The following is a 72,089-nucleotide window of genomic DNA, read 5'->3' as shown; positions in this document are numbered from 1 at the left end:
TTCTTAGGATTTTACTTTATGCACTTTTTGCGTCTCTATTTAATAATTAATTAGTAATTATTAAATAGATTTTCCCTTTTAGGTTACCCTTTGTAACTTTTTAGGTTACCCTTTCGAATTTCGATCTCCTTTTATAAGGATTGATTTTTTGTAATTATTTTTTATCTCTTTCATTTTTGAGAATACATTTGCACAATTTTCAAAGCAAAACCCTTGCCTTCTCTCATCTTTTTCTTCTCTAATAAGTTTTTTACATGCAAGTGTTTGAAGGCTTTGTCGATTTGTATTGATCAAATCCTTCATGGTATCAAAGCCAAATTTGTTGTAGCTTCGTTATTTGGAGAAAAAGGAGAACGAGGGTTTGATAGAATAGATTTGGAGTTTTTCTAGTATTTTTTGTGAAAAGAGGGGGAATCACTGATTTTTAGAACAGGTTGAGACCAAATGGACATCACGAATGGATCCAAAAGGCGTCAAAACCCTTATTTCCATATAAAGTTTGTCTATTTTGGATAATGTTGATCCGGGAGCCAAAAAATGCCTAGAAGGCCATACAGCCTCTTGCAAAAAAAAATTTAAAACAATTAGCACTAAGCCTTTTTCGGCCCACAGTTGACTTTTCGAGGCCACAAAAAGCTTTCCTAGGTGGCGTTCGTTTACCGACCACCGGTGGCGTTGTTTTTCTAGCCATCGGCAACATTGTTTTACCGGCCACCAAGCCACCACCCCAAACACCTAGCCACCACCACTGCTCAGCCAGCAATGGTTCTTTTTATTTAATTTTTTTTTAAAAAAAATCTTTTTCAAGCATTTCATGGGGCCTTGTCGCTTTTTTCATCATAACTTGAGCATACGGAGGAATTTTTTCAAACTAAAAAAAGCACCGGAAAGTTGGTTTCGAGATAGAGACGATGGAGAAGGAATTTTTAGAATTTTTTTCCAAATTGATACCTTTTTTGGCGATTGAAATCTGTTGATGACTTCTATCTTCTGAGGGGGCATAACTTCTTCGTTATAGCTTCATTTTCTATTCCGAAAAGTGTCAAAAAGCTCTTCTTGAGAACTTTCTAGATTCTCTGTCATTTCACCAGTATTTGGTACCAATTATTTTTTATTCATATCTGAAGCATTTTTTCTCTTCTCTCATTTACGCAATATATTTGTAAGCTGTGGTTTGGTTTATTGCATTGTGGGGGGCGTTTTTATATTATTTTTTGTTATTTTTATCATTATATCAAAAAAAAACCCTTTCTAAAACAATGGCTAAGACCACTTCTTCTCTAGAACTTCTAACCCCTCACAATTACCACACTTGGAAGACCTTGATGACTCGGCTTCTCTAGTCAAAAGGGTTGTGGTCATATTTAGATATCATGCAGCCTATTTTTTAGAGGCCTTATGAGATCATGCAGCATTTAAAAAAATGGATGAGGTAATCAGGTTGATTGCATTACAGGTAACAGATAGTCTACAATTTCATTTGGATGGGTGCAATACTCCTCTAGCAATGTGGACCAATCTTCATGGCTTATTTTGCACTATAAATGAGTTCAGGGTACTTCAGATAAAGGCAAAGTTTACATCACTTATGTCAGATTCCTTTCCAACTATTGATGACTTCTTGATGAAGTTTAATCAACAGAGATCTTTGTTGTAGGGTTGTGGAAAGATGAAGACTAATGCTGAGTGCATCTATTTGATTCTCTCTAAGCTTCAAGGGAATTTCCAAATATTTTCTTCCACATTCTATTCCACCAAAGATGCTTTGGGGAATAGATTTGTTATGCCTAATTTTGAGGTCTTTTGTGATCACTTGACTAGAGAGCAGTCAAAGCTTACACAGATGGATACTATGACTGGTTCTAAGACGAAGGCATTGGCAGCTCAGACATCTACAAGAAATTTGAAGTAGAAATTGAAGCATAAGTTAGATTCAGTAGGTAGTAAGAGTTCCTCCAAGCCTTCTCCCAAATCAGATGCTCGAAAGCCCTCTCAGAAGGCTAATACTTCTAAGTCTGGTGAGTCTTCCTCTAAGACTAAGAAGTTCATAGGTGAACCTTGTAGTTTTTGTGGTAAGGAAGGACATCTAGTTCCCAGGTGTTGGAAACATCTTGCAGCATTAGAGGAGGCCATGCAGCATGCCAATATTGCTTCTCTAAAGCCTCCACCTCCACCTACTAGGAAAGGACATGCTCTTTTTGCACGAGCATTGTCTTCTACAACTTCTTAGATTCTTGATTCTAGAGCTTCCCATCATATGACACACTCATTTGATTTGGTTACCTCACTTGCTCATATTGTAGTTGGTGATTCTTCTCAGGTTTCAGTCACAGGTTCAGGAACTATCTCTTTAGAAGGTGGTTCACTACAATATGTTCTCTTGGTTCTGGCCATTTCTATGAACCTCTTATTTTTGTCATTCAAGCTCTAGAAAGATAGTTGAGTTATCACCACATGATTTGGTTATTAGAGACCTCCATGATCCTGACTTGGTTATTGCTACAAGGGGTGTTGATCTTCGATCTCACTTATATTAGTTCGATGGCTTTAAGAGCTCTGATTCCATAGGTGTTTCTCTCATTGCTCATGCAGACACATTGAGCAAGCTTTGGCATGAGCATTTTAGCCATGTCAATTGCAGATATCTACAGCAAATGAGTACACAAGAGCTAGTGATTGGGTTACCTCAGATCTCTTGTATTGACGATGTGTGTCAAGGTTGTGCACTTGGAAAACATCATAAAGATCCTTTTCCGACAGGTAGATCTACATGTGTTAAGGCACCATTGGAGTTGATACACAGTGATCTTATGTCATTTTCCACTCCATCTTTTTCAGGTGCTCGATATGTGCTCACCTTCATTGATGATTCTCTAGACACACATGGGTTTACTTTTTGAAGTACAAGTCTAATGTCTTTGATTCATTTCAAATATTTAAGACTTTTGTGGAGAAGCAGTTTGGCTTTTTAGTCAAGCATATACACACTGACAATGGGGGGAATATGTGAATCAGTCTTTCAGAGATTTTCGCACTGAGCATGGTTTATAGCATCAGTTCTTTGTTCCCCATACACCTCAGCAGAATGGGGTTGCAAAGAGAAAGAATACGACATAACGGGAGATGGCCAATTGTATGATATAGTCTCGTGCTATGAGTTCTTCATTTTGGGCTGAGGCTATTGGTTGTGCCAACTATATTCAGAATCGGATGCCTCATAAGGCATTGCAACACTCGAATCCTGAGGAAGCTTGGACTCATGTCAAGCCTGATGTTTCTACTTTCTGTGTTTTTGGTAGTGAGGCTTGGACGTTTATTCCAGATGCTTAGCAGAAAGCCATGGAGAAGAAGAGTCGACAACTCATTTTTGTTAGCTACTATAAGGATGTGAAGGCGTACAGGTTGTTTGATCCTAATTCTAGAGATGTCTTGTTTCAGTGAGATGTTCAGTTTGATCAGCATTATCCTTTGATGGATCCTCCATCTTCAACTTCTTGCTCACTACCTAGTACTTCCTCTACTCCTCTACAGGATTATGCATCCTCAGAGGAAGATCTTGATATTGATCACCCTTCACCACCTCCACCAGATGTTTCATGAGTGCCCAAGTGGGCTGGTGATACTATTGATGTAGCTCGACCTTTGGCAGGTGATATTATAGATGCTCGTCACACTCGTTCTTAGACTGTAGGTAGTGGCCTTTTGAGTCATGTCATTTTAGATGATCCTTAGAGTTTTTCAAAGGCGATAGGGCACTTAGAGTGGGATAGGGCTATGGATGAGGAGTACTCTTCTCTGATGAAGAACCACACATGGGATCTTTGTCCTCTTTCGAAAGGAAGAAAGTTGGTTCAATGTCATTGGGTGTATCGTACCAAGTATGTTGCAGATGGTTCTATTGATAGGTACAAGGAACATCTTGTTGAGAAGAGTTTTTCACATGTCGAGGGTATTGATTACTCCAAGACCTTTCCCCCTGTTGCCAAGATAAAACAACACCTAACTCACACATGTCTTGATATTTCCTTTGCGGTTGGACTTGTCTCTCACTTCTCCCATGATCCTCATGAGAGTCATTGGAAAGCATCCAAGCATATCTTGAGGTATATTAGAGGTACAACATGTTATGGCATTCACTACAACCAGGAGATCCTCACATTGTTAGTTTCACATATTCAGATTGGGTTGGTGATATTGATGATCGTAAGTCTACTTCTGGTTTTTTATTTTGTCTTGGTTATGGTCCTATCACATGCTCTTGCAAGAAGTAGCATGCTCACACATTATCATCTACAGAGGCAGAATACAGGGTAGTTGCATTGGCTAGTCAGGAGGTTTTGTGGCTTCGATAGTTGATGACAGAGTTTGAATTTTCTCCTGATATTCCCACCTTTCTGTGGTGTGAAAATCAGAGTGTTATACACATTTCATGTAACTCAGTTGAGCATCAACGGACCAAGCACATCGAGCTTCACTGACACTTCATCAGTAATCTCATTCAGGATGGTGCCTTGAGCTTGGAGTACATTCCTACTACTGAACAAGTTGCAGGCATCTTTACTAAACCTTTGCATCCCCACGGTATCTTTAGCTATGTTCTATGCTTGGGGTGAAGGAAGTTATCCTTGGGGGGTCTCAAAGATGAGTCCTTCCTTCCTTCTTTTTACTGCTATCTCTTTTTGGAGTAGAGTTTTTCCCACTAGGTTTTCTCTTTTTCTCTGTTTCATAGAGATTTAGTTGTGATTGGGTACCTCATAAGGCCTTGTTGTCGAGACCCAAGTTTGCTTTCAACATTGCATTGTAGTTTCCTTGCTCTTTCTACATTGTTGCTGCATTGTTGCTCATCTTAAGGGGGGGTGTTAGAGTAAAGCATTAATTTCATTTCATTTATTAAATTTTCTTTATTCCCTTCTTAAGATTTTACTTTATGAACCTTTTGCATCTCTATTTAATAATTAATTAGTAATTATTAAATAGCTTTTCCCTTTTAGGTTACCCTTTGTAACTTTTTAGGTAACCCTTTCGAGTTTCGATCTCCTTTTATAAGGATTGATCTTTTGTATAAAAAAATTATCTCTTTCATTTCTGAGAATACATTTGCATAATTTTCGGAGCAAAACCCTTGCCTCTTCTTGTCTTTTTCTTCTATGACGGGTTTTTTTACATGTAGGTGTTCGAAGGCTTTCTGGATTTGTATTGATCAAATCCTTGATATCACTAGTGACAGGAGCAAATTTACATTCAGCTTAATATCCATAGGTGATTCATGTTATTCATGTAAAGCTCACAACTATTGATTCGAGATTATAACTCCCATATTCAAGAGGTCAAATATTTGGTTGTTCTGACCATCGTGAGCAATGAGCAACAAATCTTGCAGGGCAATGTAATTGAATTGAGGATCAAACACCAAATTTTGTGAGTTATCATGTTGTTTCATTACAGATCTATGATAATGGTAGATTTCTTTGATGTTGAAATTATAACCAACATTCATTCAAATTGTCCACTTAAATAACAAAGCAGAGCCACTAGAGGATACTTCATTGGTATCAAACTCAAATCTTGAGAACTATTTTCTCAGGCTCTAGCTGAACACAATCAATAGAGAATCTAAAGCTTTGTTAGACTACTAGTAATTAGCCAAGGGGGGAAATATGAGATTAGAAAATCAAGTAAGGTACTATGAAGGTACAAAAGTAGTTAGCCCAAGATTTTGAATCCAATAGAAAAATAGAAATACTAGACACTTATGGAGAGTATAAAGAACTTCCTACCCAAATTCAGAATGATTTATCATTCAATGATTACTCGGATTTTCATCTAGAGTAGAAAAATAAGACTAAGATGGAAAAGAGGAAGTATTCGGAATCGGTTTAGGATCCTCTAGCAAGGGTTCAGGGCAAAAATGTGTATGAGGAATTTCTCGCAAATCACGATCAGTGAATAGAGGTTCTTGAAAAAGAAGAGCAGTCAACTACCATTAATTTACAACCTTCCAATGACCATGTAGAAAATGTTACACGGGGTGCAAGTTTTTATGTTGGTGAATTGGAGGTTAGTGTTGACAAACAGGTTGATGAGGATGGTTGCACACGAGATAATAGCAGATTGGAATCTTTGTATGATGAACCATATATTTATGATGCCCATGACATAAAATTAGAGGAACCTATCGAGATCACACTGCAAAATGATGAACCACTTCAAAATTACAATCATGAAATGCATACCTTAAAGAACCAGTTCAAGATTAATAAAGATAGAGTTGTGGCATCTCTGGTATATTATGATAGCACTCATAAGATGGTTGAGGATTTCTACAAGAAGGCACAAAAGGAAGAGAAAGGAGATTGGCTTGTTGCTGATTTGCAGGTGATCAAAAAAACTCATGACACTATGAAATCAAATTACTTATGTTTGCTTTATGACAGGGATTATATTCATAAGGTTGTTGGATCCTATATCAAACAATTGAATAAAGAAAGGAATGAGATTAAGGAGCTCAACAAGAAGCTTAAGTATGTCTGTAAAGCATTGATTGATACTCAGTTTTCCCTTGAGGAAGCAAAAAATCAGATTCGAAATTTTTCCTACAGGTAATTGATGAACTTGATAGCATTCAGCAAATGTATGATTTTGATAGTTGCCTCAAGCAAATAAGTTCCAAAAATTCAGATCACATTCAGCTTATGGACAACCCGTTGTTTGAGGTAGATATTGTTTAGATTTCTAATAACCCACTTTTTGAGGTAGAGGAGAGAGTTCCTCTTGATTTCCAAGAAGAGGATGACCTTGACTTCAGAGATTCGGATCAAGCTACAATTTTTAATAGTGAACCTTGGTCACAGGATTGGTGTGGTGAAGTGAATACTAATGCCCCTCTTTCATATAGCCTTTACATGGTTCTGAAATCTAACTTATATATAGGTTGGATGGATTTCTTATTTCAGCAGTTAAACAGATCCTGGTGTAGGATTGAGGAGAGTTATGTGTTGATCATAGGGAATGGTTTTTCAGCTTCATTTTTATTCATAGTACCTATGTATCCAGAGGTTCTCCAGATTGATGATGACATTATGGTATTTGATGCACCCAGAGTGTTACTTTCAATTTTTGAGCGACTTTTTTCTCACATCATCCATTTTGGTTGGGGAATCATCATCTACTAGGTTATGCATAGTTCAATGATACATCTCTATCTTATCATATCGACTGGTTATGACAGCAGGGTTTGGGATCCAAGTGTTGACCATATGTACCTATGGATTTTTGATGACTTGGTTGTAATCCTATTCAGTTTGAGGTTGGATGCAGTGATGAACAAAATTGTACAACTTACAGGTGCAGCATTTTTTCATAGAGTTATATGGAATCCATGGATCTGGTTGACAGATGGTTTGCAGAGTGGCACCTTGTTTCATAGTATGGCCATATTTGTTTTCAGTTTGGGCTACAGAGCTACTTGCAGATTCGTATGGGATCCTAATATTGATTGCTTGAGGACAAGCAATTTTAAGGAGGGGAGATTTGTAATGTCCCCTTTTCTAGGACATTAGAAATGTTAAAGGCGCATTATTTTTAATATCAAAATTGACTTGGAGAGTGTGGATTCAAAGTATAAAGGTCAATTAAATATTATATAGTGGGTAAAAATGAGAAGGAGAGATAAGACGAAAAGCCAAGAGGGAAGTCGAAGAGTCATAGCTATGAGGATAAAAGGAGAAGAGACTCTTTCACTTGGATGCTTGGATATATTATTCAGATTTTAGTTATCTCTTGGGAGAGTAATCAGAAAGGTTCAGCTTCCAACTAGTATGAGGACGTAGCCCCTCATGCTAGTAGATAGTGGACATAAACTCATTGTGCTCGAAGATGTCATATTAGGTGTCTCACATGTGCTTGCCAGGTTCTTTTCTCAAGTTTTTCCAATCTGACTGTCAAGTTGTATTTAGGATTGGATTTTGAAAGTCAATTATTGTGTTGTTGTATAATGCAATAACGTGTTCTAAGGAGTTGTATAAGAATTTGTTGGTTTTTATATTACTGGTTTGTAATGCATTTTATATGCTTGAATACTATTATGAGAAGATCTAGTTAATATGTTATGGTAACTCTACTAGTTTTCTATCGTGTTTTGTAATACATTTTCCTATATTCAAGTGATGAATACCAGTTTGAGGAAACAACCAGATAACTATTAGTTGGGATTATTTCCTATGGTTTACCTGGCTGGTTTGTTTATGATACGGTTTCATGTTTTTATGATCTAAATGTTATTTTGAGAAGATTTCGAGTAAATATCCGATTAGGATATTTCAAACTACCTCCATAACACCATCCAAAACACATCAACAAGAACCATGTTGTCCATAAAGAAAGACATGACAAGGTTGAGGAAGCCATACCTAAGGAAGTCCCAGAGAAGCAACCCAAGCACAAGTATGATCAAAGAGCAATAGCATCGCCAATGCACCCAAAAGTTTGAACAAGGCAACTGGCTTGAAAAAATTTTAATAACACCAAGAAAAAAAAGGGCATAGGTGCAACAAATATCACCCATGAGATCATCTAGGCAACCAAGCAAAGCTCCACAGATAAAGCCTCTTAAGTGCAAAGTATAAACCAAAACTTGACACAAGAATAAGGAATCATCTAAATCAACAACCATACTTTTGACACTTACAATATTGATCATCCATGGCTAGAGCACCAATGAAACATCCTTAAGAAAGGATTGTGCAAAGATTACTAGAGCAAATAAGGAAATGCTTCATCCATAAAAAACCACGCCTGGAACGATAGCGACTCCTAAAAAACTTAGAAAGCCTGAAGGCATGAGCCTTCAACTACACAACCCCAAGTAGATCTTCCATCACCATCCTCATTATCCTACACATCTCCCTCTACAATCTCATTTGAATAACCACCTTCACCTACTCCCTTTCAATGAGAATATTATTAAACTCATGGGATGAAAAAATCTATCCATGTTAATTACAAAATGGGTAAGAGTATCTTATAAGAAGCCATAAGCCTTGTGAAATTATTTTGAAGCTTACCAATGTTGACAAGTAGTCATTATTTATGGAAAAAAAATTGGAAAAATGCGATGTCATTGTAGTGCAATGAAAACAATGGTAACAAAATTTTAGATGTTAAACTTGAAGGGGGTGATACATTATTAGATCTTAAAATATGTTAATGGAATATGAATAGAAAAAATGACATAGTTACTATAGATTGACAAGATTAATGTTAAATACAAAATCAATATTGCAAAATTTAGTGTTACCCAATGGAAGACGAGTAGAAAAAACAACATAGTTACTATAGATTGACAAGATTAATGTTAAATAAAAAATCAATATTGCATAATATAGTGTATCAATATTGCAAAATATAGTGTATGTGAAAGTTATGCTTAGAGAATATCAACAAATAATGGAGGCATTCAGAATTCAAATAATATGGAAAATTTATGGTTGACACCACAGATATGCTCTATGAATAGAAAAGGAAAGACAAAATTATTATTTGACAAATGGGGTATTAGATAAAAAAAACTATTTGAGGATATGTTCTAACTTGCTACTGTATATGCGGAATGTGGCCTTACGCTTCACACAGACACTTCAACACAGTCATTGTATGAGGATTCATCCTGGAATGAACATTGGATTGTTCATCTGAAAATCAACAACAGGCCAACTTGTTGCCTTTTATCTAAAGGGATTTTGTTTGTTTAATATCCTCGGATTTGAGGTGTAGGCAACCAGACCCTCTAAGAATGAAAGATTTGATAAAATGAAGCTAGTCTAAATGAATATGCAAGTTATTCTAGAATGAGAAATGTGTTCTAATCTAGGAACAATTGAAACAAAACTAGATTAACCTATGCATAATTAAGCTAAATGAATTTAAACTAAGAATGCAAGATGTATGCATAAATGTGAGAAAATGTGAGCAAATGTGAGTATGAATTTCAACAGCAATTCGATGCAAATTCCAATTCATCCATCCAAAATGAAGAGATGAGGGTCTCTTAAATAGACTTTCATGGAATCCATCAACGGTTGAGATCAATTTCAATCAACGGTCAGGATTGAAGATGAAGTTCAGTCATAAAGGAAGATTCTCAAATTAAAGGGAGTTAAGTAACTCAGATCTAAGTGTAAGAGTTAGTTAGCTCAGATAGACTTTAGTGTAAAAGCAAGTGATCTGGGTCACTTCTAATTTGATCAACAGTGAACTGAAAATTTTTCTTTTTTGAACTGAAGAGAGATTTTGGAGAGATATTTAATTTAATAAAATGAGATAACCTCTCATAATTACTTTTTCTTATTTAATTAAATATTTCTATTTAATTAATTAGAGACACTTTTCTTGTTTAATTAAATAACTTCATTTAATTAATTAGGAATGACTTCCCATTTAATTAAATAACTTTGCTTAATTAGTTAGAAGTAGCTTCTCCATTTAATTAAATAATTTTGTTTAATTAATTAAAAATAGGCGTATTTATTAAATTAAATAAATTTAATTCCATAGTACATTAGCCTTATGACATAATTTAATTTAATTAAAGTGTAAATGCTTTAATAATTAAATTAAATCTTAAAAAATAGGTTTAATGTGACTAATGTGAGTCAATACTATAGGAATTAAATAAAGAGTGTGATTAATGCAAATTTAGGTTTTCTGCATTTGACAATTAAGTCAAGTAGCGAGTAGCAAAATAAGAATTGCCTAGTGACATAGGACTTTAGAATCAATCAAAAATATACCAGAATTGGTGATCATGGCAATAAGCCAATTTTGGGGTATTACATTTTGCCCCTCTTTGAATGAATGTGCGAATAGCACATTCAATTCAAAGAAAATCAGAAAGCATGATGCAAAGGTGAGATTGGTTCCGAAGTTGATGATACGAAGACCAATTGATAAGCTTTTAAGGACTATCTCTAGAACAGAGCTTAATCCCAAGGAATCCAAACAGAATGCCCAGATACCTAAAATTGATAAGCATTTAAAAGGTTTCTTCAGAATGAAGTTTGACCTTTAAGGATCTAGATAGAACACCTAGATACCTAAGTTGATAAGAATTTAGAAGATTACCTCTAGAATGGAGCTTAACCTTCAAGGATCCAGATAGAAAACCTAGATACTCGAGATTGATAGCATTTAGAAGATTATCTCCAGAACGGAGCTTAACCTTCAAGGATCCAGATAGAACACCTAGATACCCGAGATTGATAGCATTTAGAAGATTATCTCCAGAACAGAGCTTAACCTTCAAGGATCCAGATAGAACACCTAGATACTCGAGATTGATAGCATTTAGAAGATTATCTCCAGAATAGAGCTTAACCTTCAAAGATCCAGACAGAACACCTAGATACCCGAAATTGATAAAAGATAACAAGGTCCAGTCATGAGTCGTAGAATCATCCCCAGAACAAGGCTTGATTCTCAGGAGTTGGGGTTTAGACTGTCCCAATACCTGTCCATTGAACTTTGAGAAGAGTTGTTATAAGGTTGATCAATTTGATGAAAAGATAAGATAGATGGCAAAGATGCCAGATAAGAGGGAGTAAGATGCCCCAAGTGATAAGGACATAAGATGGGAACTAGATGCTCCAAGCAATGAGATTGAGATTGAGTTGAAATTCAGTTCAATGATGTAATTATCCTGCCCCCTCGAGAGCGAAATCGAAAGATGGCACACTAGAAATATGATGTAGGCAGCATAAAGATATATTGGATAAATCCAAGATTCAATAGAATATGGAAGAGATCAGAATGATCAGAAGATGATTCAGAGTCAGTTTAGCGTGCTTCTGAGGTCTAGAAGACCAAGTTTGACCATTAGTTGACTAGAATTAAGCAAAGTTAACTTGAGTTGAAGATTTTCATAATGAATTTTGAAAATATGAAGAATTTAGAATTGAAAGGATTTCAAGAATCCTAAGATATCAGATAAATTCAAACTGCACAAGCGTTTGATCGCGTCAGTCCCCAAAAATTTAAAACACATTTTTTAGGCACTTAGGTGTGTCAGATTTCGAATTCAATCTCGAAAATGGATTTAGAATAGTCCAATTAGCCAAGGGGTGATTTTCGCGCAAATCGGACCACTTTGAAAATTTTGGTCAATAGTTATATAAGGGTCTAAGGTGTCATTTTCAAAATCATTTGTGCTTTTGTCTTCTAATGATTTTGAGCTCTGAGAGAGATATGGCAGTGAACGTGAGATACCATCGTTTTGAGCGCTCCAGACGACACAGCCGACCAGTAGACTACGAACCACCGGTGAGTCATCAATTTTCCATCTTTGTACTTTCACTTTCATGCTTTACGAGGTCATTTATTGCATATTTTAGCATGTTTTAGGGTTGTCCAAATGGTCTTCGCGCGAGACCTATCATCTTTCGCGCAAAGATCTTCTTTCTTCACGTGAAGAAATAGGGTACAGGGTGTGTTGTTTCTTCACGCACGCCAGAAGGATCTTCGCGCGGGAGACATTTATCTCTCGCACGAAAAATGAGATTCTTCGCATGAAGGGGATTCAATTTTTGTGCGCAAAGATCTTTTCGTATGCGACGACATGATTCTTTGCACGAGATTTGAGATCTTCGCACGAGACTTGGATAACTTCGCATGAAATTTCACAGTCACGAACTTCACGCGAAATCCCGTGATAGTCATGCTTAAGAGTTTCAATTTCGTGCTCAAAAATTGGATTTTAATTCGTTTTGATGTACCGTTTCGACTTGATACTGATTGTTTCATTTGTCATTTTTGTTATGCATGTAGGAGGTCTTCAGTGATGTTGCATTCAGATCGCACTACCCACCATATGGGGAGTTAGTGCAGAGTCTAGATGATGCTGATCGGGCACACATTGCTCGATTGGGTTTGTCTTCATTGTGCCGAATTCCAGCCATGATGGTGAATCATGGCCTACTGACAGCTTTGGTGGAGCATTTCCATTTGGAGACGAACACTTTTCATTTACCGATGGGTGAGATGACGATCACCCCAGAGGATATATGGAGGATATTGAGGATCCCCTTTCACGGTGCCCGAGTCATTTATGATACAGTGTCCAGAGCAGGTACAGAGGCACTGTCTATTGAGTTTGGGAGAGAGCTACCGAGGGGCAGGGCCATCAGCTGGGATGAGCTGATGCACACCTATGGACCGACGCACAGGCTGGCATCTGTGTTGGGTATATTTTTGAGCTGCTTCGCATCTCCTGATAGAGGACAGCATGGTTTAGAGTGCAGGTGGGGATCCATGCTTCGTAGGATGTTGGAGGCACCCGAGATCTTTGGGTGGGGTCAGTGCATGTTGGCCCATCTTTTCCATGAGATGCACAAGGTCGTCTTCCATGAGAAGATGATGGCAGCTGGAGTGTACGTGTTATAGGTATGGGCATGGAAGCACCTTCCCGTATGCAGGTCCATTTTTTAGGATGCCAGAGAGCCCATGGAGCCCTATATATGCAGATATCAAGGGCACATTACCCAAGTCCACCTAGGTAAGATTGAGCAGTGGAGGATACGTCTTGATGACCTGGTGTTTGTTGTATGGCGACCCTAGCAAGAGACAGAGGACTAGAATGATGCCCCTAGAGAGTTACCATGGATGTTTAGTTCTCAACCTCTAGCGGGCAGGACTACGTCAGTCATAGAGAGATTTGTCATTTCATGAGTGTAGCGGCAGTATGGTCGACCATAGGACATTTTTGCTGAGTACTGCACCTATGCCAGGTTGCAAAAGGATGTTGAGAAGGGATGGCTAGCATGGATGGATCCAGGGTGATCCATGATAGATATTCGCAGCCTAGCTACAGTTCAGTGGGACTACCTACTAGCAGTAGTAGATGTAGGGATGATGCCTACATATCAAGAATTTTTGATCAGCCATCCATTCCCACGCTTTCACAGAAACACTAGGGATGGCAGGGTAGGCACAGAGGCAGGTGCCCCAGTAGCAGTAGGCACAAGTACAGCCGCTAGGTCAGCCACAGCAGCAGTTACGGGTTCGACACCAGGTACAGCAGATGCAAATTCCCCCATGTCAGATGGGATCAGACCCAAGTGCCGAGGGCAGTGGGACAGGGCACAGTCGACGATAGAGACAGAGGACAGAGGAGCAGGCCCCTCAGCAGGAGGCTCCACAGCAAGAGGCACCACCACAGCGGCAGGCACCAGAGATGTTGGATGAGGATATGCCCGATCAGTCGGTAGGTGGGGTGCAAGACATAGTACGACGGTATTGAGAGCGGATTCGCCAGGCCTCCCAGCAGTTGGGGGATCTACAAATTTCAGTGGCAGTCAAGGATGCGCAATTGGTGGAGAGACAGCGAGAGGTAGATCGATGGAGAGAGCGCGCAAAGACTGCCAAGTAGAGATTGGAGCTGGCGCAGGATGAGATCTGCTTTAAGTCAACTCGGTCTGCCTACTATTATGCTGCATATACGAGTGCAGTACCAGATGAGACATTGCAGGTCCAGCGCTTTTCTCAATACGCGCGAGAGTCTAACGGCGCACGACCTCCTGCTAGACCAGATATGCCACCACCGCCTTCGCCACCTACTACTCCTGTTCCTCTTGGAGGCGAGGGTACCGGATAGAGTTAGACGCTCTGTGTCTGACTATGATTTTGATCTCTGGCTATGTATCAACTGGTGTGTCAGCACCACATGTATCATTTTTTATCGATTGCGCTTGAGTAGCACCCATTTTTGTACTGATCCATTCTTTTGATATATATATATATATATATATATATATATATATATATATATATATATATATATATATATATATATATATATATATATATATATATATATATATATATATATATATATATATATATATATATATATATATATATATATATATATATATATATACGAGATCTTAAGTTGAGTATCCCTGTGTACATGTCATTGTCTATTTTGCTTTACTTTGATGTACATGAGATGTCAATTTGATGATGATGAGATGTATGTTTGAGTTTGATTATGATGCCTATGTACTGTGATGTGGTGTGATGTGATGTGATTATGAGCATGTAGAGTAGATATTATGAGTATATGGATGCAATGCATATGGAAATGGACTAACATCTCATGTAGTGTTGCATGTTTTTGCTTGACAATGACAGGTATTCCATTGAGGAGCGAGAGTCGATGAACCAAACGCTTGTGTAGCTATGCAGAAACCCAACATGTTTGAAGAGGCCCCCAATCCTTCATTACAAAGGGTAGGAACAGAATGACCATCGAATTGTGTGCTTATGCAAATGAAGTATGTATTGCAAGACTATGTTAAATGCAACCCTAGGTCTAGTTACCAAGCCTCAATATTTAATCATCACCAGATATAGAACAAAGCTCGTAGGTCATACAATTCCCACTGACATTGCAATCATGGAAATATGAATATAACATACGTTATTGGTTTTTCGAGATTAAATGTAAGCATTTGAGGCACAAGAAGCCAAAATGACCAGAACATTTGTCCATTTTAATGTAGCAAGTTAACATAAGTATCAAAGCATAAACGCTAGGATGACCTAAATGTTGCTTGCATACAAACACACCAGACACATGGGAGATCCATCTTATGCTAAGTATTCAGTATTTATTATGTTCGCAACGACCCTTGCGTTCGTAACCTGAGACAGAAGTGTGCTAGATATACTCACAGTGACTCGTACGTCACTTAGCAGGATGAGTATTAGTATTTACCATAGCATGAAGAGTTCACTCCAACAAACAAAGAGAAGAACCAACGTTATTGATGTATTCATATAAAAGGAGTCGAGGTACACACGGCCATCCAATACGAGATGGAGGCTCTTATAGTGGACACCCCTCTTATAAGAATATGCTAACTAATTGGAACTAAACTGCAAATAGAAAGCAAAGAAAAGATCATGCCCCCGGTCATTACTTCTCTAGTCGAAGATGACATCATCGAGTTGCTCGAGGAGATATGATAAAGCAAAACAAAGCAAACAAAGAAAATGCTCAACATATCCAAATAAGTATGTCTTTTTTTTTTTAGTTCAATGTTTTGGGATTGATGTCAAGTGTCAGTGCCCAAAACATGTTTGAAAGAAATCTCTTCAGTAGGGTGACAACAGTAGGCAGACGCAGTCAGAACAACTGGTGACTGAGGTCAAAGAGGAATCTTCACGATGAAGAACCTAAGAAGGACTGAGCGACAGTAGACAGACATAGCCAGGACGACTGGTGACTGACACAAGAGAGATCTTCCATAAAGGAATCTGGAGACGTGACTCAAGCAACAGTAGGCAAACACAACTGAAACAACTGGTGACTATTGCGAAAGAGATTCTATGAGAAGAATCTTTGAAAACGAGGGACACTGGCGGCAGTAGGCAGACACAGTGAGGACCACTGGTGACTGTCGCAAAGGAGATTCTATGAGGAGAATCTCGAAAAGAGTTACACTAGCGATAGTCAACAGACGCAGTGAGGACCACAGGTGACTATCACGAAGGAGATTCTATGAGGAGAATCTCGAAACAAGTGACACTAGCGACAGTAGGAAGACGCAGCTAGAACAACTGGTGACTATCACGAAAGAGATTCTATGAGGAGAATCTCAAAAAGAGTGACACTAGCGACAATAGGTAGATGCAGCTAGAACAGCTGGTGATTGTTGCGAAAGAGATCCTATGAGGAGGATCCGAAACGAGTGACACTAGAGAGGAATGCCCTCGAGCTATGACAAGACTCAATCCATGGATACATGAGCAAAAAGCAAGAAAAGAAGGAAAGCGAAAGCATGAAAGCGACTCTACAGAATAGCCAGAAGATGCACTGCAAGATGGAGCATTGGGAACAAGAGGCGCCTATTTACCAAGTTTTCACCTTCTTGGCAGAAATTTTCATTTTTTGCTACCATGATGCCTATTTCTAGGTTTTCACCAATGGCACTTTTTTTGTTTTTCAATTTTTTTGTTTTTTTTGTATTTTTGAGATTTTTCACTTTTTTTGGTATTACCAAGGCGCCTATTTGCTAGGTTTTCATCAGGGTAACAATTTTTTTAGGACTTCTTCTGATTTTTAGATTTTTTTCAGGACATATAGATATGTACAAAGAGCTTGTTGATATCAGATCAACTGTAAAACCGCTTCAGGTGGAGAGTGTTGACAGGTTTTTTAAGCATTTCTCCTTTGGTTGCCAGATCCATATACTGCAGTAATGATGTACGGACCGAGCTAGTTTGGTTCAAACTTTCTTTTTTGTACTCGTTGTTGTTGATTATTGGGTTCTCTCTTAGGACGAGATCACCCAGCTGGAAGTCACGCGACTTGACCTTTCGATTGTAGCTTTTGGCTATTCTTTGTTGATATGCTTGCAGATGATCACATGCCACTTGTCGTCGTTCATCCAGTAACACAAGCTCTTGAACCTAAGCTATCCTATAGTCATCATCAGTGATAAGGCCCTTCATAGAGATTCTCAAGGTAGGAATCTCGACCTCTATTGGAAGCACAGCATCCGCTCCATACACCAAAGCAAAGGGAGTCGTGCCTGTTAGAGTTCTGATGCTTGTCCTATATGCCCATAAGGTTGGGTTCATCTAGAGATGCCAGTCTCTCCCTGACTTACTGACTGTGCGATGAAGAATTTTGAGGATCACCTTATTGGATGCCTCAGCTTGGCCATTACCCTGGGGGTAATAAATGGAAGACCAATGTTGTGTGATCTTGAATGTTGTGTGATTTCTCGAGCTTGTTCTGTTAGGTCCACTGGAACCTCTTCTTTGTAAAGCCATGCAGCAATGGCTCTGTTTTCACTTTCATCTTCTAAGGGAACTGTAGCCTTGACAAAAGCGCCATTATACTTGGTATGAGGTGTCAGCACGAATGGCTTCTTTGCCTTTGAGGGTCTCCCATAATGTCGAGGAGACTCTAGGAGAGATGTTAATGATAGCACTGGTTCAATGTGGTACTCTCCCATACCAGTTTCTTTCAGTTTGAATGATTGCTCAATTTGTTTCAGCTTATTGTCATGATAATCAGTGGACTCACAGTTAGCAAGGACGAAAGTTTCAGCAACCTTGAGCATATTGCAGGTGTAGCTAGTAGTGGCAGGAATAGTAACTTCGGAGCCATGAAACGGGAACTTGATGCATTGGCGGTATGTGGATGGCACAGCGCACATCTCATGTATCAATGACCGTCCTAACAGAATGTTGTAGGCCAAGGGAATGTCAAACACCTGACAGGTGACATCCCTTTCGACAGGACCGACGCGCATTGGTAAAACCACAAGACCTAGAGACTTTTGTTCCACTTCGTCATATGCTTTGATAGCGATCTTTCATCGAGGATCAACAGAGTCCTCAGAATAATTCAATTGTCTAAGTAGGGCAGCAGAGACAATATTTAGGCCAGTGTCATTATCAATGAGTACTCGATGAACACGTGTCTGATGGACCATAACCTCGATGTGTAGAGGTTGATTATGTGGGTGACTCAGCAAGTTGTCATCTTCCTCAGAAAAAGTCATAAGATATGGAGAGGTTAGGTCACCCAATATGGATTGGAATCGCTTAAGATCAAGATCCTAAGGAACATTTGTCTCAGCAAGGGCTTTATCCAAAATCTTCTTGTGAGCAGGCGAGATTTTGAGTAGCTCAAAGATGGAAATCTGAGCATTAGTTTGTTTCAACTGATCAAGAACACTATAACTGGTTGCAGTCAAGTTTGTTGTGGGTTTTGCACCTTTCCCAGATGGACCAACAAGGGTTTTATCTTTGTGTTGTTCAAGATTTGAAGTAGGAGGCGCAGGGCCTTTGAGCACCAACTTAGCACGTGAGCAATTAATAGCGTTAACACAGTGTTGTGAAGGCGTATTATCCATTTCATTGGAAGTAGGGCCCCTTAAGACAAATGATATCTTGGGTTTGTTGTGATCTTGCTTGCCCTTAATGGTAATAGCGTCGCAGTATTCAGAATCTACAGGTTCAACCATGTGAATGACATTGTCATCGTTGGAATATGTATAGTTGACCTTGTTGTAGGGTTGTGGTTTTGAAGTCTCTCCTTTTTCATAAGCTGGGAAAGGTTCTTTAAATGCCTTGTGATCCAAGTTTTTGTTATGTCCATCTACCACAAGATCACCATCATCAATCATGTCCTAGACTTTATGGCGCAAGTTTATACAGTTGCTAGTTTTGTGTCCCTTGTTTTGGTGATACTCACAGAATGAGATCTCATTCCACCATGGTGGACGTGGTTGTGGATCATAGGGACAAGGGTTATCCATTAGTGAAATAAGCTTATGTTGTAGCAATGTTTTGTAAACCACATCCAAAGGTTCTCCCAAAGGCGTATAATCTCGCTTGGGGCATGTTGTCCATAAGTTTCTTGGTTTGTTCCCAGACGTCTTATTGTCAGGAGGAGATTTCTCAGCATTTTTGGCCGATTTGAGGCCATCTGTAAGATTAAATGCAGCTTTAGCAGTTTTGGGTGTGACATTGTCAACAACTCCATCATGTACAATTTCTCGGTTCTTGTTGACATGTTTGGTTTTATCCCTGTTGGAAGTGGAACCTTGTTTTATGTCTCTTTGAAGAGTGAGTTCACCTTTCTTGACCATAAATTTTTCGATACGGATAGCCTGTGTAATCATGTCTCAAAGGTACATGGACCTTGTAGTTGGACTCTATACCCGAAGTCAGGTAAGAGGTTATCGGTGAAAATGTCAAGCTTCTCTGTTTCTGGGATTTTACGAGAATACTTAGTGTATAGTTGTCTCCACCTTTGGAGGAAAGTGAGGAAAGGTTCACCAACCTTCTGTTTAAGGTTGCATAGATCACGAATATTGATAGGGTGTTGTATATTATGAGAATATTGCTGAACAAATAGATTGGCAATTTCGTCAAATGTCTTGATACCAGGAGGTAAATATGAGAACCACTCCAAAGCCTAACCACCTAGGCTTCTAGGGAATAAACACCTGAGGTAGGTTTGATTGTGTATAAACTCCATAGAAAAAGCACCAAATTTTTGCAAGTGATCTTGGGGATTAGTAGTACCAAAGTACTTGTCATATTTTGGTAGCTCTACGCCTCATGGAAAAGGTGGCATGTTTATGCTTTTGTCAAATGGAAATGGACAAAGAGTGTCCAATGTGTATGTCTTCGTGGGTTTCTCTTTCTCATGCATCATCTGAGCCAATCAGTCTTGCATAATTTTCAGTTGTTTTTGGAGTTTAGAAGTCTCGGTTTCTTCTTCAGGTGTGATAATGGTTTCCACATTAAAATGAGAGGGCAATTTAGTTCCCTCTTGGGCAAGTTTGAGAAAGTACTTTTCTTTCTCTTCATTGAGTAGGATTCCCATGACCTTTTGGAAGTTTTTGTCTCTTCGACATTTTGCTATGTGTTCAGGGAGTATTTCCACCTCTTCATGTTCCTCATCGGTGTCATAGTCTTTCTCTTTCTCTTTGTCATTCTTAGTTGTTTCTTGATGTCGACTATGACTACCATGTTTAGGTTCACGATTAGTCATTATAGGAACGTGTTCAGTTTCAGTGTGTTGTGTTTCAAAAGGTCCTCTGAAAAAAGGATCAGACATCGTGTTTGGTAATATAGGATCTCTACCTGTCTCAGTATCCTCTTAGTACAAAGGATTCCTAATTTGTTGCAAGTTTATGGAAAATGTTCACTGAAGTCGAGATGACCTGGCAGGTGAGGGAGATCATGAAGATGCCTCACTAGCTGAACTAGATATAGATTGCATAACAAAAGATAAGCGACCTCTGCCATGATTACGACCCCTAGCACGACCATGTCTAAGGTTATGGGGATAAAACACGTTGCCGCTTCTAGTTGCGACAGTCACGTTGCCGCTTCTAGTTGCGACAGTCATAGACAAAGACAAGAAGCTAGAACCTGGACAAGAACTACACTAAGACTGAGTCTCAAAAAGGACAAGATAATAGTAAGAATATTCTTCACTAAGGCACAAATGGTCTGATTTAAAGGCTAGAATAGCCAGAGATTATGACCAATGTGACACAAAGTATGACAAGCATTAAGACAAGGACAAAAAATAACTTATGTGACGAGACTAGTCAAAGTGCAAGATACAAGCCCTTAGCAAAGCAAAGTGTCGTTGTTTCGAGACTGTTTGCAGATAGAGAGTGACAAACGAACGTAGAAAAAGGCAGCGTGCAGGCCGCAGATAGCTAAAACAGACCAAAAGTGGAAATGCTGACACAAGATCTCACGCAAGAAACCTTTACAGGCCGCGCGAACAAGTTTTCTGAGCCGCACGAAGAAGTTTACTGGATCACGCGAAAGTCAGTGACAGTGGTTTAATTTCGCGCAAGGAAGTTCAGAGGCTTGCGCGAAGACTCATGACAGCAATTTAATTTTGCGCGAGAACAAAATGGTTTTGTGTGAGGACAAAATGATTTCGCGCAAGACTGAAAAAGTTTTCACGCAAGAAGGCAGACCAGTTTACAACAGCGGCTGAATTTGACAAGGTTTCTGAATTTTTTGGACAAAGTAGATAGATTTATCAAACAAATCTGATTGGACAAGCAGCAAGGTTGACCAAGTAAGACGTTTGGACAAAGTTTTCAAGTTATCAATTCAAGCAAAGTGTTTAACAAGACAGTGGGGAGCAAGTAGTAGTTGAAAACAGTCTTGTCGAGGACAAAGCAACTCGATAGGATAGGGGAGTCTTGACTTTCGTTTGTTGTAACTGGTTTAGACTTTGTTGATGACTTGATAACAAACACACTTTATCCCTAGAAAGAAAAATTGGTAGAGAAGGCAAAACCTTTGTCCCACATCTTATGTGCATGTGTGTACCTCACACAGCTGTGCCACCCCTAAAGGGCGCCCGTGTTTTTGGTATATTCAAAGGACTCAATAGTATACATTGAACGAGTGCCCTTGTGGCAGGGGACGAGTACGTATACCACCTTCAAACGTCCAGTAGCATGCCTATGGTGAGTTCTACAAGAGAGATTCTTCCCCCTCCTTGCACAAAGATTATGCCTCCTTTCGAAGGTGAACCGAGTGGCTTCTAACTAAGAGGTTTTTACTTGGCTTCCATTCGTATTAATCCCCGGTGGCTCCATAAGAGGAGTTGAGGCTAGCAACCCACACCAGCATCTGAAAGTGCACACTACTTGCTTAACAAGCTAGGGGCTGGCGTCGACCAGTGCGCAGACAGAGCTTCCCCTTGATATGCGATATCAAGAATTAAGGGGAAGAAATTAATCCGGCTTTGGAGTCTTTCGCTCTACAAAGCATCTTGATTATAGTGAGTTGGAATCTCTGGTGAAAGGAGTGTGCTCACTTGGGTCGTTCTTAGAGGTTGGATCACTCTAGCAGGCCCTCTAAAGGATTGACACGAACTGGTGGTTTAGATCTAAAGGTCTGAGTTTTTGATTTCCCTCAAGGAGAAAGAGCATAATCCTCTACCTTATTTCCTCACCCAAACACGCAAGACAAATTAATTACCGACTTGGCTTAATCAATCCAAACTCATTCTTCCTTAAAGATTTTGATTCCCTTAAAGGAAATCATTGTCTTATCATAGGAGAGAACAAGCTTTGGAGAACCACCAAGATGCTTGCCTTCTTCGAAATGTCATCTTTCAGAAGCGTCTAGGTTTCTGATTCACTCTTGGTCATGACCTCCAAGAAGTGAAGAGCATATTCCCCTATTCTTCCGTCTTGCACCCTAGGAAGTTCTCAAGCCTCTAATTAGACTAGTTTTGAAAGCAAGAAAAGAAGACACATTGTTTTGTGGGTTTGAAATATGATCTTTCACAGGCATATCTTCGATAAGCATCCTGCAAGCAAATAGTCAGTCTGTTTTCAAGTGGGTTTTAAAAGGAGTCTTCGGCTAACGTCCTGCAAACAACGGTTAAGCTACAAGAAATCCAAAGGAACAGATCAAAACAAGCACGTTAGTGAAATCAAACAATCTGAAGATCGAAAAATAATGCATAAAACTGAAACTACTGTCACAAAATTTCGTGCGAGATCTCTAACAGAGCCGCGCGAAATTTCTTTACGGCTCACGCGAAGAAACAAGTGCCACGCGAAGTTTCGCACGCTCAGGCACTTTCTCACGCAACACGCAGAGAATCTTCGCATGAAGATTCTGGATTCTCATGTGAAAATGAGCAATCTCGTGCGAAGATTCCCAAATCTATACAGAACAGAACGGACAGAGTACATGAAAATGATTTTAAAAATGCAAAAAGAGGCCAGAAAAGTTGATTTTCTCGGCTATACGGTGGGCGCCAGAAATGTATATGCAAAATGTAGCCTTACGCTTCACACACACACATCAACACAGTCATTGTATGAGGATTCATCTCGGAATGAACATTGGATTGTTCATCCGAAAATCAGCCAACAAGATAACCTGTTGCCTTCTATCTAAAAGGATTTTCCCTGTTTAATATCCTCAGATTTGAGGTGTAGGCAACCAGACCCTCTAAGAATGAAGGATTTGATAAAATGAAGCTAGTCTAAATGAATATGCAAGTTATTCTAGAATGACAAATGCATTCTAATCTAGGAACAATTGAAACAAAACTAGAGTAACCTATGCATTAATAAAGCTAAATGAATTTAAACTAAGAATGCAAGATGTATGCAAAAATGTGAGCAAATGTGAGTATGAATTTCAACAACAATTCAATGCAAATTTCAATTCATCCATCCAAAATGAAGAGATGAAGGTCTCTTAAATAGACTTTCCTGGAATCCATCAACGGTTGAGATCAATTTCAATCAACGGTCAAAATTGAAGATGAAGTTCAATCATAAAGGAAAATTCCCAAATTAAATGGAGTTAACTAACTCAAATCTGAGTGTAAGAGTTAGTCAGCTCAGATAGACTTTAGTGTAAAAGCAAGTGATCTAGGTCACTTCTAATTTGATCAGCAGTGAACTGAGAATTTCCCTTTTTTGAACGAAAGAGAGATTTTGGAGAGATTTTTAATTTAATAAAATGAAATATACTCTCATAATTACTTTTTCTTATTTAATTAAATATTTCTATTTAATTAATTAGAGACACTTTTCTTATTTAGAGACACTTTAATTAGAGATACTTTTCTTATTTAATTAAATAACTTCATTTAATTAATTAAGAATGACTTCCCATTTAATTAAATAACTTTGCTTAATTAGTTAAAAGTAGCTTCTCCATTTAATTAAATAATTTTATTTAATTAATTAAAAATAGACATATTTATTAAATTAAATAAATTTAATTCCATAGTACATTAGCCTTATGACATAATTTAATTTAATTAAAGTGTAAATACTTTAATAATTAAATTAAATCTTAATCAATAGATTTAATGTGACTACTGTGAGTCAATACTATAAAAATTAAATAAAGAGTGTGATTAATGCAAATTTAAATTTTTTGCATTTGACAATTAAGTCAAGTAGTGAGTAGCAGAATAAGAATTGCCTAGTGACATAGGACTTTAGAATCAATCAGAAATATACCAAAATTGGTGATTATGACAATAAGCCAATTTTGAAGTATTACAGCGACTGGTGCTATCCCCTATATCCACATCGACCATTCTCCAATTGTTGCTCGTATTCAACTCCAACCTTTCATTGATAACATGCAACCTTGTTAGCAACCTATCGCTTGCGTTGTAATAGTATTGTTTGGTCAGTTAGTGTCATTCTCCTCCCCAAGTTGTAGCTGATTTGTTGACCAACTATTGATGTAGGTTATTAGTTGATTAGCTAGTGTGTTAACAAAATATTATCGACCTTGCCTCGTTGTAAAATGACCTGAATGGTCTGTCTATGTACGAGCCAGAACCCTTGTTTTGCTACTTTTTAATAGCAAAAACCATTGGAGATTCCAGCAAAATTTAAAAACAATAAAAAAGAATACGATAGTAGGTAGTCAATATACTCGTCAGCAAGAAAGTATCCCGCGATGGGCTACGGCAGCATGCAATAAAATATCACAACAATAAACATTGTAATAGTGAAAACGAAGGCGTACTTTGAGGTTTTGATCTGTCCATGATATTATTTGAGGTTAAATATTGTCCATGGTTTCATGTTCTAAGCCAACTTTGAGTTGGCGCCTAAAGATTTCGAGATCGTATCATATAGGCTGAGCATGGTGAAATATATTTAAATTTTGTGAATATTACCCAATACATTGAGGTTGAAATTATGACCTTCGGAACTACATCAGAACACGAAGGCAAGCACATTATCATCCGGTCATCTTTGTAGCATTGGGTGCTATTGAGCGCGTTGTCTAACTGGTATTTAAGCCGAAATAACTGCATATAATTTTGGCATTGACAAGAGAGTGAAATCTTCAAGTGAGGCAAAAGAAGCCGCAGTGAACATGCCGATTGCGTATAAGTTGCTAAATACTCATCATATATTGCCATTGGAGTTCTTTGATAACCAAAAACATGAGGTATTTGGTAGTGTGGCTACTGCATAATTTTTACAATTAAGTGGATTCACTTTGTTCGGAACCTGATCTTTTTCCCTTTTAGGTGGAAGCTGCTTTTGTGCACACTTTTCCCCATGCGAAGGTTCACGTTTTGTGTATAGCTTGCAATTCAAAGTTGGCTTAGAACATGAAAAATCTCAAGTATAATTTTCGTAAAATTTCTGGATCTGATTACGGGAACTTTTCTCTTCATCAAGATTTATGATTTATTCAACGATCGTCAGAATAGGATAGCAAAAGAAGATTTTACAGTGTCAAATCCAAAATGTACCGAGGATATATTATGGTGTAGAAGTTTTGTGTCTTTAACTTGATAGATTCACAAATTGCAAGTTATATCGAACTAACGTGATACCTTGCATAGTTGCATAGAGGAACGTGTGCAGAGGACCATCTGCCAAATAAAAGGATAAAATATAGACTTAGTGTTCCCAACAAAATGAACTAGGCAATTGAACAACAATGCACTACCTACATATTTTTGGAATTGGAAAAAAATGATGAAGATGGAAAAATCACACATGCTAAACTTCAGTGTGCATGAACTTAAAATGTCTATACTTAAACAATACGTTTCATATAGTTGCAGGGTAAAAGTATTGAATAACCAGGCAAAAATGCTCGTGTACCCTGTACCCCACACTAGCATAAACAAGTATGCCAGGGAAAGGAAAATTTAAGGCCAATTTGTCATTGCCCACAAACAAGAATCTCTACAAAGTATTGCTGGACTAGAGACTTGCAGCTATGACCATAAGAAGCAAAAGTTGGAACTTCATGACTTCTAGTGATGGAAGCTAACTATTAGCCTGAAATGCAGCTGCCCATAAGATGCAAAAGATGGTATTTCTAGTAATGAAAGATATGTACTGGCCTGAAATGCAGCTATCCATAAGAAGCAGAAGACAGCACCTCTAGACTTCCAATCATAAAAGCTAGTGATGGCCTGAAACAAGAAAATTTTGCTAGCGAACAAATAGGACTGAATTCAACATTTAGATAACGCAGTTTGTGAAGTGTACAGACAATTGATGAGATGTTCATTGCTGTGAGTAGTCTCACGGAGACAATGTACAGCAATAAATAAACTATGAAACACTGATGAGGCTATAACTCTCCTCTTTGAACACCTCCGTTCCATTGATTATGTGCTAAAAAGAACAGTACAGAAGATGAGCATTCTAGTTACCTGGAAGGAAAGTGCCATTGTGCCAAACAAGGAATACGACCACCCACTGATGCTTAACATTAACAGCAGCCACGTATATTAACTGCTGTTACCGATCCTTCTACAAATGCTTCACTTGCTATTACACATAATATTATGAAGCAGATGCCAAAAAATGTACAATACAGTATACAGGAAAACCCATATTCTGGAAAAGCTTAAAGTGCTGGCACATTGACCAGTTCTTTACATTAAGGGCGACCCCCTCCATATACAACTGGCAATTCGTAGTGTCCCATTCTTGCGCATACTCTGATGTTGTCTGATAAATATTTGTACCGTGACATAACTCATTCAAATATATTTATTGGTCACAAGGTAATCCCTTTATAATATTGACTAAATCACACTGTGCATTCTCATACTGAAGTCTCACCAACACTGGAAAGAGATCTTGAATCCAAGCATATCAGCATTATGTTTGTCATTTCACCTGCTACTACCTTGTGCCCACAATGCAAGTTTTTGTAGCAAACCCAGCTCAGATTCCACAACCCCATTTCTCTAGAAAGGAATATTCCAGTGAGAAGCTCATTTCAACCTGGGAAGAAGTTAAAAACCCACTACTTTTGGAACTATAGAGCATTATCACAGCCATTATTCAAAAATTAAATCCTGTATGCATCAACATAGAACAATATTTGAAAAGTAATGTTAAAGAGAATGCAAATGCGAACTTTATATAACACACATTTACATGTAACAAGACACTTTATAACAACACGAGTTGGATGTTTCTTTCCCTTTTCCAGGATGAAAAACAAAATTGAGCTCACAGGAATTTTCCGGGAAATATTGCATGCAAAATATTACACCCTTGAATTAGCAAAGACGCACATATCTTGCAGCAGACTCAAGATTTCAGGCACACATATGGGAAAGGACACTAATTGGCATTAAGCTATTCAGCTAGTAGTCTCCATGTTCGTCAGTATCTAATTGAAATACCTGTAATAATTTTCTACAACTAGATGAGTTCCCTTGTAGTGAATTATCTGTTGAAATAACAGTACTGTGCATATTTTTATGTCAGTGCATAAAACTAAAAATTGAGCTTTGCTAAAATTGTAATTTCACTACTCAAAAGAATAAAGCCTCTCGGGATAAATATAACTAATCACAGCTAAGAATGACTGTGAACAGTATTTCCTCTCCATATCTTAAGCTCATACATCTCATATATATTAGAAGTCCTTTTAGGAAAAGAAAATGAATATTAATAATCGGACCAGATATTTCTTCCCAACAAAAACGGGATCAAGAATGACAATTTTCAGCCTACTACATTTCAGAATGACAGCCCAGCATCATCCAATTGTATTCTGAAATACAGATTTACGTACTGGCTTTAAGGTAGAAAAGAATACTGCCTGCAAAAAGATATTTCATGACTACACGTGTACAGAGGCCAAATTCCGCATGAACAGCGCAAATAAGGATCAGTATACATCTTTCTCCACAAAATCCAGTGTAAAACCAACTAAACGACTGATGAGCACATTTCAGAGCATTTCATATATCTCCGCTGCTCTCATGATGACTATTTTTTATGCACAATTACAAAATCAAGTATTCATCTAAAAACTTGTTGTAAACCAATGTTGACATTAATATATTTTGTGAAGTTGACAATATGAAGCTCACAAGGGAACTTTGTTACCCAAAATCTTTACATTTGCACCTTCTGATACGGTAAACAACAAATATGTAATAGTCAGTTATTCTTGATTTTGCAGTCAAGCCAAAAAATTTCCAAATTTATCTATCTAATGCTTCACCAAGCTGAGTTTCACCCCATCGTCAAGCTGATTCTGAAGAGCCAATTCCAGAAGACATGCTTTCCACATTATTTCCAATATGCATCTCAACATTCATATTCCAAAGTCTATGGTTGCCTCGATGAATAACATTAACAGCTGCCATCATGTGCTGCAACAGTCGGAAAAAACCAAATGTCAGAAAAGATTTTAAAATAGTAAACACATAAAATTGTTGTCAAAATTCAATCAGCATTAGCATCAACAGATTAGAATAGCAACCTCCTGATAAAAAGAATTAATTTCCTCCTCTGTCAACCCCTCTTCTCCACCTGCATTTTCCTCCCACCCAAGGGAACGAAGAAAAGCTGCCTCTTCTTCCTCAGAGCCAACTTTGACAGAGACCCTATTAGTAGATATTGAAGTATCAGTTTCACTAGCATCCCTAATGGTAGTTTCAAGTTGTCCAGAAATATAACCATTCAAGTTTCCCATATCTTTCTCTATCATTGTTCTTTCAACAATGGAAGATGCAATATTGGGCTTTATAATATCATTTTCCAAAGAACAATTCTGTTTTAACTCCACATTATCCTCAATGGTTGAAGGCACCTTCTCATTTCCTTCATCGGTTTTATATCCTCTTGAGGAACTAGACTTCTCCTGAGTTCCAGCGGATATGTGACTATCAGATTGTTTCCTCAGTGAATTAAAAAAATCACTTCGTTTTTGTGCCTGTGACACAGATTTTTTCTCCTCAAAAACCAAGCCACCCTCCTTGTGTCGCACAACTAGCCCCCCATCTACCGTTCTAGAAGTAAGCACTGAAGAAATTGCTCTGTGATCAGTTGGAAGCTTAAGCTTCCTAGGACCCATCATATTTCCACCTAAATCTGATGTACCTCCAGCCAACGCGTTAATTGAACTGTTAATGGTATTTCCAACTTTTCCAGGGCTGGCAATGTCAGTTTTAGCCACAGTTGAGGAACCCATCTCTCTGCCTTGCTTGAGAACTACAAGCTTGCCACCTTGACTTAATTTAGGTGAGTTAATAAGATGGGATGATCCCATAGACTGAGTAGCCTTTACAGTGGATGAATTTGTATCAATTGAACGTGATGATTTTGCCTTTGACTTCTCAGAAGGACTGAGACCCTGAAAATTGGGAATGTGAATTAGAAACATAACCACAAATGGAGAAAAGTAACTACCAATCAAGGTTGTCATTAATAACAAAAACAGATAGCAGTAACCATCAAAGAAGATAAAATGCATACACCAAGTCCGGGGAATAAAAAGAAGGGTCTTTAAAACCCATGGAAAACAGCAGTGTGAAGAATTAAACACGTGACAAGATAAGAAGACTTCTTGACAACTACGGTCAAAAAAGAAGTTTCAGATATGAACACAGCTCTGTCTGTGCCTTAATCAGCATTGATACCAAATTCAAATCAACAACATACAAAAAATACAGCTGCAATCAAACAATTAACCATTATACACTTTTGTTCACTACTCTTATCAATTCTGCTTATTGTGTATACATAGATTTACCATATGGAATAAAATGGTACATATACAAGTATGCGATACTTCAGGATGAAGACTCTTGTGTGGACATTTGCAAAAGATTTAAAGTGGAGCCTCTGCAGAAACTTTTATCCAACTGTCACCAAGGAGAGTATTGGCAAAATATTAATGTGTTCAACGGCTCATTCTGATTTATTGTTCTCCATGTTATCATTTTCAGTGGAGCAAATATCATGGCCTAAAGATTATATAAATAATTCTGCAATTTTAATAATATTCCTGTCCATTTATATCTGCATTCGAAATTAATGATTACTGCCATATTATCTGTTAAAAACTTAAAATACATTAAACAGGGATTACTTCAAATCTGTGCATATTACACATCTTGGACAGCAGTACTGAAAACCATGCTTAACTATAGAAATTTAGGGGTATTCTTGGAAAGGGGTCTATAAGATTATGCAATGCAATGTAATCAATGATATGAACATTTCAAATAAAAATGTATATTCAACTATTCATGGGCTAAACTCTCAATTCGCTTTGCTCTATATATCTCTATGCTATTGAAATGCCTTAAATTTCAAAAACAAGAATTCCTGTCTCTATCTGTAAAGTTCTGTACCAAAACAATTCCACAATCTTTTCACCTTTTAATCCCAAATTTTCTAATAATTTCAGTATGTCTATTCTTTCCACACAAAATAATTTCTGCTATGGTTTGCTTCAATTGATAAGTTAGATCCCACATCCAAACACACATAATTTGATCCTATATTGTAAATAACAAAATAGTAAATATGAGGGTCCCCAATGCAATAAGGTTGAACTGTCCAAGGGATAAAATGCATACACCAAGTCCGGGGAATAAAAAGAAGGGTCTTTAAAACCCATGGAAAACAGCAGTGTGAAGAATTAAACATGTGATGAGATGAGAAGACTTCTTGACAACTACTTGCTCAAGTGGTCAAAAATGAAGTTTCAGATATGAACACAGCTCTGTATGTGTCTTTATCAGCATTGATACCAAATTCAAGTCAACAACATACAAAAAATTTAACTGCAATCAAACAAACAACCATTATACACTTCTGTTCACTACTCTTATCACTTCTGCTTATTGTATTTACATAGATTTACCATATGGAATAAAAAAGTACGTATACAAGTGTGTGATACTTCAGGTTGAAGACTCTTGTGTGGAAATTTGCAAAAGATTTAAAGTGGAGCCTCTGCAGAAACTTTTATCACTGTTACCAAGGAGAGTATTGGCAAAATATTAAATTGTTCAATGGCTCATTCTGATTTATTGTACTCCATGTTATCATTTTCAGTGGAGCCAATATCATGGCCTAAAGATTATATAAATAATTCTGCAATTTTAATAATATTCCTGTCCATTTATATCTGCATTCGAAATTAATAATTATTTTCATTTTATCTGTTAAAAACTTAAAATACATTAAACAAGGAAAACTTCAAATCTGTGCATATTAAACATCTTGGACAGCAGTACTGAAAACCATGATTAAGTATAGAAATTTAGGGGTATTCTTGGAAAGGGATCTATAAGATTATGCAATGCAATGTAATCAATGATATGAACATTACAAATAAAAATGTATATTCAACTATTCATGGGCCAAACTCTCAATTCGCTTTGCTCTATATATCTCTATGCTATTGAAATGCCTTTAACTTTCAAAAACAAGAATTCGTGTCTCTATCTGTAAAGTTATGTACTAAAAAAATTCCACAATCTTTTCACCTTTTAATCCCAAATTTTCTGAAATTTTAGTATGTCTATTCTTTCCACACAAAATAACTGCTTCTATGGTTTGCTTCAATTGGTAAGTTGGATCCCACATCCAAACACATAATTTGATCATTTATTGTAAATAACAATATAATAAATATGGGGGTTCCCAATACAATAAGGTTGAACTGTCGAAGGACTTAAATCTGCAAATATATAAAAAGATCATATAGATGGTCTTTTTTTTAAAAAGATGGGTAAACACTTTGACCCAGAGCTATGAACCAGTGAGGCCACAAACGGGGGACCTCGTCCCCATGAGATTTGAACCTTGATCAACAACCTAACCATCACAACATGCCACTATTGGCCGATCATATAGATAGTCTTGACAAAGTAGTTGTGGGTAAATTATCTTCGACTTGGACAATAAACTGAGTTATTTCTTTTCAATGGATCATATAGGGGAGCACGATAGTTTAAGACCGCTTGATACAAACCAATACAGTTTATTTCCCAAGGAGTTAAACATAAAAATATATTAAAATATCCAAAAGATATTCTTGGGCAAAATGGATGGCAGCAGAATTATCTTGGACTGTTCACTTTAGAGTCATTTGTTTTCAATGGATCATACAGGTGAGCATGTTAGTTTGAACCCTTTAAACACAATCCCAAATAAATAGTTCCCAAACAACAGGCCCAAATCTCTTGCCCACATAGAATCTTAGCTTTAATGATTGCAATAAAAAGGTGTAAACTTTTAGTCCAACCAATAAAAGAGTAAAAAAGGTGTATCCTTTGCAAAGATGTTATTGAAAGGTAGGCTTCAAATTAGAAGATGATACCATGAAATAAATCTATATGTAGTCATTAAATCCTTTGTCAAAACTGAAACCTCGAAACAGCAATCCTTTTAAGTTATATCAGACCATGACATAAATAGTTGAATCAGCAAATAGTCAACACTGGGATGTCCCCCCAACCTTGGTGGAGGTAGCAGAATCTGGTGGTGCCAGTGCACCCCCATCTCGGGGACGTGGGCCAAAAAGCGGGCAAAAGCGTCCCCATGTTACTATGCTATTATTTCTATAAAGTAGGAAAATATCACAACTTTTAATCGAAATTTTAATCAGCATTAGCTCTGTTTGAGGACACATTTCACTTCAAGAAAAATGTAACATTGCTTGATAAATTCAGAGTACCCGTCTGAATTTTCCAAACAGCTAGAGCTAGGTATTGAACTAGAGTCCCTCTTCCATTGTCCCACCATTTTTTTAGAACATAAGCATACACAGAAACAACCCCAAAAACATTTCTGATATGATAAAAAAATCAGCAATAAGTTTCAGTATTTCAAGAGCAAATTAACACCAGTTTGAAAATGAAATAGCATAACCTCCTATTTGAAACTAACCCGTATTAGCATTATATTTATACGGAAACAGCACGGAAAACCTTAGTTGTCGGATTCATCCAAGACAGGCCGATTCGTGCTTGGATTCTTGAAGTTCCGGGCAGGATCCTTGATCCTGCCTGTGGATCCGTCAGGATCTGTGGGCTATATGGATCCTCAAGGATCCAAGCCACTGCCTGAGGATCCACAGGCAGAATCAAGGATCCTGCCCGGATCCTCAAGGATCCAAGCCACAGCCCAAGGATCCTCAAGGATCATAATTTCATTTTGTAATTCAGTAATGAAAGTGTTGATTTTCTTTATAATTGTGAAAATAAATCAATTATCAAGTATACTAGATTCATAGATCCATACTAAAATCATAGATTTATACCATGAAATAATTTAGTTTTAGAATTATGTATATTTCTCTCATTTTTTAGTGTATTGGGAGAAAAATCCCGATTCCACTTCCAATTCACATGCCCGAATCGGCAACTAAGGGGAAAACTGTATGCAAGTGGAAATTAATTGTGTGGTTATAAAGCAGGAAACCAATAGACCATTAGAAACAAAAATCTGACTAATATTTGACTGGGTCAAAGCCACAACAGTTGGACCCAGCATAGCCCAAGCACCAGGTATCAATGAACACTGTTGATATTAAATTACCCCCTTTGCTTCCATAAGCCAGCCTACCACTATCATCCTTTCTCAGTCCTATCCCAAGTATTAACACTATCCTTAAGCCTACACTAACTTACCATTAACCCTCCTCACAAACCACATTCATCCAAATTCAATTAAGAAAACATGAACTACAGACGTCTAAACCATAAAAATTCATCTTAAAAATAAAAGTTAAGATGTTCTGCTGCATCTGCTGATTTCAAACTAGCACTGTTTATAATGCTTACAAGAGATTTGTCTGAGTTCATAGATCATTTTTTGTGATTTCTGACAGAAATTTCCTGTGGAGTAGCACAGGGTCCCTACTGATAAGTGTACTGTTGGTGGTCTACGAAAAGTTTATCTAATTAACAGAGCCTGAGGATATTTGTCAAAAAAGTTTCCCATTTTTTAATCTTGAGACAGTAACACCCAGGTCTTAATGGTTTTAATCTTTTATGCACAAAAGAAAAATTGTTTCTAACATTTCTGCGACATTATGTTTTCATAATGTCCCAGAAAATCAGCATTTGCAGCTTCAATTCTTGATTACTTGTAATTCAGTCTTTACTTTGTTAAATAAAACAGCAATAAATTTCAAACTGGAGGACTGGTAGTGCGTGTTGATTGATATGTTTGATTTCAATCCAAATAATTATTAGTTTTTTTCAATTACACTAGAGTAGAATCCAAACATGATGTTCAAAACTATTAAAATAATAGAAAATTCAAAAAATGTGAAGTTAATGAACAATGAGATAGAAGCTGCAAACAGGAATAATGTGCTATGCTACCAATTCTGTCTCGGTTGACAGATTCTTTCAGAAAAAATGAGGATTGGGTTTGTTTTGGATTATTCATTACTATAAAAACATATTACAATCATATAAACTCTATTCAAACCAAAGTCGCACAATATTCTCAAAATGTTTATATTTAAAATCAGAACCATAAAAGATATTTCCTAAATAAATACATAACATATCTATGTTTGATAAATTTATATAAAAACTTCATTACATAATAAACTTAAGTTACTTTACAACTTAACTATATATAATACTTTTATATACAAGCTGCTGAAGCTCCAAAGAGAGATAACCTTCTCTATAAAAGTATTAGAAATATATTGTGTTATATATCTCTATTTGGATTTTCAAATATAAAGAATACTTAAATTTTATATTAATAATCTCTAAACATCGTGATTAAACACAGGCACAATATAACTAGAAATTAATATAAACACATTACAGAAAATTTCCAAACAGAGAAGGTGCCAATTCAATTTATAGAGCTTGAAGAGCGTTCCATAAAGCTCAGAAAGCATGTACACCACCCCATAAAATATTACTGAGATTGCAATATGCATAACTTAAAGCCATTAATCAGAAGAAATATAAAATACAAAAAGCCGGGTCAATGATCAAAGGATCAAAATTAAATTAAAACAACCAGCCAAAATGTGGCAGGTTCGCTGCAAAATCCTTAAAATTTGGTTGAATTTTAACACAACTTGTCCAAGACAAACCACAGGGCAAACATAGCACCCTGGTGGTATCCCCCCTTGGACCCTATCAGGATCCAAATAGAAACAGATAATATCCAGATCTCAGATGGGGCATTTCAAGCAATACTCTGTAACATAGATTAATTGTGAACAATTGAGAATTTAGGTGGAACCTTACACCTGGACAGCGCTGAGTCAAACTGGTATAGTTTTAACCCAGTCAGTCCTGTGCTTTTTGGAAAAGGCCAAGTTACAGAATAACCCATGTTTAACCTTTTTTCCTGGTTTCAGGGTTTACGCTCAAATTTTGCATTGTGTTCCCCATTTTAGACCACCTTTATTAAATTCTATTTAGACTTTCAGTGTTAAACCCATATGATGGATAACAAATCTAATGAAACAAACTTAATTGAAACGTTTTAAAGTGGTGATATAACAACTGCCAATATTAGGCATAAAGAAGATGTTGGAGGGAGGAACATGCTTACATGACAGTCAAGTTCCCCATTTTAGACCACCTAAATTAAATTATATTTAGACTTTCAGTGTTAAGCCCATATGATAGATAACAAATCTAATGAAACAACCGTAATTGAAACTTGTTAAAGTGTTGATATAACAGCTGCGAAAGACCTCAAACTTGTTTCTTTCCATATTAGGTGTAAATAAGATGTTGGAGGGAAGAACATGGTTACATGAAAGTCAAAATATTATTAATATTTTTAATTTTATGGTTGTTTTGCTTATTATAAACAAGTTGTGGTTATCTGAACGTAATAACTTTGTGTCAGCTATAATTAAAATATGTTTATAAGGTTGTACACCAAAGCAAAACATATACCAACCCCTAAAAAAATGGGTATAGATGCATACACAAATCCTCATTTGTATATATTCAGACACCAATATCTTAGATTTAACATAGGTTTATCATAGTTTCCCATACATTAAGTCACTCTTGCAGTTTGACTATTTGAGTAATTTTAAATTTTCTTTCAGTTTCATATTATATAAGGAGCATAAGCCATTCAACCATTAATTTCTGTTTTGCAAACTATGTTTTACTAGATGTGACCAACCAATGCCAAGGAAAAAAGAAAATTTGATAAAAAATTCAATTGCAAGCAGCAAGAATATCATTTTCTAAAAACAGCATATCTCAGGCCCTTTGGAAACCAAGAGTCAGAAATTCAAACTATTACCCAAACTCTGGTATAATAGTGAAGTAATTCAAATCACAGAAAGCCAACACAATGAAATTCGAGCTATAACAAATAAATTTAAATGAAAGTACGATACAAGCAACTCCTATTTATGTCCCATTTTTATATCAAACAAGAAAGACTTTGAATCTACATACCATTGTTTTGGGCATTGAGGGAGTCACAGGTATTAGCTGCCGAGACTGCTTCAGAGCTAATTCCTCCAATCTTTGGACCTCAACAGATAACTGTCGCTCAAAGAAAAGTCAAAGAACTCCATGACGTCAGCAGGTACAGAAGATAATCCAAGAATACAGTTAAAATTCTACATATCAAATACATAACAAAATATACCTGCGGAGTACGTGGCCTAGCAGGATTCTGCACCAGTGCCTCGGCCATGTTTAGTCCACTAGCTGACACAAGTCCATGACCTTTGGATACAATAGAGTTCATAGGTACTTGTTGATCAGAAACAGTGGGGCAGCTATTCTGTAATGCTCCATTTGAAACTGGAACATCTGCTAGAGCAGATTTCCATCCATCTGTTCCGATAGAAGGAACCACACTTAGTGATGTACCTGGAGCTGAACCAACAGAAATATTTAATCCAGGTGAAGAAGTTCTTCCTGGGTCTGACCTTCCAGCTGATCGTTGCCCTTGCCAAATTGAACTTGAGTTCAGCAAAGCAACATTCGCCAAGTTTGATTGAATAACTTGCCTCTCTTCAGCTCCAAGAGAAGGAAAGTTTCTCTCAAAATCTGCTTTTTGTATGTTACTTACAAGTCCTCCCCGAACAGGAGGAGCCATTGTAATGCTCTGTAACTCATTTCCTGATTTGTAGGCCTCATCCTCCGCCTTTCTGTTGGATATTACAGATCGAGAACGTCTTAACTCGCCTTCAAATCTCACATCAGGTCCAGAACTCAACCACTTTCGTGCCGAATCAGGTATTTCACGGCCAATGTTCCGATCATTCCCAGCTGTCCCAAAGGACTTTTCTTTATCACGTACTTCCCGCTGTCTGTCCCAATCCCAGGTCTTCTCACGTTCTACAGAATCAGAACGAAATGAGGAACTCCGACGAAAACTAGCATAAGCACGTGTATTTGAAAAGAGATCCTTATCAGGATTCACACGCTCACTACCCCCACTGTTATTACTGAGGGCTCTTCGAGAGGACAAATGAGAAGGCCTGTCTGATGATCCCAAATTACGAAAAGAGTCGTAGTCACCACGAGTTGCTCCAGGAAACTGTGACTGAAATGGTCTTGCTCTGGATGAAAATTGATTGTCAGAGTTATCTGCATTCAATCAAATGAACAGCATAATCATTAACGTGACACATGAAATACCAACAGGCATCTAGCAAATCAACAATATAAATAATAGCAACAAGCTTCCAGTAACATTAAATATAGCCCATTTTCGATAAAATAGTTTATATTGTCCAATTTCTATTCTAGATTTACATTCTGTCATTCTGACAATTCAATACAATCATAAATGCTCCAGTGACATGTAGTCTTATTTTGAACACCTCAGTTAACAGTTTCCAATTCAATTACTATTTATTTGTATTTTAAAACTTCAGCATCTTAGTTTGAACTAGAACAAGAACATTAGGAATTAGAAATAGAACCACGAGAACAATGTAGTGTTGGCTCTCGAGATGAACTCTATCAGGTGGAAGTGTTATTTTAAGAATAAAAGCATAGTAACACAGGTATGCATAAAATAATAGCAACAAGCTTCCAGTAACATTACATATAGCCCATTTTTGATAAAATAGTTTACATTGTCCAATTTCTAATCTAGATTTACATTGTCATTCTGACAATTCAAAACAATCATAAATGCTCCAGTGACATGTAGTCTTATTTTGAACACATCAGTTATCAGTTTCCAATTCAATTACTAATTATTTGTACTTCAGCATCTTAGTTTGAACTAGAACAAGAACATTAGGAATTAGAAATAGAACCAAGAGAATAACACAGTGCTGGCTATTGAGACGAACTCTATCAGGTGGAAGTGTTATTTTAAGAATAAAACTAAAAGCATAGTAACATGGGTACGCGTCCCCGCCCTTTTTCCCCAAAGCACCCGCGACAGGGACACACCCGGGACAGCGTTCCCATGTCCCCTTTGGGGACGAGGGGATGGGGATACAGGATCAAGTAACCTGACCGCTCCAGGGGACGGTTGGGTGTGCCCTATGCAACCAAAAAAATTGAAGTTCATTTAAAAGAATTTAACATTTTTTTATATTCTATTGGGCACATTGAATATCATATCATGTTGCTCAATGTAATCATCTCTATGATGAGATACTTATACTTTTAATATCTATAACTATTATTATTTAATATTTATATAATAGAACTTAAAACTTTTTCATTTACTCATTTGAGCATTTAAAATTTTAATATTTATTGTTCAATGTTCAATGTTCCACTTTCATGTTCAGTGTTGAAGACTCAAGCATTTTAGTAGATTAGTATTTACTATTTTACATCTTTTCGTCTTATATTGTTATACATATTTTCATTACCAGCATTTTAAGTACCACATGTATAACAACCCCCCCACCCCTCCCATCCCCCACCATCCCCAAATTAAGGGGACCTTTGTCCCCCCCGCCCCCCACCTCCCTGAAACTTTTGCCCCTCTCCCCACATCCCCCAGGCCGGTGTAACTATGAATAAAAGTGAACTTGTATGATGAACTTCATAATAGAAGCGATGAAAATAATAATAGACTAATTATTTTGTATGACATACTTCTGAAAAAATAAGCCACACCAATACGGAATTCTATTTCAGCCTTCTATTGCAAGAAAATGTATTCACAGAGGTGACACAGTTGAGGCACCTCTTCTAGGAGATTCCACTCATATCACCCAAAAAATGAAAAGAAAAAGGTCAAAAGGTATTGAGGACAACTTGTCAACATCTCAAGTGATGTGCACATCTAACTGGGGATACTATGACAATAACCAAAAGAAAAATTAATAAACCTTGAGAACAAAAACAACAAAACAACAAAACAATCATTGATAATTGAGTATCCATCTGAAACATTGATGCAAAAAACACACACACACAATGGTTTCTAGAAGCATTTTTGATTAAATATGTTATACTTTTCAACAGATTTTTCTTAAACACAAAAAGTTTGACTTAAAAAGAAAATGTGAATGACAACGGATTTTGCCAAAGTGAAGTGAACTGAGTTTCATCCATAAAGGATTTTATTAAGTTGTCGTTCCCAGTCCAAAATTGGGTTCAATTAATTTTTCTATTATTTTTGGCATGGGGTGTTTGGGTTAATTTTGGATTCGTCCACACAAAAAACAGACACACACACACACACACACACACACATATATATATTATTACTATCAAAAAAATTGGGGGGTTGGGGTTGAGCTCCATTGTGGGTTTGTCGGTACAAAAACAGGTATATTAAATATATATAATTATTATTACAGATTATATGATACATATATTTTTAATTATATAGGTAATATTACTGGTTTCCCCTGATTCATTATTTTTCTAACATGAGAAGATGTGCCCAATGGCTCTGATGATGCAAGCTAGCTCTTCCAAACCATAGCTTCTCTGCATATTGTTTTTTCACTGTTCTGTTGAGCCACGGGTACTGTTTGGGGCTGTGGGTGTTTATCAATCGGGCCTGTGTGATGGCTGGAGGCCTGTCCTCTGTTTTTATTTGCCTGCTGACCTGCACGAGGGCTGGAAGCCCATTCCTGACTTCTGTGATCGTTGTCTGGAGTGTGTTTTTGGTGGTGATCATCCACTGCTATTTGGTAGCTGTGGAAGGTCGTGCAAAGGAGATTTTTGCTTTTGGATATAAAGGGTAGCCCTTTTTATGCTTTGCATGGCAACGCCTCAGGAAGCTATGAGAGTAAAAAGCCAACTGTTCAGAGATGTTGCGCATGGTGTTGCTCAGCACCGTTAATGCATGAAAATCAAGTTTTTGAACTGAATAATATGGGTGGAAAATCATCACAAATGGAATATTTCAAGCCTGCAAAGACAAATGGCTGTCTTGTAAGGTGTGAAACTAGACCAGTTCTAGGGATTCATCCTGATACTGTTTAAAGAGGATATCAAATATCTTTCTAGTTATGCTTTGATCCATAAAATCACGGGGCTTCGTGTGTCTTTAGTATTTACCTTTCTAGAAATCGTGGGTTTGTCGCACATGGAACACAGAAGAGGAAATGGAGATATTTCTGCCTGCAATTGGTAACTTTCTGGTTATCTTTGCATGCATGTCAGATCAAAACAGGGCATTTGAAGGGGGACCATATTTCTATTAGCAGGTGGGCCTATTTATTAACCCATTGCATGCAGTCTTCAACCTTACTGAAGAGCTTCCTTTACGAGTTCTAGTTTGGGTGAGACTCCCGTGGTTCCCACTGGAATTTTGGAAAGATGATATTTTCAACATGGTTGCCGCACAACTTGGTAAGCCAATAAGACCTTCAAGCCAAAACATGGAATAAAGATAATTATTTATGCCTGTGTTTGTGCTGATTTTGATCTGAGTAAGCCATTACCTGATTCAATTGAAATCTGGCTTCTCGGTTCGAATTCTTGTATACAACAATTAGATTACAGAACTTTACCTTTTTGTTGTCATATTACAATGTTTGACATGAATATGGTCATTTGCAGTTAATGTGCCCAAAATCTAAATCATGCAGGGACATCCAACAATGGATCCTCTCCCAACTTCTGGGCATGATAAAGGGAAGGCACCTATGGTGGAGGATAAAGAGGGCTCTATTCCAGTCAAAACATAATGTAAAGGCAAGAATAAACTTTCAAAGATAGACAAAACCACTGAAAATTTTAACGTTCTTGAAGATATGGGGCATTTTAATGAGGACCTAGTTGGCATGCCTTTAGGTCCAGATGCTCAGGGAATGATTCAACTAAATAATGAGACAGAATCTGGTCCTCGGAATGGAACTCAGGTTACACATAGAGAAATCCGAATGGATACAGTTTCTCCCTCGGTGAATATAAGTTCTCTGGATGGCACAGGAAGTACAGAAAAAGGTACAGGCTCTGAACACCCTGGCTCAAGATCTATTCAGGAAAAAGAGCCTATGGATGGCAATAAAACTAAAGGGTCACAATGTCATTAGGACTGCAGAGAAAATCTTTCAAGAAAGCAGGCGTGGAAAAAAAACCCCATCACTAAAGGGAGGAAGAAAGATCAAGAAACGATTAAGCTAATTGGTGAGACACTGGTTGAGTCTAGCTCTATAAAAACCGTTAATTAAAACTGCTCTCCTCTGAGATGATTGAGATATATGTAATGGGGTTGAATAGCATCCCTAGGAAAAAGGCTATTCGAGAGTTGATTGTTTCTCATTCTCCTGATGTGGTGTTTATTCAAGAATCCAAGTTACCAGTGGATAGTATGTTATACATGGCTTCACAATTGTGGGTTTGAGATCAGTGTCACTGTATTGGTGCTCAAGGAACCTCGGAAGGTTTAGCAGTTGTCTAAGACCCCTGTAAGCTTGTGCAGCTTTGGTGGATCTCTAGTAACTCCTCTATTTCTATGGGGGTTGTGGCATGTGAAACTCGTGAAAACATCCTTCTCTCTAATGTGTACGCCCCAATGGATTTTAGTGGTAAATTTGAGCTCTGGGCTCGTATCAGATATATCCGCTCTCTTGCCACTTTGCACTGTTGGATTATTACTGGAGATTTCAATGCTATATCAAGTCTGGATGAAAAAAGGGTTGTATTCTTAGACTTGATGCTTCAGTAGCAATATTGAATGATAGCATTGCATTGTTAAGCTTGGTGAATATAAAGAATTCTAAAAGGTTTTATACTTGGACCAACAAAAGATGTGGGAAAGAAGTCATTGTAGAGTGGTTGGATAGATTTTTGGTATCCTGCTACCAGATGGCAGATATTTGGACAAATGCTGCGAGGTTTTAGACTGGAAAGATTCTAATCAATGGCCAATCAAGTTTGCTGCCTTTCCCTATTATTTCAAAAAACCCACTCTTAAAGTTTCTACTTATGTGGCTTTGTGATCCTTCTCCTCAAGATCTCATGGTTCAATGATGGCAGGAGGGAAAGCCAACTTATGGTACTGTGATGTACTCATTTGTCAAACAACTTCATTATGTCAATTACAATCTCAAAAGATGAAATAGGATAAGCTTTGGCAACATCTTTTCAGCAAAGATGTAGGCTCAATCTCAAATTGACACTATAACCCGTCAAATCAGAGATCGGGGCTCACAGAAGAACTGTATAGTGAAGAAGCTATGGTTGTCAGAGATTTGGAGAATGGGAACTTCGTGAGGGGATTTATTGGAAACAAAAAGCTAGAGTGGATTGACTTCGAAAAGGTTATTGGAACATGAAGGTCTCACATGCCTCAGTTAAGGATGGGTGACACTGCAATGCAACCGCATCACTCATCTCTCAGGAGGGTATGCATATCTTGTAAAATAGGAAGACTTCCCAGGAGGCTACTACATTCTTTGGGGAATTCTTTTCTAAGGATTCTGCTCTGGCTATTCCAGAAGAAAGATTAGTTCTGGATTGTATTCCCACTACTGTTTCTGCTGAAATGAATATGTTTGTGGAGCTATCTCCTTGCAGGAGGCTGAAGAGGTGGTGTTTGAAATAAAGAAGGGTAATGGACATCCAATTGAATTCTACTGAGAGTTTTGGGAGATGATCAAGTTAGATCTCTTGGAAGTGGTGAAGGAATCCTACAGGAATAAGGAGATGCTAAGGGCTGTGAATGCTACCTTCCTTGCCCTTATTTCTGAGGGAGCTAAATCTTTCAACTCCTTTCGCCCATTTGTGTATGTGGCTTATAAAATTATACACAATTGATTGCCGAAAAACTAAAGTGTGGTCAACTAAATTGATTTTTGAAGAACAGGAAGGCATTGTAGCTGGAAGGAAAATTCTTGATGGGATTGTTATAGCTTCTACAGCAATGTTTTCTATGGTTACTTCAAAGGAGGAGGCTATGTTTATTAAGATGGATATGGCTACAGCATATGACAGAGTTAAATGGAGCTTCCTTTGCCAAATATTTGTGAGGCTTTCGGTTTCAAGGGAAATTAGATCCGCTGGGTCATGAGTTGCATCACTTCCCCATCTTTTGTTGTGCTTATCAATGGACAACCCACTAATCTTTTTGGTACTTGAAGAGGATTAAGACAAGGTGATCCTCTCTCTCCATATTTGTAAATCCTTATGGTCGAGGGTCTTGGTAGACTCACTAAGTCCAGGGTAAGGCAGGGCATGGTTAAAAGTAAGGATTGCGACAATGGTCTCCCCTTCTCTTCCCATCTCCAATCTATTGCGCATCTCTAATGAGTGTTGCTAAAATTTTGGAGGCAACTAATTATAAGAAGGCTCTTGATATCTACTTGGCAGCTTCTGGAGAACAAATTAAAGAAGAAAAGACATTTATCTACTTCTTCAACACACCTTTACCTATTCAAGCTAGCACTATCTGGATTCTTAGATCAGGTTAGTGTGATTCCCTTTGTTTGTTATATGGAGCTTCCTTCTCCAAATTCAAGCTAGAATTGCCTGGATTCTGCGGAAAACGCTTTCTGATCGTCCTCTAAATAGGGGATATTGGCAAGCTACTCTAGATAAGCTTCACAAGGTGAGTCACTGGACTTATAGATGGTTATCTTCAGCTGGAAAAATGATTTCTTGAATTTTGTGGTTCAAGCCCTCCCGAATTATAGATATTTTGTTCAGACTGCACCTGTAAGCTTTGTTAAAGAATTTGATTCCTTATCTCGACAAATCCTCTAGCTAGGCAATCTGCTCTCCTCTAAGTGGACTTTGGTTAGATGGGAATTTATCCATAACCGGGTCCTCAACAAGCTGGTACAAATAGTTGTGCACTTCCCTTTGTTTGTTAAATAGAGCTTCCTTTGCCAATTTCAAGCTAGAATTGCCTGAATTCTTGGGAAAACACTTTCTGATCATCCTCTAAATAGCGGATATGGGCAGGCTATTCTAGATAAGCTTCGCAAAGTGAGTCACTGGATGTTGAGTAACATGGATCGTTTTCTACAAATGTACTAACATTGCCAATATAATTGACGTCTTCCAAATGCTGATTTGAAGACTCATAAATATGAGAGAAGACATGTCTCTATAGTTAATTGTCATTAGTTAATATATTAATTATATAAATAACCATATATATATATATAAGAATATTTATCTAATAATGATTTACCATCAACAATGTATCTCATGATCGAATCAATCTGACTGCAACTACAAACTTAACACTTCCTCTTAGTTAAGGAGGATTGATAAAGAACACATTATGCTCTTGAGTATATGAAGAGATATCATCTCAATATGATATTCCTGTAATGGCATATTTAAGGAAATCAACATAAATCCATCAACTTAGATGTTATCTTTTAATATAATCCGAAGAATGATTCAACAAGATATATCAATCATATGATATTCATCATACATATATTCTTTTGGTATGTGCACAGGCATCAAATCCTTGATGCCTACAAAAAGATTGTTATATGTTAGAAGGATATGAGTTATTTGATTTCCAGCACTCTTGGGACCTATGTCACAGGGTTCGCCGAATTTCGGCCATGAGATTCGAAAATCGGCAAACTTTAAAAAAATCTTTAAAATTGTTGTTATTCGCCAATAAATTCGGAAGATTTCGATTTTAGGTTAAAAATAAGAAATTATGCCAATGCATATATCACAGCAAACAAGATGTTATTCATGCAAGTTTGGTTATCCATGTGATGTCGTTTCAGACACAACACGCGTGCAGTTGTCATGTTTCAAACACAACATGCAGACATATTCCAATCCCGTGCTCACAGTGCTCAGCCGTAACAATTCTGCCATGATTACGAACTGCAACTTCTTAAATGTTGGATTTAAACGGCTTACGAATGTCTGTTGTTTTGAGTCGTATTTTGCTCTGCAGTCTCAACTTTGGCTGCCTGCCCAGAGTTCCCTCTTGCGACTGCATTTCGTGTGAAGTTATTGTCCATATTTCAATGTAAAACATAAAAAATGTTTCGGATTAACCTTGTCTTAAAGTTTTTATTTAAATGATATTAAACATCTTAAATTGTGGTTTAGAAATAATGGTATTTTTTTAATTTTAAAATGCTAAATATAAAATTATAATGCATTTATCAATTAATACTAATAATACTAATAATACCAATAAAAAATAATTATATATTAATATATAAAATAAGATTTTTAACATATTTAAATTACAATATTGTTTGATTATATTTATATATATATATATATATATATATTTATTTATTTATTTATTTTAAATTTATTATTTATATTTTTTAAGAACTTATTTATATAGGCGAATTTAATGTCGAATTTTTTCAAAAAAAATTGTCGTGTCGAATTTTAAGCGAATTTTATACTTGTCGAACCCGAACTCGAACTCGAACCTTGTGACTTAGCTTGGGACAACAATTTAATATAGTCTATCAGATAACAAGAAATCACAATGTCATGGTCTCTATCATGACAAGTATCATGATCTCTAGCACTCCAAGACAGCAACTTAATGAAGTATGATCATGATACGTTCATTATCATGACTTCCAATACCCTGACACAACAACTCAATGAAGTTTGTCATGATAACAGGTCTACCATTTATAAGATCGTCACCTTACAATGGTTACCTTATGTTTATATATGTTAATAAGATCGTCACCTTTCATTACATATGCGAAATAGTAACCACCATGAACCAAGTCAAAGGGTGGTACAAAGGCTTTCACCTCAATTCTCTCTCACAGAGAAGAATAAATTACAAGGAATTTTACTTAGAACTTCTTCTCATAGAAAAGATATCATTCACAAAGGATTGCACCTCAAAATTCTCCCTTCTGAAAAATGATCCTCGAAAGTCAGGTCCAGTAGTTACTCCCTTAGAGGCTCTCTTCCCCCAAGGATTCTTCTCAGACTCACTTTGAATCTGATATCAATATTCCAATTTCCTAGTGATAAGTCAATACTTCCTCATGATACACTCAAGAGTAGGCCCATCAAAATCATGCATTCACACACATGTATTTCTAGACTCCCTCTGAGTATTAATCTTCTAAGCTCCTGTGTTGCCTCCGAAGAAGTGTCTTACTCCCTCTTAATGTAGAAGGATACTCATAATCTCAATCATCAAAGATATTTGCTTCAACAGCCTCACTTTATCCAGCCTAATCACAATTTCTTTTAAGCTTCTGTCACAAGTTCCTTAATGTGTCATTCTTCTTTTCCTGCAAGATCAACTTCAAATGCAAAGGAAAGGATCAAGGCAAATAACTCTTATAGTATGTGTAGGATTACAAATAAGAGAGAGACTACAATAAGCAAGTAAATATCATACTTAAGGATAATAAATACTTATCTGCACATTAATCCTCTTGATACAAGTTGCACCATGAAGGTCCATATGTATCAAAGAAGAAGATGTCTTTGTATAAACATTTGTCAACCAATGGGAATGAAACATTGGTTATTATTGCCCCCCCCCCCCCCCCCCCACAATGTAAAATTCCCACTCATTCCATCAACATTGTTGGGTGATAGTATCTATTTAGTGACACTTAGTTCTCATGAGCGATAATTTCGTTCTATGCAATTTGTATCTTGAGAAATGTATTGAAGTTCTACTTCCATGAATGATCCTTGTAGTTTCCTTGTAGAATATTTCTCACCTTTCACTTTGATATGTAGGAGGGTTTGCCTTGGTTTTAAGGAGATCATATATGTTCTACTCTTTGAAATACATGTTTCTCTATTTGCTCCCTCTCTTTCACAGTTGCCTCTAATGAAATGTCTAGCTCCCTCAGAATCTCAAACTCCCTCGCATGCAATAACATTCTCAGTTGGTGACCAATCCTTATGATCTTCACGTGGTAAAATCATGTGTGAACCATTTGCAATACCTGATCTGCACCTTATCCAATGTCATGGGCCCTTTGTAGTTGACCGCCCATTTTCCAAACCTCTTACTTGATAATGTGCACCCTTCTTTGGTATCCACACACTTTCTTTTCAAATCCTATTCACAATCTACTTTAAGTGTCCCAACTGCTTTAGTATAAGGAAACTAATGTGTTTTTCTTGTTTTATAAACCCCACTATTCACATCAATGCCATCTTTTATCAAGCGATTTATGTTTTATTTGTCTACAGTGATTAGCTATATAATATGTATTCTTGTTTCTTGTCCCTCTTGACTGTTACATTTTGTTGATCACTCAAGAATCCATCTCAACATGGTTTACTCCCTCTAAATCAATATAATCGAGATCATCGAAGGTTTACTGAATCACAAATCTCTTAATTTTGTGTATATATAATGCATACACACACACACACACACACTCATGAACCCAAATTCACAACATAGCTTAAAATAGTTAGGGCGGATGCCAAAGATGTTTGTAGATGCTATGTTACAAGTAAGGGCTCAGTGATATTGAATACCCTCAAAAGAGGAGCTCAAGTTGTCAAGCAAGGTCTTTTTCAGATTTTTAAAAAAGAAATTAATACTCTCTTCTAGAAAGACTCTTAGGATGGTTTCCCTCCATTCGTTTTTTGCTTCCATAGCTTTAGTCCTTGGGTGTTCGGTTTATTTATGTCAAGTGGACCAAATTTAAGGATTTCAAAGCTTATCAAAGTTTTGGATTAGGAGAAGTGATACATGGAGGGAACCACATGAATGGCCCTTGGGGGATTCTGCGAAGGACACGAATGAATTAGCAAGGAATTTGGCAAGTAGGATATACAATTCCTTGAGAGGGTGTGTGATTCTTGCTTGGGGGCTGACCCAAAAGGAGAATTTTCAATTTCTACACGATATTTGCAATTGGGCAGCTTGAATCATGGAAAAGTGATTGTCCCTTGGTGGACACAAGTTTGGAATAGATTCTCATGGCCTAAGTGTAACTTCTTCCTTTGGTTGGTGATCCAAAATAGATGTTTTAATTGGGAAAACCTCCGGAAAAAGGGGATTTCATAGTCCCTCGAGATGTTTTTTATGTAACAATTGCGAAGAGAGTACTTCTCATCTTTTCTTCCAATGTAATTTTTCTAAGAGAATGTGGCATTGTCGGTGGGGTGCTTGGAAACATACATGTATTCATGCTAGCACCCTTATGGAGTTTTGGACAAACTTGGTAGAACACCTGCAAAACCACTTTCCTTCATTGGTCCTCCCTTTATCATCTGGAAACAATGGTTAAAAAGGAACTAGTGGACTTTTCAAGATAGGAGGATGTTGGCTCAACAAGTTTGGCAGGGAACTATAATTATGCTACAATAAATGTTATTCACAAACTGTGATCTCTTAGCTAAAGTTGAACCTAGTGACGCTTTTGTTATTCGGAATTTGAACATTGTGTGGGATGCTAATGAGGGGCCCCTTTTGAGGAGCTGACAAGTTGACTATTGGCATGTCAGAAAGAAAGCTCAAAAGATTCTGTAGAGGACACGAATGAATGAGCAAGCATTTTGGCAAGTAGGATATACAATTCCCTGAGAGGGTGTGTGATTCTTGCTTGGGGGCTGACCCAAAATGAAAATTTTCAGTTTCTACAAGATATTTGCAATTGGGCAGCTTGAATCATTGAAAAGTGATTCTCCCTTGGTGGACACATGTTTGGAATAGATTCTCATGGCCCAAGTGTAACTTCTTCCTTTGGTTGGTGATCCAAAATAGATGTTTTACTTGGGAAAACCTCCGGAAAAGGGGATTTCATAGTCCCTCGAGATGTTTTTTATGTAACAATTGTGAAGAGAGTACTTCTCATCTTTTCTTCCAATGTAATTTTTCTAAGAGAATGCAGCATTGTCGGTGGAGTGCTTGGAAACATACATGTATTCATGCTAGCACCCTTATGGAGTTTTGGACAAACTTGGTAGAACACTTGCAAAACCGCTTTCCTTCAGGTAGCTTGGGTCATTGGTCCTCCCTTTATCATCTGGAAACAATGGTTAAAAAGGAACTAGTGGACTTTTCAAGATAGGAGGATGTTGGCTCAACAGCTTTGGCAAGGAACTATGATTATCTACAATAAATGTTATTCGCAAAGTGTGATCTCTTAGCTAAAGATGATCCTAGTGATGCTTTTGTTATTTGGAATTTGAACATTGTGTGGGATGCTAATGAGTGGCCCCTTTTGAGGAGCTAACAAGCTGACTATTGGCATGTCAAAAAAGAAAGCTCAAAAGATTTTGCAGAGGACACGAATGAATTAGCAAGCATTTTGGCAAGTAGGATATACAATTCCCTGAGAGGGTGTGTGATTCTTGCTTGGGGGCTGATCCAAAAGGAAAATTTTCAGTTTCTACAAGATATTTGCAGTTGGGCAGCATGAATCATGGAAAAGTGATTTGTCCCTTGGTGGACACAAGTTTGGAATAGATTCTCATGGCCCAAGTGTAACTTCTTCCTTTGGTTGGTGATCCAAAATAGATGTTTCACTTGGGAAAACCTTCGAAAAAAGGGGATTTCATAGTCCCTCGAGATGTTTTTTATGTAATAATTATGAAGAGAGTACTTCTCATCTTTTCTTCCAATGTATTTTTTCTAAGAGAATGTGGCACTGTCAATGGGGTGCTTGGAAACATACATGTATTCATGCTAGCACCCTTATGGAGTTTTGGACAAACTTGGTAGAACACCTGCAAAACCGCTTTTCTTCAGGTAGCTTGGGTCATTGGTCCTCCCTTTATCATCCGGAAACAATGGTTAAAAAGGAACTAGTGGACTTTTCAAGACCGGAGGATGTTGGCTCAACAGGTTTGGCAGGGAACTATGATTATGCTACAATAAATGTTATTCACAAAGTGTGACCTCTTGGCTAAAGTTGATCCTAGTGACGCTTTTGTTATTCGGAATTTGAACATTGTGTGGGATGCTAATGAGGGGCCCCTTTTGAGGAGCTGACAAGTTGATTATTGGCATGACAAAAAGAAAGCTCAAAAGATTGGCAAGTGGCCTCCTTCCCCCCTAGATTTCTTAAAATCAATACTAAGGGATCCTCTCGAAGTAATCTAAGGTATGTGGGAATTGGAGGTGGTAGGGATAGTCTAGGAAATGTGATCTTCATATTATCTACTTAAAGGGGACACTATACTAATAATCTTATTGGAGCAGTAGTAGTTCAAGTCAAATTCTCAGATTGTTATATATATGCTTAATAATCAAAAAATTGAGAACATTGATTAGCACTTGACTGTTGTTGGGAGAAAAAAATTGAGCTTGGTGGATTATTTGGAATTGATCTCTTTTTGTTATCTTCCGAGAGAGTGCAATAAAGTAGTCGATTGTTTGGCAAAGTGTTCTTTAGAAAAGGAACTGGTGGACTTTTTATAAGAGAATGTTGGCTCAACAGATTTGGTAGGGGAACTATGATTATGCTACAAGAAACATTACTAGCAAAGTGTGATCTCTCAGCTGAAGTGGATCGTTGTGACACTCTTGCTATTCAAAATTTTAATAAGGCAACCTCAAGATGGATCCTAGCAAAGTTGAAGCCATCCTTACTTGGCCTACTCCCAAAACAAGGACAAAGGTAAGAAAGTTTTTGTGGTTTGGCTCAATTCTATAGGAAGTTCATAAGAAATTTTAGTGAAATTTGTGCTCCTATTTTAGACACCATTAAGGTTAGTTTGAAAATTAAGTTTAAATGGACCAAGGAAGCTGACAAGGGTTTTGAAGTGTTAAAGAAAAGAGTGGTCACCCAACCTATTTTGGTGCTACCTAGTTTTAAAAAGTTATTTACTGTGGAGTGACATGCAAGTAATGTGGCAGTAGGAGCAATCCTCAGTCAAGAAGGAAGACCAATGGCATTTTACAGTGAAAAACTAAATGAAGCTAAAAGAATGTATTCTTCATATGACCTAGAGCTTTATGCATTGCTTCAAACCCTTAAGAAATGGAGGCATAATTCGTTGCCCAAAGGGTTTGGAGTTTTCACTGATAATCAGGCATTATATTTCATAAACACCCAGGACAAGTTGAGCCATAGACACATTAAGTAGTTGAAGTTCTTACAGGTTTACACCTTCACAATTAAGCATAAGGGCCAGAGCAACAAGGTTGCTGATGCACTTAGTAGGAGGCTTCTCAGTGTTCAAGAAGTGCAGTTGCTGAGCATTGGAGTTAAGCATTGGAGTTGAAAGCTTCAAAGATCTTTACAGAATGATAAAGACTTCTCAGAGGCCTATAAGGTATGTGTTGATTTCAATAACCATTTCCATAATCAATTTGTTGACTACACATTGCAGAATGGATTGTTGTTCAAGGGAGGACAATTATGTGTACCTAGGGGGTCCAATGAGGGAAAATTTGATACAAGAGAAGCATAATGGGAGTCTTAGTGGTCATTTTGGACTCAATAAGACACTTAGGTTAGTTCAAAGGTTCTAATTTTGGCCTAAGATGCATAAGGATATTAAGAAGTATAACGAACAGTGTATGGTATGCCAAAAAGCAAAAGGTACTGCTTCAAATGCAGGTCTTTATCACCCACTACCCATTCCTAACAGACCATGGGAGTGTATCAGCATGGACTTCATAGTTGGTTTACCACAGACTAACATTGGTTTGGATAGTGTGTTTGTAGTTATTGACAGGTTCAGTAAGTTGAGTCATTTTATCCCATGCAAAACAACACATGATGCTAGCTACATCGCCCGTCTTTTCTTCATGGAGGAGGTTAGAATCCATGGATTGCCATTGAATATTTTCTCAGACAAGGATGTCAAGTTCATGGGCCATTTTTGGAAGACATTGAGGAAAAGACTTGGAACCAACTTGTCACTTGAATCAGCTTACCACCTACAAACTAATGGCCAATAGAGGTCATTGATAGAGTTTTGGTTAATCTCTTAAAGTGTTTATACAAGGAGTATGGACAGATGTGGGATTAGATATTACCCCAAGCTGAATTTGCTCACAATGACAGTGTTAATAGAACTAGTGGTAAGAGTCCTTTTGAAGTAGTTTATGATGTTCATTCAAGAGGTGTATGTGAGTTGAGAGAGCATGGTAATGTGGAGGGTAGAAGTGGGCATGCTGAAGACTTTGTCCAATCTAAGAAAGAAGTACACGATCAGCTCAAGAAGACTCTGATGGAAGCTAATCAGAAACTCAAGGCCAAAGTTGATGAAAGGAGGAAGAAGTTGCTGTTTGAAGTTGGGACTTGGTCATGGTCTCAACAAAGCTAGACTTAAATAAGGGGTACCAACTAAACTTCAGATGAGAAGGACAGGAACCTGCGAAGTATTAGAGAAATATGGCATCAATGCTTATAAGGTTGATCTTCCCAAAGACTTGGCTATATCTCCTCTTTTCAATGTACAAGACCTAGTAAAATATAAAGGTCCTACGATAGAAGACAAGGAGCAGATTGCAGAGATTGACAAAGACATCACTGATGTGCCATTACCCTCCAAAGATAAACCACAGGCAGAGAAGATTTTAGAATCAAGAGTCAAGAAAAAGAGAAGGCATGGAGTGTACATGAAACACCTTATCTAATGGAGACACCTTACCATCTAGGTTATTCCCATATGGGTCTTCAAAGCAAAAATGTGTTTCCTGTGTGGGAGATAAGTACCAGGGCTAGGGGTTTGAGTCTCTAGATAACCACGATATAAAGCAACCATTCAAGAGAGGACATGCACTACCCTCATTTATAATGAGAAAGTTTAATAGCAATAATATTCCCATAGTCCATACCAATGTTTATGATGTTTCTGGATTTTAACTCTCATATTTTTGACATCAAACTTTTGGATTACGCTACTCTGTGATGTGCTCATAGCACACGCAAAAAAACTATGGACTACAGAAAGGTGCTCTATTACTTGTGTGAATGACACTAAAAAACAACAGATTTTAAACATCAATGTCATGTTCAACAGAAAGACCTTAATTCTTAATTTCCATAGCCCATAACAATGCTTATGATGTCTGTGGATTTAACTCTGTCAAAAAAACTAGCATCAAAATTCCAGAACACACTCTATGATCCATCATGTAGCACGCATAGCAAAAATACAGAATATAGACAGGTGTTCTGTTACAGGTTAACACGACAACCAAAACCATTGGATTTTAAACATCAGAGTTATCTTTAACAGAAAACCCTTATTACTTACTAGTGATTGTTTGAGTGAAAATGATAACCTAATCCTGAAGAACCAAATATATGAGGTCACTGAAAGGGGGATACTGCCTAATGCTGTTAAATAAGCAGCCTAATGTTGGCAGGATTATTACTGAAACACAATCAGTTAGAAATGTTGTAAGCTTGGCTGCGAAGTTCTTGAAAACACAAAGCTCAACTTGCAAAGCCGTAGGATTAGTTGTTGAAAAGCATGACAAACATTTAATTTGTAACTTTGGATCACATATTGTCCATGCGCACTAAATATAGGAACTGCCAAGCTAGGTGAAAGCATTTGAAAATTTGCATTTTTTTATGTAAACAACACAAATTGCAAATTACTCGTTGCAGAAATGCACAGTTATGAAAACAGAAACCTGTCAGTACCATATTCCTGCACGGCATTTGACTAAAGAATGACATCACAAGTAGAAGGAAGAGTTCAACTGGCACTCAAGAAGCAAGAACACAAATTTCCAAGTCAAAGTACCCAATTCAAGACAATTCTGTAATAACATAGTTAGCTTTGAAATCAGCTTCACAAGTAAAACATCCACCAATAAATAATTCAGCACAGAGCTGGCACAACCCATTATTCCTGGGTTTTTGGATCTAAAACTCTAAATAAAGAGTACAGATCCACATCAGGAAAATATTGCACCTGTAGCTTATACCCAATTTCATGTCCTATTTGATTCTTCTTTTAATAGATACTACAATGTAGTGCTAACATTGACAATATACAAGATATTCACAGCAGTTTTCATCTGAAACAACTGAAGAATACATTGAAAACCAATGGCAATCTCAATTTTATAGCCTAGATAAATGTAACTAGAAGAGATAGGTTGAAACACTTGTAAGCAACCACCACCAATTGAAATCAATTTACCACAATTTGCAAAATAGTTAACAAAGGCCATAGATGATAAATCTTTTAACTTCTTTCATTCTTTTTCAGCAAAGGAAATGTAACTAGAAGAGATAGGTTGAAACACTTATAAGCAACCACCATCAATTGAAATCAATTTACCACAATTTGCAAAAGAGTTAACAAAGGCCGTAGATGCTAAATCTTTTAACTTCTTTCATTCTTTTCAGCAAAGGATTAAGGTGAAAGGAAGCAATCTACATCTGAGATGCTCTTTTATTCAAATTTAAAAGGCCCACATTTGCTCGAATTTTAGAAGACAGTTGCCTCTGTATTCAACAGCTTCAAAGACATTTAAGGAAGGGACAAAAGGTATCTTTTATCCACTACTAGACACCCAAATAGTTCTCAGAGTTATATCACCTTTTTGTATGGACACTAAAACCAAAATATTCTGTAAATGAAGTGATATGAGAGCTGGACAAGCTAAATTTTTGTATGGAAACTAAAACCAAAATATTTTGTAAATGAAGTGATATGAGGGTCGGACAAGTTAAATAACACTTTCATATACTTTATTACTGCTTAAACCATATTATTTTTTCAATTAACTGACAAGAAAGATAGAACAGATATGAGGATATGCAATAAAGATTTATCTTGCAATGGAAGGAGTCATCTCTATCATCTGGAGTTGGTTTGCCTAATTTAGAGGGGATCTAATCAATAGTCAAGACATACAAATTGAATAAACTTGTGTGTAAATAAAGGAAAACATACGTGAAGTGCAAACAATTGATGCATTAAAACTTCTTTCTAAAATTAAAATTTTTATTTTTAATAACGACCCAGGAACCAAGTCAAATCCTGGTAGAACTTTTGAAGACGCGTATCTAGATGAAGTTATGTGCATATGCAGAGGCTTTTGAAAGACGCATGTACATGCATACATATAGAGTAAATGCATTTTTTTAATTTGTCCCACCATGATTTAGGTTATTCGTCTAGCACAAATCATTGCAAAAGATGGCTATAACAATCAGTAGAACTGTTTCAATATGTTAATTGATAGTCACATAATGTGTTGGTGGGTGACCTAACTAACCACAAGCCTCAAGGTTGCCACGGTTCTTACTGCAATGACAACATTGTTTGGTGTCTCAATAGTGACACTTAAAACCCTACATCAAACTACAGTAAAATTTATGAAGAATTTTAATCTATTGATCCGACACTCAAAGGACAAGTGCAGTTGTGAACGCAAAACTCTTATCCTGCTGTTTCAAAACAACCCTAATCTGTCAAACTGGGAAAAAATTGATTGAATTTTACCTGCCTTAAAAACTAACTGTACCAAAATAACGAAAATAAGACCAACCTGACTGTGAAGCAGAAAAATTATGATGAGAACCTGCACTTCCTCCACCAGTTCCTTTAAGCCATTCTGGAACCAGAGTAGGCTCACTTCTATCCATACCTGCTGTTGACCATTGTCCTCAGAAGAAAAAGGCTCCAATCTCTCAAATTCCAATGAATGAACTCGCTTCCTTCCCACAACACCCAGCCCTCACCCACATTGTCGAAGGAGGCAAAATTTTCAGAGCCTTTCAAACTCCAATTCTCAAATTCATTTCATCTCTAAAGGAATGAATGCAGCACAACCTCAATGTCACAGAGTGAGACTGCAACGTTCACTAATAGCCCTTTTAAAAGTCCCCCATAATAGCAATATCAAAACGTTATTTCTCTTGCGTCTATAACTCTGAACTAACTCTCCTCCCCTACGGTCCCCACCCCTCTTCTGCTGATCTTCCTTTCTGAGACTGTTAATTCAAAATTAATGCAACCAACTAGACCCGAGTGACTCATGCCCCAAGTGATTACGCAGGTACTGACAACAATAGGAATGAAATATGCTGCATTGTTCAATCAAATGAACTCATTGTAACTCCAGTACTCAATAGCATAAACCAGTAATCCGAAATCTTAACATTCTCGACAAACGCAATACAAAAAAATCGAAAAGAAAACCGCATATAGACTTCCCTATCAAAGAATTATTCTGGGTTCCATATACTAAAGAGGGAATAAACCCCGCCCAAAAAAGCGTAACATAAAAATCAAAAGAGAACCATAAAAAGCGAAATAAAGCCACCCAAAACCCTGCCGTCCTCTTCCCTGTGCATATAAATCTCCAAACCCCTCAATTGCTCTGCTCAGACCAAAAAACCTAAAGCTGCAATAAATTCCAAAACCCGGCCCTATTGCATGAATATAATTTCCTCAGCATACTCCTCAGTGCGGACAAATTTCATTCAAGCACTGCACCACGTGTACACAAAATCCCTTCAAAAACCCTATTTGACCATTCAAATTTCAGCGCTTTGACATTAGGGTTTGGGAAAAACAGCATTTGGGTGCCCTTATCCACTAATTCGGTTGCTCCAAAACCCTCGGAATCACAATTTCGCCGACATAATCTGCTCTAAAAACAATTCTCCTTCATGTATGTTGTATTACAGAAAGACAAAAACCTTCGGCCAACCGAATAATATAATCTACAGTAATGTAGCTCTGTTTTTTAAAAAACGACGGCTCAAAATTTCTACCGATTTGTTGTAATATTTTTGAGCTATTGACCATGAGACCAGATTAGAGACGGGCGAGAAATAAAACATCCTAGCGGTCAAGCGCTCCCATGTGACCAGGCGGTTAGGATATAGTACGGCGGCAGCCCCTTCGTTGCAAGAATCTCTCGGTACTTGCCGTTCCACGTGTCGAAATAGGGACAAGGTTGAGTTTGGTGGATTAGCTCTGCGTAGAAAAAGATACTCCGTCTAAGCTGATGGGTTGGCTTTTCTGTTTCTTTTTCTTGCTAACCTTTTGGAGATAAATGAAAAAATATATTAATTAATGGTTTTTAATTTAAATAAAAACTGTTTTTGAGTGAGGAAAAGGTGGCATTTCGTAGTTAACATCACTTTCCTCGCATTGAAAATTTGTGAAAATTGTATTAAAAGGAAGTGGGAAATCCCAAAATAAGAAGTTGGCTTCAAAAGTCATGAAAAGATTATTAAGTTTTTGCAAATTTTCATTTCTCATATGTTTATTTATTATTATTATTATTATTATTACATGCAATCCTTAACTAGATTGGTTATCTAGAAGTTGTTAATTTTTATGTCATTTTTCATAAGAATTATTGAAGAAAATTAGTGTGATAATTTAATTTTTCAATTTAAATGGTTGGAAGGCTTCTTAAAAAAAGGCAAGGCAATATAAACTAGTACTCATATCGAGAAGGAGTTGTAGGGTTATTTCTATAGTTCCTCTCATACTTGTATTTTGTCACTATTTATTTTAATTTGAGCTTGGACTCTATTTATTTTTCCCAATTTTTGTTTCTCTATTATTCGTTTGTATTGGCATCTATGAGATGCACTAAGTTACAATTATATTATTTTGGTCATGTATACGAGTGTTGATATGGTTAGTGGACTATGCTTCTGATTTTAGTGATAATCTTGCATGCATGATAATGATACTTTGTGTATTTAATAGTATTTCATGTCATTTAATGATATATGTTGATATGTCAATGGCAACGAATCTATGTATTTGACTATATGTGATTATTAATGTGACATTTAATCAATCAAACAACTAATCAATGTATAAGAGGCCACAAATTCAATCAAGTAACAATTGCAAGATGGGGTCATTGTATTAAAGAACAACAACATGATTGTTAAACAAAAATAATTAGAAAAATATTGAAACAAAAGGTCACAAGTAAATCAATTGTTGAAAGACAAAGAAATATTAAAGATAACAAAGAGATTGAGAACATCAAAGAAATAGTTGTTGTACTTGTGTATTTGTTCAAATCCTATCGACTAGCATCTATCTTTATGTAGAGATATTACATTACATTTTATTTTACAAAATTATTTATAGTTTGAAATCACATCCCTTTAATATAACAGACATATCAAACAAAAAAAAAGAAAACCATAAGTCACCTAATCTCATGCTCCAAATATATTCTTGCTACACTCTACACAAACAGTTTCATAAGTTCTCAGATGAGGGTTTATAGCTTAGGGAACTTTAGTTGTCACTTCCCAACTCGGTGCATCAAGTCCATGGGTGGCGAAGATCTCTTTGTTTTCTTTTTTAATGTCAATTTATTTTTCTTTAACCAACTATTTTACCAACTCTCATTCTTTTTTATCAAGCATGTCACTATAGGTATGAAAGTAATGTGTTGATTGAACATCTACTTTGTAAATAATACGTGTTGCTTCCTACATCAAGATCATGAATCTGGTCTTTGGAATGTCTAACATAGCTGAGACCCTTGACATTATAAAAAATGAGTGGGTTTCAAATCAAACCTGATAGGTACTCTTCTTTTGCCTTTAAAAAACTCCTCATTTCTCTGTTTCTAGTGGAACCACAAAACTTCAGATATGAAAGGAGCCCAAAATCTATTTTTTTAGTACAGAAAATGTCAACATATCCTTCAAGAATTTCAATCCAAGAAATGCCAGGATGAGAATTCCATGATATAGGATAGTCAAAAAACAAAGACCATATGAAAGAAACAAATTTACATGAGAGGACAAGGATGGACAAATAGCAAATTTGTTTACCAAAAGGATCTATCTAAAATAAACTTTTTTCAGTTGCACATTTTGAAACCACAAAAGATCAAGAATGAAGTGTCATTTCGACTCAGACCAATTTAGGCTCCAAAGTTGATTTAAAGTTTCTAGTCTTAATGAATCATCTTTAAGCAGTTCGTATATCTGTTTGTTGAGATTTCCAGAAGAGGAGTGTGATGTCCCTATTTTGTAATAATAAATTATAGTCAATTAATATAATTTATTGTTAAATTAATTATATTAGAGTATATTAAAATAATATAATATCAGAGAGTGAATATAATAATAATACAAGTATTATATCATAATACAAATAAAGATGTAATAATTAATTTAATATTGGGTTCTAAAGGACAACCTCTGTCGATTTGTGGAGAATTGGAGTTGTCCCTTCACCACCCAAAATTGGTTTATGGAAATTGTTCCACCATATATTTGCTAGCATAAATGGAAAGAGAGAAACAACAAAATATTTAGGGAGGTGGAAAAACCTAGGGAGGTGGTTGTGGGAATCATGGAGAAATTGCTGAAGGTAAATTTAAGGGTAGCCAAATGTAAGTTATTGAAGGAAGAACCAAGTAGGCTAGAGGGTTATATTGCTAAACAATGGGATGTTCAAAAGAACTTTTATCTTTTTGATAACTCTAAAGTGTTAAAGAGACAACAAACGAGATGGAAACCACAACCCTAACTCAATTCAAACTAAATTTTGATGGGGCTACTAGAGGGGGTATAGGAGCGACGAGTGGAATGTTGAGAAATGGGAATGGTGAAGCATTGTTAATCTACTCTAGGAAGGTGGGGGGTGGAAGTAATAATTTGGTTGAAGCTATGGCTCTGCTTTGGGGTCTTCTACTGATTAGTAAAATGCAAGTTAAGGAAATAACTATAGAAGGAGACTCCAAATTAATTATTGATTTGGTAAATGGAGTGTCCTAATAGGGATGAAATATTCAAACTATCATCATGGACATTAGGCACATTTTGGAAGGGATGGAAAAGGTCCACCTGCAACACATCTACAGAGAAGGAAATAAGGTGGTAGATGCGGCGGCAGCCATGGGTTTTGAATTAACTATAGTCACGTGCTAGAGAAATATGGAAAATATAAACGAGGACATTATGTCTTTGATTCCCAAGGAAAGAGGGGGGAGTATTAATTAATTATGACTACAAAATTAAGGTTGGGACCAAATTTGGCAATTTCTTCCTTAGAAAGTTGAAATTCGCTAAATTTAATAAATGTTTTAGGGAAATGAGGAGAAGACGTGATCGTACAAATGGTAAAATGAATGGATGCAAATCAAGGAGAGTGTTATTTCACCATTATGGTAACTTACTGCGAAATTCAAATTACTTCCTCTTTGAAAGTATGAATAATATCATTATTCAGAGTGTCAGAGACTTTAGGAGTGTAAAAATTATGATGTTAAACATGCACGATTCTCATAATGAATTCGCATGAGATTTTGAAGTGTCTCAAAAACAGGCTTGTATAACCATTTTTCTCTTCGCAAAGAGGTACAGAGCTAAAAATATCAGTAGTGATACTGGAGAAAAGGAGCTTCAGATGTGCATCACTAAGGTGGGGGATTTGGAAGAAAGTGGAGAAGAAATGGGTGGAGATTTGAATAGGCTGGAGCCCACAAAAATTGAGAATTTCAAAGACATGATGATGACCTAGTTCATGTTAAAGGAAGGGGGATTTCTGCCTTACATGTAGGCGATGGAGGGGTATGATGAGAATTGTGCCCTCCAATTCATCAATGGGTGGAACGACCCCAAGGTAACAATAAATGGAATTACTTTCGAAGTTAATGAGGAAGTAATTGCCATGGCCATTGGGCTATCTATCAAAGGAAGAAAATGGATAAAGGTCACTAAAATGGCAAATGAGGCCAGTATGAGTAGTTTTTTGTGGAGGGTGAAGAGCCAGTACACTACAGAGGAGGATTTAAGAGGGATAGGTTGCCAGCTCCATGGGACGATGTCTGCTTGGTTCTTATGAAATACATTATGCTAGAGGGCAGGTTTGGTGTTTACTACTTTTCCCTCTTGAATCATTTTAGAAATAGGGATTTTATTTCTATCCCGTTTGTTCTGCTACATTCTCTAGAGGATATGGTTAGTGATTTTAGGGAGAAGAGGAACAAAGGGCATAACTTTATCATTATTCACCAAGGCTGATATTTTTCCTATACCAATTCTATCTTGCCCTTTGTCACCCTAGGGTGGTAGTGGTTGACAACCAACACCACTGCCAGGGTCCCTCCCTGAGTACTAGCACTGGTACTAGAATTCATACCCCGCAGCCTTCCCCTAGCTGTGAAAATAAGAAAAAGAAGAAAGCTGAAGTGGTTGTCAAACATAAGGCTAGTAAAAAGATTAAAGCTAAAAAATTGGTGGAGCTGGAAGAGGGGGGCTTGGAGGAGGAGGGATGTGGAAAGGGTAGGAGAAGGTCAGGTATACTTGCCAAATCCCAGGCAAGGCATAAGCAAAAACCTAATAGATTCAGGGTTGAAGATGTGGAGGAGGAGAGCTCTGAGAACAATGAAAGGGAGAAGGATGAGGAGAATAACTCTGACTCCAAGAGAGAAAAAGGGAAAGAAGAGGTAGAAAAGAGTGAGAATTTTGCCGACAATTCTGTTGATAATGCCCAGATGTCTGTAGGGAACACTCAAGTGTTGACTGGAAATGCCATCACTACAGAGACTACCGATGTTTCTACCAACTTCACCCTACAACCCATTCCCTTCTATGAAAATAGTAACCAAGTGGAAAAAACTAAAGAGGAAGCTAAAAAGGCGAGAACTAGAAACAAAGAGAAGGTCAAGAAGCAAAGGGAAGTGATGGCCCAACTGAATCAATGGGTTAATGTTTTAGAGGAAGGACTATCTACCTTCTATAAATTCAACCTAAAGGTCACTCATGTTGCTGCCACCACCCTCCAATTACTGGCGTAGGAGAAAGAAGACACAAGGATGGACATGGAGGATCATAAGCTTCTCTTTAAGTTTCTTGCTAATGATTGGGCCCGGGTTCTTTTGGCAAGGAAGGGAAAGGAAAAATTTGAGAAATAAGTCTATAATTTTAAAGGATCATTGGATCCTAGTTGTTTTATGTTATTATGTTGTTACTTGGTTTGCTGGTATCCAGCTGTTACTCAAACTTGGGTTGGCCTGACTATGCCAATAGTTTTTTTGTGAACTTTAGTAGTATAGTTAACTCTATGAACTTCTACTATAGTTTAGTTGTTTATGTTCATATGGTTAGAAGTTTGGGTAGAAATATTGTGGTTAAATTACTTCTTAGTTTCCTTTTGTTTCAGTAATGTTCTCTGTTGGTTCATGTTGGTGATGTGTTGGTTACCAGCATTTTGGTTGTAAGGGTCGACCCCCTTATTTTTGGTCACTTTTAATTTCAAAAACAAAAGAACAAACATATAAAATAATATTTGATAAATAAATAATAATTTAGTAATCATATTATATAATAATACTTTACAATTTATGAACTATCACTTACACCTTTGAAGGGCACAAGGGTTATGTTGACAGTGATATATTTACCTCTCTTTTTTTTATCGATAAGAAGTTGAAGCCAAGGTTAATTATTTTTATTATTAGTTAAGCTTGAGTAGATTTGAACCCAAGACCTCCCAATTAAGAGGCTCACAATTTACCATTGTGTTGTAGGCTCTTGCGTAATAGTGATATATTTACTTATTATTGCTTTGTGGATGTAAAATTAGCTACATTTTGGTTCGAGCACTAGTTGATTGAGGGAGATTCCTCTATTTTCTCTTTAATTGTATATGGGTTATTTTGTATTTTAGCATACTTCTCAAAGGTTAAAAAGAGTTGCATACAAAGATTATTTAGAGTATTAACTCTTGAAATAGTTTTTTTTTTTTTTTTGATCGATAAGAGGCTGAAGCCAAGATTAATTATTATGTATTATTATTAATTATTATTTTTATTAAGCATGGGTAGATTTGAACCCAAGACCTCTTTGATGAGAGGCTCACAATTTACCGCTTTGTTGTAGGCTCTTGCCTAACTCTTGAAATAGTTGTAAATGCCATTCACTAGCTCTTTATTTTACCAATTTCAATTGTTGCTTTCAATATTGTTAACCTAATAGCTTGGGACAAATGTGTCTAGGCCTCTTCATTTTTGCTATAATTGTAGTGACTTTGTAGCCTAAAAGTAAGAATTGAGTTATGAATTTATATATTATATTAAATTAAGTGAAATCAATTTAGACATGTTATATTAAATTAAAAATATTCAAGGTAAGAGTCTATAACACAATGATAACTTGTGAGCATCTCATCTAGGAGGTCTTGGGTTCAAGTATGCTCGAGCTTAACACATAATAATGAATCTTAATAAATAGCAATAATTAATCTAGGCTTTGACCCATTAACTATCAAAAATAAATAAAATTAAAGATATTCAAGATTAGAAATAATTTTAAATATTAATTTAAGATTAATGTATTATTCTATAGTTTTAACTATGGCACGCTCTGCTCTTCATGCGAACTTTGCTCAAGTTGCAAAAAATTCAATCTCGACCTTATCTCAAATAGTGATTCCCACAAAGTTCAAATTTTTTTCTCCAAACCAAGCAACGCAACAAACTTACTTATCAAAAATGAAATATGCAAAAGGAAAAGCTCTGGTATCTACAAATAAATTTGATGTCTTACACAACATAGATGAGGATGGACGGATTTTAAAAGAAGAGCCAAGCTTGACAACACAAGTGAATCTAGTGAAGGATTTATCTAGAAAATTCAAGCAATAGGAAAAGTTATTTTCAAAAACAAAATATGCAATTTCATATCAAAAGGGATGGATCTTAGCTCTTAGGAAGAAAGGAAGCAAGTTTAGAAACCCTAATTTTCCCCAAGCTAACAAGGATAAAAACCCTTCTCAAAATATAGTTCCTCAGATCCAGTCCAAAGAAAAATAAATTCATAACCCCTATATTCATCCACATCATAGACTTAAGCCTTTTAGGAATCATTCTTTTGCCCCTCTTCTCAAATCGGATTTGTCTTTTAAACAAAACCCTAAAGCACGTTATTCTTATAACTCTAGATCTAATCACTCAAATCAAAATGAGAAGAATGTACTTATTATTAGTAATCAAGTGAGTGAGGACCATTGGACAAATTGTGTTAGTCATGGATTGTATGCTTATTGGAATGGACCCAATTCTAAAAATATTAAGATTATCAATTGGTTGGAAGATTTTTGTGAATCATAGGTAAGTATTTCCCTTATTTCTAATTGATTATTTTATATTCATTGTAAAAACTGAGATGTCAAGAAAGAATTTATTTTAGTTTTAGTCTATTTTTTTAAGGGTTACTCAATTAAATCCATAAATTTGAAACCAAATTTTAATGAATCAGAAGTCCATAAATATTTAACTCCTACTTGGATAGAAATAGAATCTATTTTTCCATAATTGGATCATGTAGAAATCATTAAGCGTATTGGATAAAAAATAGGAGATTTATTAGGTATAGAAGCAAAATCAAATAGACTTACTAATATTTGAATACTTATCAATCTAAACTTAAAATTTTCTAATTTTAAACCTATTAAACTAATTACCAATAGATCAATCTATGATCTTAAAATCTCCAAATACGAAGGTCATATATCTAACATTATTAATATAACTAATTCACCTATCATAAATTTTCGTCACTTACCCAAATATTCAAAAATTAAAGAAATCTTCCCATTAATATATTAAGAATAAAAATAATAACTATGACCCAGAAGATATGAAACAATAAAAAAGATGTATATTGGAAAAGACAATAAAGACAAGTTTGAATCAAGAGGTTGAAGAAGGAAATTTTTTGGATAATGTTCCAATTATAGAAATACTAGAAAATAGGGCACTTTCATATATCAAGGATATTAAAGAGAATCATATCAACATTGCCAATTTAGGTACCCTCCAATAGTGTAGTCAATATAACAAACAAAACCTATATATCAAAGACATAAAGGAAAATGTAGTTCAATATAAAAGACTTACTCATGAAATCCTACTAATACAAAATGATATCAATGACCAAATTATCCTGTGGAAGGAAGCACATCAAAATCACTTTGCAAGCAATACAAGAGTAAAGGAAACAATCCAAATAGAAAAGGTATATCAGGATTTAGGATTAGAAAAAGGAAATCTCATATTCTCGGTTCAAGATAAAAACCAAGGGCTTAATGATACCGCAATTATAGATCATCAAAACATGGAAGGGGAATCATCATAAAGTTAGGAACAACAAAATTAGAGTACACCTACAAAATAGGAGGGAAACTTAGTGACAAATATAACAAGGAATGCAAGACATCTCATTCAAACAAAAAACATAACATACAAAAAAATAGCAAAAGAAAGAAAGGAAAAATTTCAATTTTTTTTGGCAAACTCCTCAAAATGAGAAAGATCCCTTTGAACCAGGTACCTCAAAAAATAGCCGTGGAAAAGAAGAAGAGTAGGAATGGGAAGGCATTTTAGTAGAAGTAGAAGCTTATATAACAAATAATAGGATAGTAGCCAAAAAAAAGAAATTTCTAGAAATAGAGAATAAAATAAAGGAATATTGATAGAATGTTGGGAGGAATTTGGAGTACAAAGGAATCTAAACATCAAAACACATATGTTCCCACAATATAGTGACTGATCTCTGGAAGCAGACAACGAAATGACTTAGCAAGAATATAACAATTGTAGTAGTAAGATATTTAGAGAATTAACACAAGAGGAAGAAGAGATATAGGAGGGACCCATTGAGAATAGTATTAATAATGCTAAAGATAATATGGACTCTCTTGGACTAGTTTGTAATATGGAAGCAATTAAAAATACATAGTGTGGTAAAGTAAACATAAAGAGAGGCAGGAAGACTCTTGCAGAATGAAGATCAAAAATTGGGAATGCTTAAAATTGGAAAAAGATCCATGGAATTTTGAAAGTTGGGAAGGGGAAGGTCCTTCCCTTAGAGAAATAAAGTTAACTACTTGGAATGTTAGGGGCTTAAATGTGCCTAACAAAAAATGCATATTAAAGTGGAACTTAACTTAATTTGGACCTCTCCTACTCTTTTTACAATTATGATTGATTTTCTTGGAAGGTATATTGGCAGGATTGTTTTGAAAGGGGAAATTCAAGGTGTAAGACCCACTTCTAGACCTCTCTTATTTTCTCATGAACAATTTGTGGATGATACTTTTTTTTATGGGAAAGGCAGATGTTAGGGAGGCTAGGAGTCTTAAAAGGGCTCTTAACTTATATTTTGCAGTCACAGGGCAACTAGTCAATTGGGATAAGAGTTCTCTATTCTTTATTAATACCCCTATTCTTAGGCAAAGGAAAATTGTTAATATCTTGGTATGTTCTATGGATACATTTCCTAGTACGTACCTTGGTCCCCCTTTGGGGCATAGTCCTTTGGACTCCTTTTGGGAGGACATCATGGAGAAATTCAATAAGAAATTAGTTGGATGGAAAGGAAATATGTTGATTTAAGCTAGTAAAGTGACTCTTTTGAAGGCTTATCTTCAAAGCCTCCCTACTTATGCTCTTAGTCTCTTCAAAATCCTAGCAAAATTTGCAGATGTTATTGATAGAATTCAAAGGAGGTTTTTATGGTATGACTCTGAAGAAAGAAAGAGGATGGCACTAATTGCTTGGGATAAGGTATGTAAACCTAAGATTGAAGGTTGATTGTGTATCAGATCTATAAGAAGTATGAATATAGCTATCCTTGCTAAACAAGGATGGAGAGTGTACCAAGATGATAAGGAATGGAGTTCTATTTGGAAGTATAAGTATCTTTATAATGTTCCATCTTTGTCAAATTTTTTGTCTTAACCAAATATTTATAATTCTTCAGCTATTTGAGGCATGGTGCAGGTTACCAAAGACATTCTAAATAAAGGATGTATGTGGAAAGTTGGGGATGGAAGAAAGGTTAGTTGTTGGGAAGATGTGTGGCTATTGGTTCATCCGTTGTTGAATGAATTCATTGATACCAATCTCATTGATAGATGAAAATAGGTTTTTGGGGGTTTTATCTACAACTATTGGAGAAATAATGAATGGGTTAATTTTGCAGAGGTTTTTCACAACTTTAACTGCATTCAAATATCTCTCAATTCCTTTAATCTTAATCCTAATATGGAGGATTTTATGGTGTGGGGTATAGAACCAAGTGGTAATTTTAAGGTGGCTTATGTGTTTAGATCTAATTTAAATGGCAATCCTCCCCCTTGGGATAAATCTTGGAAAAAGGATCCTATTCCTAAAATTAATATTTTCTTCTGGACTGCTCTTCAAAACAAAACTTTAACTCAAGCCAATCTTCAAAAAAGGGGGATTTATATTGTTAATAGATGCAATTTATGTAAGATAGAAGGTGAAGATATTAATCATATTTTCATCCACTGTACATTCAACCAGAATCTTTGGGGAATTCTCCTCTAGTAGTGGAATATATTATGGGTTCGTCCTTGTAATCTTGTAGAGTGTTTCTAAAATTGTAAATGCCATGTTAGAAGTCCTGATATTTGTTTCCTTTGGAGTATTTCTCTTCCTCACCTTTGCTAGGGTATCTGGAAAGAAAGAAACAATACTATTTTTAGAAACAAAGAAACACATGATTGGGTAGTGGGCCAAAATATTCTTAGGGGTATTAAAGAGAACTTCATCTCTTAGAATAAAAATATTGATGATTTGACAATATGTGACTCCCTGAAAATTAAAAAAAATTAAAAAATAAAACATAATGATAGCAAAGAGGGTGTCATATGCAATTCCCCTCCTATGGGATTTTTGAAAGCAAACTTTGATGGGTCTGCTAAAGGCAATCCTGGAAGAGTCAGATGTGGTGGAGTCTCGAGGGATCATAATAGCAGGGTTGTGGATGTTGTGGCGATCTCAATTGGTTGCTCAATGAGCCATAGAGCAAAAGTCATTGCTGCTCTTTATACTGTTAGAATGGTAGTGGTAACTGGTTATCAAAAATTATGGCTAGAAGGAAACTCCTTTAATATTATTAATATGTTGAATAATATAAATATGGTGGCATGGAATATTGAAGGGAGTATCTTGCAAACTAAAAATATTTTCAATAAGTTTGATAATGTTATCATATCTCATATTACTGTGAAGGCAACAAAGTAGCTGATCGGATTGCTAACAAAGTAGTGAATGTAAATAATAAGATGACGTGGCCTGACAACCTTAGCAAGGAAGGGGAGTTAAAGGTGATCATTAATTATGACATGGACTAATATAGTCGAAGGAAATATTATTTGAGATTTTGAGGATTAATATGGAAAGTGGTGGCATTAATAAAGGGTGTTATCATTTTTTGAGGGGGTACCTCTTCATTATTGCTAATAGGATAGGGCACGTATTTTGGGCAAAAAATTTCTATTGTGTTTAAAGAAAACTATTCTTTAGTGCTTGTTACCATTTGTTGCAAAGTTATCAAAGATGGGTGTATCATGGGTGATGAGCTGAGGAAGCAGGAGCCATCTAACTATAAAGAATGGAAGGCAAAATGCGCAGTGTGGGAAATTCTTCAAAAGGGTAAGGTGATTGTGTATATTGAGAAGTTGCATGGTTTTAAACTACACATTACTAAATATTGTTTTAAAAATTGGTCTAGGGAGATGGTTTCTCTTGATGGGGTCACTATGGCCTTGATAGAGGATTTCATTTTTGGAATCAATAGTCTTCCCATAGAGGGTATGAAGTTTAAAAAGGAAACTAGTATATATAATGCAGCTATCAAGGAAATTCCCAAAAATGAAGAGGAGGAAAAGAAACTGGTAAAGGAAGGGGATTTCCATGAGCTGGATAAGATCAAGGAAATTTGACAAGATGTTTTATCTTGTGTTCATGAGTACTTTATTTTGGATGGAAGGTCAAAAAGGGCTCATAAATTTCACTTTGCTTTTCTGAACCATTTCTGGTATAAGGATAGGTTGTCCTTTTCCTTTTATTTGAAGTATTCACTACTTAATAGCCTCAATTCCCATAAGAAGAAAGATAGATGTACTTCATGAAGGTCTTATGTTGTTAATTGAGGATTATTGCAGAAAGAATGCAGTGAAACTTTCGCATTTGTCAGGTAAGAAGAGGAAATATTTTGGGAAAGAGCCTCTGGATAAAATGAGTCCAAAAAAACAAAAATACATAATGTGAAAATTAAGGAGCTTCATAGTGAGAATACCAACACTGGGTCGATGTCAAACTCAAAGGACCTTGAGAAGGTGAAAAAGAAAACTAATGAGAAGGGTACAAAGAAGGACATTGAGGTTGAAGTTTTTTTGAAGGTTAACAAGGATGCCAAAGAAGTTGAGAGTGAAGAAGAAGAGGAGTGTGAGATGGAAATTGGTGATCTCAACTCCAACTTTGATGGGTACTTTGGTAGTTTGAGAGCTTCTTCGACTAAAGATGATGGGGAAAGTAGCAATGATGGGTCCTTGAAAATAGCCATCAAGACTCATTCTGATCCTTTGAGCCCTACTGCGAGGTATCACTACTCAAGGTCAAGGGCATATCTAGATGGAGACTCAAGAGGTGAGGCTCTTGGGTGACTCTGAAAAGGTAATGTGTGATGATAAAAATGCCCTTGTGATTAATGATCAAAATTTGAATAAGGATAACCAAGAGGAAGAGACTGGCTAGGGGGGTTTAAACAAGGAAAATGAGTTAAAGCTAGATGACATCTAGGATGCTACTTTCAATCTTAAGAATTTGAATGAAGAATGGAAAAATAATGGGAAGCTGACTTGTGTCCACTAAGCTAAACTGAAAGCTGATGCTTCTCTCTAGGTTGATTACTAGCTCTACAACGAGATTATTATCCTCCAGAAAAAGATGGGAGAGCTTCAAAACAACCTAGATGATGAGAGAGAAAAAATAATTCAGCTGGAGAATCAGGTGGATAATATCCCTGAGAAGCTAAAGGCCTATGAAATGGAGCTACATCAACTAGTAAAGGAAAACGGTCAAAGGATGGATATGGTTAACTCGAGTTTATGTACTGCTAGTGTGAGCATTGGTAGAAGAAGCAACAAGGAAATTATGTCCCCTATTACAGCTCAGCTAATTGGTGGTCCTAGTAAGAGAACCTGAAAAAGTACAAAAAAAGTTGTTAAAGCTACTCTTGGATCAGTGCAGGAGGAATCCTTCAAAGGACTGTAACTACTGGTAATGAGATGGCTAAGGAGATCAAAGAGCTAGCTTAATTATTGGTTCTAGTTTTTGGTTTGGTTGTTGGGCATGTTATCTATGTGTCTGTTTCCTTTTTCCAACTTTTGTTTATTATGAAATACCATTAGGATCCAGGTCCTTGTAAAACCTAGTTTTGAACTTTGTCTGATTATTTTGTAGGTTCCAAGTCCTTGTAAAACCTGGGGGACTTTTAACATTTTATCCTTTTTTCTATTATAAGGGGGTTCAGATCCCCTCAAAACCTTCTTTTACAGTAATCTAAAACTTTATTTGAATTGGATTTAATACTAATTCAAGAAACCAAATCAAGTAAAGCAAAAGGAGATTCACTGAGTAGGAATCTAGGGATATGGAGAAAAGACTTAATTTAATCAAAAGGAGCTTCAGGTGGCATAGGTATTATATGGGACCCAAGGAAAATCATGTATTTTAAAGGATCAATTGGAAACAATTGGATGAGTGGAAGAATTAAAAGCTATAAAGAAAGCTTGTAATTTAACATCATCAATGTGTATGGCCCTACTCAAACTACAAGTAAAAGAGTAGTATGGTAGGAAATCAACACTTTAATAAATAGTCATCCTTTGGAAAAACAATTGGATAGGAGGGGAATTTAATGCAATCTTAAATTTAGAAGAAAAACAAGGAAGATCTCAATTTATATCCCAAACAATGTAAGACTTTTAGAACTGGATAAATATTGTGCTCCCTCAAATGGCATATATACTTGGCATAATAGAAAGAAAGAGTTTTACCAAATAGCAAAAAGGCTTGATAGATTTTTGTTCAAATGAGATCTCAGAAACCTAAATCATGCAGTACAAACCTTGATTCTTCTATTTTCAAGATTTGATCATTTCCCTGCTAGACTAGAATTTTCCAAACAATAGAAGCCATCCATAAATCCCTTCAAGTGTGAAAAATGTGGTTCCAAGATGAGATATTTGTGATGAATATAAAACAATGATAGTCAGAAGGGCACTTTCAAGGTTCTAAAATGTTCTTCTTTATATCTAAACTTAAAATGTATAAATAAAATATTTTAAGATGAAATACAACTCACTTTATCAACATATTCAAAGAAAGATGAAAAACAAAAGAAGAATTGTAAAAATAAATAATCAGATCATTAAAGAAGAATTAGACAATACTAAATATACAAAAGAAAAGGATCTTTTATCAAAACAAGAATGAATATTAGCAAAAGAAGAAATCTTTTGGAAACAAAAGTCAATGAAAAATTGGTTAACAAATGGGGATCGTAATACTAATTTTTTTCACACTGGCACTATTACTAATAATAATTTGAATAGAATACCAAAAACTAAAGATGAACAAGATAATGACATTGAGGATCCACACTAGGTAGCAAAAAAAATTGTCAATTATTACACTAATATCCTAAACAATTAT

The 72,089-nt window shown here is 36.5% G+C and overlaps 1 protein-coding gene across 1 annotated transcript; it reads right to left on the bottom strand.

Annotated features, from left to right (window-relative positions):
* Positions 1 to 27,964: 27,964 nt before the first annotated feature.
* LOC149557346 (uncharacterized) lies at positions 27,965 to 57,415 on the bottom strand. The gene is made up of 5 exons (XM_089832016.1): positions 56,106 to 57,415; positions 36,948 to 37,897; positions 36,752 to 36,841; positions 28,810 to 29,682; positions 27,965 to 28,699 (listed from the first exon to the last, which is right to left on the bottom strand). The coding sequence occupies exons 1-5, from the start codon at positions 56,200 to 56,202 to the stop codon at positions 28,571 to 28,573; spliced, it is 2,139 nt and encodes a 712-aa protein (XP_089688142.1). The 5' UTR covers positions 56,203 to 57,415; the 3' UTR covers positions 27,965 to 28,570.
* Positions 57,416 to 72,089: the final 14,674 nt, after the last annotated feature.

Source organism: Cupressus sempervirens, chromosome 5 (genome assembly GCF_028749045.1).
Source record: "Cupressus sempervirens isolate cs-2001-9-10 chromosome 5, ASM2874904v1, whole genome shotgun sequence".
Classification (NCBI taxonomy): domain Eukaryota; kingdom Viridiplantae; phylum Streptophyta; class Pinopsida; order Cupressales; family Cupressaceae; genus Cupressus; species Cupressus sempervirens.
The sequence above is the reverse complement of the archived record's forward strand: the minus strand, read 5'-3'. Positions and strand labels throughout refer to the sequence as shown.

What these genes read in the sequence shown, in the direction of transcription:
- LOC149557346 (XM_089832016.1), bottom strand. Translation starts at nt 56,202, where the DNA reads ATGGATAGAAGTGAGCCTACTCTGGTTCCAGAATGGCTTAAAGGAACT. An exon ending in TTTTTCTGCTTCACAGTCAG is followed by an intron (nt 37,898 to 56,105) that starts GTTGGTCTTATT and finishes GATTGAATGCAG; the next exon opens with ATAACTCTGACAATCAATTT. An exon ending in CCTCAATGCCCAAAACAATG is followed by an intron (nt 29,683 to 36,751) that starts GTATGTAGATTC and finishes CCCAATTTTCAG; the next exon opens with GGTCTCAGTCCTTCTGAGAA.